The sequence below is a fragment of the Vigna unguiculata genome, chromosome 7 (assembly GCF_004118075.2).
Source record: "Vigna unguiculata cultivar IT97K-499-35 chromosome 7, ASM411807v1, whole genome shotgun sequence".
Taxonomy (NCBI): Eukaryota; Viridiplantae; Streptophyta; class Magnoliopsida; order Fabales; family Fabaceae; genus Vigna; species Vigna unguiculata.
The window spans coordinates 4930434-5002522 of NC_040285.1; the positions used below are offsets into that span (position 1 = coordinate 4930434).

Here is a 72089-nt window from a genome sequence, read left to right on the forward strand (position 1 = left end):
CTTAATTGTTTTATTTATTTTTCTATCAAACTCCCTCGTTCATGCTCTATATATTCTATTTGAAGTTGTTATTGTATACAAATAACATCATGTTTCTCTCTTTTTTTTTACCATCTTAAACCGTCTTATAGTTAGTAGCGAACACATAGTGATTCTCACAAATATGTATTCATATTTTTTAATTTTCATAAAAATCTGAAATAAGATAAATAAGAAATATATAATTAAATTAAATTTGAAAAATAAAATATATATACAGGAAAATATTTAAACATAACAAGACAAAGTTTTGTTTTAAATAATAATTAATTTTAAAAATAATAATTAAAAATAAAACAAAAATATTAAAATGTGAAAAAAAAAATCTCTTTATATATTGTTACTTGTTATAAAACCATATGGGTTATTATAAATATAGACCACAAATATCATATACTTAATATTTTTTTAATTTAATTTCATGGCCTAAGTTTATGATGGTGATAATAATTTTAATTTTAAACAATGTTCCTGGTAAAACATTAATGCTGTATTCCAGGTTTCGCTTATACTAGAATGATAATTCCAAATGCCAAACAGAGTTTATCTAATTATTATATTATATAGTTCAACATTTACCATCCCCCGTGGTCCAATAAACGAGTGGCACGTAGAAAAATGACGGTGACAGACATTACCAACACCAGCAGGTAATTTTAATGAAACCACAAGATGAAAAGCGAAAAGGACAAGGAGGCACTATATCCGGATTTAAGAATCGCGACTTTCCTTTCTCTCTCTAAACATTCTCTCTCTAGAAACCTACAGCCAAACCCCGAGCACACTTCACTGTGACAACAAGATCTAAACCTGGTACCAACTCTGTTCTTTTTTTTATTCTTCGTTTCTCTTTGGTGGGTATCACCGTTTGAATTTGTATGTTTTTTTTCCTTTCTGGGATTGTTGCAATATTGTTTGTTGTTCCCCTTTGTTTCGGTGGACGTCGTGGAGAAATCTGTGCAGTTTTTTTCATCTGGGTCATTTACATTTTTCCAAATTCCCCGGGTGAAAAGCTGGGATTTTTAGTTTATTGAATGCTTGAAGTTTTAATTTTTGTTAGATACAATCTCCATGGAGGAACAAGAGAAGGGTTATTACAGTTACATTTACAGTTTTCTCTTATACTCGTTTCTTATTCCGTTAAGCATACTCTTTTTCTATTTGATTTACCAAAATTGGCATTCTTGACAGATCCAGTGGGAGGGTTATTGTTAGGCTTGTGGGGTTCTTTAGATTGGACAGAAAAAGCAACTAATTCTTGAGTGGAGGAAGATGTGCTTACAAATTCCCGTTCATGTTGCAAGATCATAGAGAAGGTTTTGATAATGGAAGGCATTGGGTCCATCATCATGACCTGAGAACGAACCTGCGAGTAATCATCATTCAAGCCGCGTAAGAATCTGATAACGCAATCATCTTCCCTTTCTTTCTGTAATCTTGGAAGAAGACCACACGAACATGGCGTGGAACAAGTACAAACCAGAACGCACCGGTACAATTCTATCTCTTTCCACAAGATCTTTAATCTTGTATAATACTCAGATACACTGGATTCACCTTGTTTACAATGTGTAATTTGATCTTGAAGATCGGCCACCCGAAATTTATCTGAATGCGAAAACCGTTCTTTGAGGTCGTTCCAAATTTCAACTGCAGTATCCATCCACATCACAGACTTCTTGATGGAAGGTGTCATCGAACGTATCAGCCAAGACATAATCATTCGGTTGGAGCGTCCCCAAGCATCATGAAGGGGATCGTTGATAGGAGGGCAATGAAGACTTCCATTGACGAATCTTTCCTTGTTCTTGGTTTCTAGGGCTACCAACATTTCGCGTTGCCATTGATGGAAATTGGTCTCTGTTAGAGGAGGTGAGACAAGAACAACGGCTGGATTTTCACCGGGATGAAGATAGAAGGGGTTGGCTGGATTTATGAGATGATCGGGTGGTGTGGTGTTTTGGCTGAGTTGGGCCATGGTTGATCAGAAGTAGCAAAAGAATGCGGAAGCAAGGAGAGAAATGCCTAATCTGATACCATATTAGTGTTTATGGTATTGACTAAGACAAGCTTGCATAACTCTGATATTATTGATCAACTCAACGTGAAAGTACAAAGAAGAATCTTTTATAAGACAAAAAGAGTATGTTTAACGGAATAACAAACGAGTATAACAGAAAATGTAACTGTAATAAGGGTTTGTGTGGAACATCAGAATCCGCATTGAACCATGAGGGGAAAGTGGGGGGGTGAAACCCTAGAAAGAAAGGTCTGTGGATTATAGGGGCCAGGTTCAGATGGAGGGTTCATTCTCGGAAGAGTTGGTTGGAGAGGGTTGGGATTGTAATGGGAAGGATGTAATGGTGGAGGTTCTTGGGTCTGATTTGTACATAGAAATGGTGAATGAATGATGAATATGCGGTGAATGGTGCAGCGAAAGTGAAATTGACACTCACGAGTTTCAGTAGGGAATTTTCACTCAATCGAAACCTAAGAGGTGAATATCTTTCTAGAAAGTGAGCTAAGACGAACAAGATGGAGTTATCTCAATCACTATATCATTGATCAAAGCTAGTTACAATGAAATGGTCTACACCTTTTATAGATGAAGGACAACCGTGAGAAAACAAACGAAGAAGGCATCGTCTAACAAAGACCTAATGGTGGGGAAGGGAAAACGTGAGCAAGATCTCTAACCCTAACAGAAACATCAAAGGAGTACAAGTGTGGGACGCGTGAAGAACTCGAGAAGATGTTAGGGTTGGCTTTCGAAAATGAGGAAGCAGCTAGGTTGCGCAGTCATGAATGTGGATTGGATCCGCGTGATGCAATTTCAAGAGAATGGAAAAGGAAAAACCCTATCAGAGGATGCAACTCGTGAGGTTGAAAACTGAATGCGGTCATCCTTTCTAAAGCTCGCTCCCAAATGTGTTAGGCTGTGACGTATAGGCTCAAGCTGGCGCTTTGAGAAATGCGTGTCACATAATGCTTGTACGCATTTCAGAAAGTTGGCACTTGTAAGTTGCTGCATATTGATTGGTGTGCGAGAAATGGGCTGACTTCAATCAGCAAATTTTAGAAGCCCAAAACACATGATATAAAAGGCACACATCAGCTAATTGGTTTTCACATTGCAAGGTCAAGATGTTGTTTGAAGAATTGTGGTCTGCGTGAAGACTAGAGACCCAATACTTCAGTTGGTGACTTGGGCTGCAAATAGAAAAGGCCCAATTAGATGCAATAATTTTTTTAAGAAAATAAGAGAAAATTAAAAAGAATGGGCCTAGGCGTTGGCCCATTCATCAACACTCAACCCCTTCCAACCTCAGCTCCTTCCAAACTCAGCACCAGCTCGCCACTTAACCCCGTCGCTGCTCGAGCCCAACACCGTTCCCACCCATCTCGAGCCACTCTAAACTGCAAGTTTGTCGCCGCTGTTCAAGCATTGTTGATGCTCTGCAGGGGATTCTCGTTTCAACTTCGAAATCAATAAATCCTTTTGTTATTTGTTGAGATTGAGCAGCCGCAACCACGACCTCGCTGAGCACTCGCAACTAAGATGAACGCAGTCACAACCACCGCACCCAATCTCGAGCAATGTCGTCGTTGTTCGAGCATTTCCGCCGCTCAACCCACACCAGTAATGAGCTTGCGTGCCCTAACTGCGAGTCCTGTGTTGTCGCACCACCCACCACCGAAGACTCTGTAGTCCACCAACAACTGGGTAATGAACTCTTTTATGTGTGTGTTGTTTTCATTTGTGTGTGACGAACGAACTAGCCACTCGTTATTGCAGCAAGGCGTCGTGGGTCTTGCTAAAAAATGTACTCTCTTCTTTAGTATATGTTCTCTTATTTGCAGCCAGCATGAACAAGGTGTACTTTAACGAAACTGTTATCTTTACGCATTTAATGTATGCCAGAAGCGGTCGACCACCGTATGGTCGGTTCACAGGTTGGAATCACATAAGCTTGTGGCATTCCCTCGTAAAAAAACATTTGTCTCCATAATCCATATATCTCTCAGCTGAGTGTGTCAGATTTAACTGAAATTCTCCGAAAGTATCATGTGATCTATTCTCAAGATCCTTCATTGACGTTGATCAATAATGATTTTTAAAAAAATTAAATTTTGTATGTATTTGGGCCATTTGACGACCAGAAAGGTGTGTTAACTGCGGAAGCAATAGAAGAAATCAACAATATTGCTGGGTTAGCATGTTCTGAAGATTTTCTTGAAATGCAAGATTTATCTTCGTCATTTGGACAACCACCACAGCAGAGGCGGAGGAGGCAGGAGATGGAACCGATTTTTCCCTCTTCATCAAATGCCCGAGAGATGGCAAAGTTCAGAAGGGAGTTCGGTTACATGGGCCCCATAGCTGTACAATTTTCCAGGGATTTGCAACTTCTACCACTCCTAGAAGAAGATAAACAGTGGTTGGTTTTAAATGTTGGTCCATCATCAGATAAATATTTAGCCATAGCAGAACATTCTTCTCACTTTAGGAGATGATTTCTCGGAACAAATCACGAAGAAGTTATTCTGTTGATCTTGACAAAAGATCAAAATAATGAGAGTGATTGAAGGCACTCATGTAACTTGGTTTATGTTCAAAATTCTGGTACAAGCATGCACCAGAATTTTTGTTGGTCTATACATAGGCTGAATTTTTGCTGCCTTGTTTGCTTCAGTCCAGTGTTTATTGTTTCCAGTCGTATTTTGTGCTTTTGTTGAGTCTTTGCCACCTTGATTGCATCTGTTCTTGTGCTGAAACTCCATTTGTTGGCCAACTCTATTTTGTAATGTATCCACTGAGTTGCTTCATTTTGGTTATCTGAAATGTTGATGTGGATACTCAATCTGATATATGTGCTTGTGTTTGAAACAACTTTCTATTGGCAGTTCTATTTTTTTTAAAATAGTTTTAAAGACTGCACCTGTTTCAATTCACTATGCTCATTGCTTTGCGATGTTTGTTAGTTTGAGTTACTATATGCAATCTGTTTTGGCCAATTATTTGAAAGCTAAGTCACATTTCCTGGTTTTATGTGCTTAGCATAGTCTTGTGAGTCTTGTACCATTACAGTCTTGTACTTAAAATTCATATTCTGCTGTTACTTGCTTTAATATGTGAGAAGTGCTTTTGTTCAATCGTCTTTGCTGCCGTTGTGGTCTACCACAATTTGGTACCTCAGCTTGTTCACTTGCTTTTATTTTGGCAGCATTCTGTTTTATCAGATTATTGACATTAAAACTTTTTCAGCTTTCTGTCTGGTCCAATTGAATGCAGTAGTGGTATCAAGCTTTCATTTACTCTTGAGTGCCTCTGTTGTGGCCTGATTCATTGCTTGTCTCCACTATTCTGGTGCTATTGCTTTGATTTGCTGCTAGTTTCTTTGTTCACACATGTCCAGATTTTGAGATTGCCAAATGATTTAAAATGCTGCAAATTTTGTGATCTGTGTTGAGGTTTGACTCAAGTCTGTGTTGCATATTGAAATTTGTTCTGCACTGGCCAAACCTCTTCTGTTTGTCTTGTATGTGTTTTCATCATTGTTTTTGAGTTGGATCCTTGTAATCTGTCATATGTAATTGATAATTTGAATGGAAGTGGAAAACTGCAATCGAAGTGAATTGTGATTTAAAGAAAAAGATGCATATGTGATCTATGTGAGTTGAAAAGAAAATCTGTAAAAAAAAAGAGAAAAAAAATATGATGAGAAAATCTGGAATGAAAGATATTGTTTGAGTTATTTGAGTGAAAAGAAAGTGAGGCAAAACAGTTCACAACTTTAGTCTTGTCTATCCATTTCAAATACAATTTGTATATGTTCTTGATTCAACTTGTTTGAGTTTGGTTTTATTCATCTTATTCTTGACCTATTCCTTAGGTTCTTTTTGGTGTGTCAACCATTCTTGTGATTCCTTATTTTGCTTGATTGTCTTTCTTGTTTAATCATTTGAGTTTGTCCATTTATTCTGTCAATTGATGTTGTCCAATTCTTCCATTTGAGATTTTCTTGATTTCTTAGCTTGCTTCGTTATCACGCGAATCTGATATCTCTGGTTATTCCACTTTGGCTTGAATCTCATTGATTTGGCAGCTTTGTAGGTGAATCCTTGTTTTGATGGTGCAGCTGTTGTGAGTGGCACAACTGTGAGAAAAGACATTTGAGTGGCTATCCGAGAGAAATTGAGGAGTGAGTTGGGACTACAATTGCAAGAAAGACTAGAGGGAGAGATCTAGATGTGGGCTGGACTGAGAGATATATGGGAAGCAGCCAACATCCAGTTTTATTTTTTTTTATTGCTGTTTTGTTATCACAGAATTTTGTGTAATATTTGTTCAGTTTTCTGTTCATTTGCTTTGGGATGGGAAAATGCAATATTCAATTCCATTCATTGGCTGTTTGTAATAGCTAGTTTAATCGTGTAGTTTGGAAGAATTAAGAGTTTCCAAAGTGTCACTTATTCTTTCCGATAGGTTTCGCCTAGTTGATTTTAATTTTCTTGCTCTTTATGTTTTCTGTTAAATCAACAGGTGTAATGCATGTTTGATGTTTCTGTTTTACGTCTATGTGATATTTAAGTGCAAATTTTTAAACATTTACTTGATCTTTCTTTGGTCATAGATGTTTTGTAGCATTCTTAAGGAATATTACTTAAATAAATAATTAAAATAGAAAATTTAATATCAAAAAGTTGTGCTATTTATTATTTCTAAACGCGAGAAACATTAAAATGTTTAAATATCGTGCCAAAATTTATAAACTGTAATAGGAGAGAACGTTACAATCTCCAAAATCTCAAAACTATAAGTGAAACATAGTAAAAAAAATAGTAGACATCTCTTAGCTCTAATTTTCAAGTTAGCCTTCATTTCGTCGTTTCAGCATCCTCAGCATTACCTGTATCAACATTTGCTCTCGTGTAACAAATTATACGTTTATTGTCATACATAAACAAAAAGGGTGAGCTGATAAAAATAGAAATAACATATATATATATATATATATAATATCATAAGATAAGTCATACACCCATCTTATTCAATCTACTTAGTTCTTGGCTAAGACCTTAATTCCAAGGCCTTTCAGTCTTTAATCACACAAAAGGTTAGTCTTAGACTCAGGAATATGATGCTTACATGAACTTGTCTGCTTGTGGTCCTGTTCCTATGAACCTCCCTACTCGTAGAGCTACTCTATGAACCTCCCCGTTCGTAGTCCTACTTTATGGACCTACTCGTCCGTAGTCCAACACATGTGATCTGCCTGCCACATACCTCTTCGCACACAGCATCTCTCAAGCGTGAGCACGGAACATACGAACCTACCTCGCTTGTATATCCACGTGAGAGTAACTGGATATGAACCTTTCCGTTCATATCATCACATGTTAACCACCATCCATGAACCTACCTGCTAATGGCATAACATCTCCTGATCCGAGTATAACATCATTGCTTAAAACGTAACATATACACAAGTCAAGGTCTGCAGGATTTTTGCCCGGCGCAGCCCCAAGCGCAGCCAGGCGAAACCAGTCCAAACCGCTTGGCGGCACAAGCCTCGCCGCCAGGCGCCAAGTCAGTTCAGTGCCTCTATATGAAGGACTTTCGCCTGGCGGATCATACCTTATCGCCAGGCGTTGTGCAGTGCAGAGACATCCCTAGAGGTTCTACCACCTGGTGCACCAACCTGTGCCGCCAGACACTATATCAGTAGCATAATTCTACTGGTTTTTAGCACCTAAAACAGTTTGATTTACTACTAAAGCCATCCTAGCATCCAACACTACACTCATCAATTCATACACACTATCTTGGAAATTCTATAGCTCTCATGTGATTCAATTTTCTATTATTCATAATGGTCAAGTCTCTCACTCAAGACCTATACAACCCCCAATCCAATGCCTTACAATTAGATGGTTTATTACTTCTACTCTGCATTGCTATTAACACTTTTTCCTCAATTACCTTCCAACTAAGTTATACAATCATTGTGAATTCCATAATCTGCTATATTAAATCCTCCAAGGTTCCAAACCTATAACTTATGCTCCACATTCGACCATCTCAATTAAGTGATTTAGCCACCACTATATATATTTGCAATGTGACTCCATCCTGTTATAGCATAACAGTTTCTTATTCAACCCATCGTAACCATTATAGCTAACTCGCGATCTTATGCCTATCCAATTATTTGCATTCCTAAGTCTAATTCATTTTGCCTCCTGCACCTCACTTAATTTGCTGCATTTCCTTGTTTATCCTAGCCCCCATTCACTTCTCTTACTCTCTTAGTCTCAATGAATTTCCTCTTAACAAAAGTTACCAGCCAATCACAACCACTGATTTTGTCTCTTCTCTCGTCATCCCATGACTGCACAGAATTGGGTTTGCATTCTACCATCGCCTGGTGGCGTCCCGTTTGCTGCCAAGTGGCATACCAGTACCAAGCTAGAGCCCCCTATTTTTTTTTGTACCTGCGAAGAACATCAAACCCCAAAGTTCGATCCAGTCTCCAATTTCAAATGACCTAATTCACTCAATCATGATTTATTAGACCTTCACTCTGTTATATCGTTCATTACTTATCTTATTTCTCCAATCGCCTATTAATCATGCCTAATCCACGATTGATGTTATTCTTTGATTCTAATATGAATTCCCTATGTTCCCAAACAAATTATTATGTACCCAACACCCCCGACCATAGACAGGTATCACAGTGTTATGCAGTCACGCAAGCATAGGAATCCAATTGGAAATTTTACATATCATAATTTTCACAGAGCGTAATAAAAATAGCGACAATGCCGCGCATCACCTGGCGGTTCAGTCTCGCCGCCAGGCAGCTCATGCCACAGAACCCAACAACTGGGTGAAAACTGATGTGAAAACAGCGTGATTCAGCAAGGTTTTTCATGACATTCAGTTCATACAATTCATAATGCATTATTCACGAAGCAATAGAATTGAAAACAACTCCCCTTACTTGGATTCCTTGCTAAACTCGAATTTGTATGCGTATCCCTCCACCAAAACCTTCCTAGTCTTTGCTTTCCACTCCAACCTACGTGATTTCAGTCTCACCACCCTTTTCAATCAGCACCAACTCTCTGGAAAACCCTTGCCTAAACTGAACACGAAAATACAACACTATTTTTCTCCTTTAGTGACCTTCTCTCTTACTACCCTAATTATGTGCAATTAACACTAAAACGAAAATTGTTATTAAGTTTCATGTTTAATGGTTAATCATGACCCTTATTTGGTTGTTTCCAGTCCATTAAGATGCCCCTCTTGCAACTAAGGTTTTCATGCCTCTTCATTCCCATGCCAAAATAAAAATTAGCAAAAATAAAGTTCTAATTTCTTTCCCAACAAGGTTTGAACCCACAAACCATCAATTATCAAGTCAAATGCACAACTAATTCAACCAAATTCATATTTATGATAATTCTTATAATTTTAGGATTATATTATCACGTCTCACATTCAAATATATTAGCAAAATAATGCACATATTAAAATAACACACAATTGGCATACTTAGGACTCAAACCCAAGTCCTTTCACACAATTAAATTACTCTCAACCGTTTGAGCTAGCACTTTTTCACGTCATAGCACTCCGCATTAAATGCCTTAAAGGCTTCTACTACCTGCATTTATTAAATAATTATTTACTTAATTATTTACATTTTCTTGGGTCTTACATTTTTCACACACTTAAATTTTGTTTTGAAATTTTCATTAAGAAGTTTTGGTGAAAGTACATTATGGAATTTGGCTAGGAAAGGCCTGATTTCTAAGCTTGTCGAAGTGACTCATTACCCTTTCTTGGGATATCTATAGACAACTTTCACTTCTATTTCTTTTTAAAAATTTCACATAAAAATCTTTGTGAAAGTTGTTTTTTTCAAAAGTGTTTTGCAAAATGAGTTTTCATTTGTACATTGGATTGCATTTAGGTAGTCATAGTGAGGATAAAATGCATCATACACATGAAAGTACATTCCCTTTCTTTGGTGAGGACATTAGTGCAATATCATACATAGCTTGGGAGAAGGAAATAGATGATTTGGTGCATTCATTCCATCTTAGACATAGTAAATACTACTTTCTTACTTTGTGTATTTGTAGTTTTGTAGGACATGCAAGAGAGTGGTGGGATTATAGACAGTCTAGAGTGGAAAAAGTAAGAAAATCTCCTATTCAAAATTAGAGTGAGTTGAGAGCATGCATGAGAATAACATTCATACCACCTTCCTTTGAGTTAGATCATGAGATAGAGAAAAAGAAAATTGAGATAGCAAGAAGGAAGGAGGAAAAACTCACAATACTCTTAAGAGAGATGAGGGAGTTGGAAGAAAAGGAAAGGATAAGAATTCAGAAAAGAGAGCAAAAAGAAAGAGAAAATTTTGAGAAAGAAATGAAAGAGGAATGAGAAAAGGATCAAAGAGATAGGCAAGAGATAAAGAAGAGTGAGCTTGAAGAAAGAAAAGGCTCAAAAATTAAAAGAGAGAAAGAGGAGACGCTGAGAAAAGAGAAGGAGGAAAAAGAGTGTGAAGAAAAAGAGAGAGTAAGACAAGAGAAAGAGTTAAAAAGAAAAGAGGAAGAGATTGAGAGGAAAGATGGAAAAGAAAGCATGCATAGGGAAGTAGAGATAAAGCATCCTACGGTTCCTTACATAGACCACAAGGGAGTAATTCAATCTTCCAACTCTTCCTTATTTGTCATAAATGATTTTGTCTTAGTTCTCCCTAAAACTGCTTTTCCACCTTCACCAATCATTTCATACGCCTTAAAAGAATTGCAAAAATCAACCATCGACTTAGGTCACAATTAAGTCAAAGAGAATATCAATATTTTTGTGAAATGGGCTTCATTGGAAATGTTTTCAAACATAAAAGCCCATCGTCATGTGTCTTCGGAAAACATAGTCTGCATGATATCCAAAATTTTAATGAAAATTTATTTGATGATTTTTGCATGTGTTTTTGATCCTGGAGGAATCAAGCTTTCAAAGTTGTGGGCCTTAAAGAAACCTCTTGATCTGATGACAGATCTCTTTAAGAGGAAGGGGATGATGAATGTCACCCTTAAGGGCTATAGCATTAGGCCAACGCCTAGGCCCATTCATTTTAATTTTCTCTTATTCTCTTAAATAAATGATTGCATCTAATTGGGCCTTTTCTATTTGTAGCCTAAGTCACCAGTTGAAGTATTGGGTCTATAGCCTTCACGCAAGCCACGATTCTCCAAACAACATCTTTGCCTTGCAATGTGAAGATCAATTCGCTCACGTGTGCCTTTTATATCATGTGTTTTGGGCTTCTAAAATTTGCTGATTGAAGCCAACCCATTTCCCGCACACCAATCAATATGCAGTAACCTACAACATGTGCCAACTTTCTGAAATGTGTACAAGCATTATGTGACACGCATTTCTCAAAGCGCCAGCTTGGGCCTATACGTGAGAGCCCAACACCTTTGGGAGCGAGCTTCAGAATCAATTTTCAACCTCACGAGTTGCATCCTCTGATAGGGTTTTCCCTTCTCCATGCTCCTGAAATTGCATCACGCGAATCCAATCCACATTCATTACTGTGCAGCCTAGCTGCTTCCTCATTTTCGAAAGCCAACCCTAACATCTTCTCGAGTTCTTCACTTGTCCCACACTTGTACTTCCTTGAGGTTTCTGTTAGGGTTAGAGATCTTGCTCACGTTTTCCCTTCCCCACCATTAGGTCTTTGTTTGACGGTGCCTTCTTCGTTTGTTTTCTCACGGCTGCCCTTCATCTATAAAAGGTTCAGGTCATTTCATTGTAACTAGTTTTGATGAAAGATATAGTGGTTGAGATAACTCCCCCTCGTTCGTCTTAGCTCACTTTCTAGAGAGGTATTCACCTCTTAGGTTCCGATTGAGTGAGAGTTCTCCAATGGAACTCGTGGGAGTGTCGATTTCACTTTCGCTGCATCATTCACCGCGTATTCATCATTTATTCACCATTTCTGTTACGAGAACAAGGGTTTGACAACGTTCTACCGAACCGGATGTCATCAAGAGTTGCTATGACAAATAAATGGGAAGGGGTAAGTGAAAACGCAAAGGAGGGAACTATGTGTTAAAAAAAAAAAGAGTTGTTAGAGAGAGTTAATGCGTTTCAAAATTTCAATTTCTTATAATTATTAAAATTCCTTGTCCAAAATACAAGGTTATTTCTTTACTAAATTCATGCTTGTTGAGTCAAACACTTCTTTCTTTACTAAAAAATATCCCTTCTTAAGAGAAAAGAGAAGAAATTATAGTTAAATTTAAACTATTCATGGATCAATTAAATAATATAAATCAAACTAATTAAATTAGTAATGATCATTAATATAATCCAAATTATCAATAAAATACGAACATTGAGGATATTGAATTTGTGAAGAAACGTGCCTTTTAATGTATATGACATTTATAATTTTAAAGAAAAATTTATTGTTAATTATAAAAATTCATAATTAACAAATTTTTTATATTAAAAAACAATATTTTAATATGTGAATTATTTTATAAAGACATAATGAGAATAATGTGTTAAATTGTTTTTTCTATTAACTATAAAAAGTGTATTTTTATTTTTAAAAGATCTGTTATATAAATTTATAATATTTTAATTATGTTGGTGCTCTTAAAAAACTTGTTAGCATTCTTTTTTTATTATATAAGCATATTCCAAATAAAATCATTGTTTATTGTTTATCTCATTTAATTATATAATTATATGTGAATTTTTAGATAAACTTGTATTTTTCTTTTTTTTTTCACAACAAAATTTTGTATATTTATATATAACAAAATCTAATTGTTTTGAATTGAACAATCCAATTTAATCATATTAGTTTAAGGTTGAATTTATTTATTTTTAAATTCAAACCAATCCAAAATACAAAACTTAATTGTTTTATTTATTTTTCTATCAAACTCCTTCATTCATGCTCTATATTTTCTATTCATGTTTCCCCTTTTTTTTTCACCATCTTGAACCGCCTTATAATCATTATAAAACCATGTCAGTTATTATAAATATAGACCATAAATATCATATACTTAATATTTTTTTAATTTAATTTCATGGCATAAGTTTATGATGTTGACAATAATTTTAATTTTAAACAATGTTCCTGGTAAAACATTAATGCTGAATTCCAGGTTTCGCTTATACTAGAATGATAATTCCAAATGCCAAACAGAGTTTATCTAATTATTATATTATATAGTTCAACATTTACCATCACTCGTGGTCCAATAAACGAGTGGCACGTAGAAAAACGACGGTGACGGACATTACCAACACCAGCAGGTAATTTTAATGAAACCACGAGATGAAAAGCGAAAAGGACAAGGAGGCACTATATCCGGATTTAAGAATCGCGACTTTCCTTTCTCTCTCTAAACATTCTCTCTCTAGAAACCTACAGCCAAACCCTGAGCACACTTCACTGTGACAACAAGATCTAAACCTGGTACCAACTCTGTTCTTTTTTTTTATTCTTCGTTTCTCTTTGGTGGGTATCACCGTTTGAATTTGTATGTTTTTTTTCCTTTCTGGGATTGTTGCAATATTGTTTGTTGTTCCCCTTTGTTTCGGTGGACGTCGTGGAGAAATCTGTGCAGTTTTTTTCATCTGGGTCATTTACATTTTTCCAAATTCCCCGGGTGAAAAGCTGGGATTTTTAGTTTATTGAATGCTTGAAGTTTTAATTTTTGTTAGATACAATCTCCATGGAGGAACAAGAGAAGGGTTTGTGTGGAACATCAGAATCCGCAGTGAACCATGAGGGGAAAGTGGGGGGTGAAACCCTAGAAGGGTCTGTGGATTATAGGGGCGAGGTTCAGATGGAGGGTTCATTCTCGGAAGAGTTGGTTGGAGAGGGTGGGGATTGTAATGGGAAGGATGTAATGGTGGAGGTTCTTGGGTCTGATTTGTACATAGATGGTGTTTGCACACAGGGAAATGGTGCTGAGCTGAGTGGTGAACTGGGTGGTGGTAGATCAGTTGAGGGTTTTGGGGAGGATGTGTGGTCTGGAGAGGTAGGTGGTGGGGACTCTCAGGGTGTAGAATCTGAAGAAGGTAGGAGGGAGAATGTGGCAGTGGAAGGTGGGACAGCGATGAACGTGCCCATGGAATTGGATAATGTGGTGTTGGGGAAGGAAGATAGAGATGAAGCAGTTGTTGGTAGTGAAGTTGATGCTGCATCTTTACAGGAGGAGGCTATTTTGGATAATAGAGCTCAGAAAGAAGTGGGGACTGCAATTAGCAATATCGAAGATCCTATTATTGCAGACATTGGGGTTGAGTGCACAAATGCACTGGATGGGGGGGCCTCAGATCACAAGGTGACAAATAGTAGATGTGAGGATGGCCTAGTATGCCAGTTAACAGGTAGTTCTGTAGAAGGAGAGAATGTACAGAGTGAATGTGCGGAAAAGGATAATGGAGCAACAAGAGATGGAGATGATGTGACCTTAGACGAAGAGAAGAACAATGCTAATATGCATAGTGATAAAATATTGGAGAAAGAATGTATCAATGACAAAGTTGAATTTGAGGAAAAGATAAATTCAGATGTTGAACAACCCTTGGAGATTAATAGAGTTGATGAAGACTCCAATAATGTACTAGAAGAAGTGGTTGGTGGAACTGATGTTACTATGGATGAGACTCTTCCAACTTCTGAGGAAAAACAGTGCTTGAGAAAATGCACTAAAAAAGAACAAACGTCTGAGTCTGTTCAGGTTAATTCAGACACCGGGCAGGGGATAGTTGATAAGGATTCAACAGAAGAAGAGGAATTAAACAACAATGTTTCTGATGCTAAAAGATGTGGTTTGCTGAAGGGGACAGAAGTAGAAGTCGAAGTCAAAGGTCAACCAGAGGCAGAAAGCACTGAAACAAAGAACCACACTTCATATATTGAAGGTAAGATCTCTGTTGGTCTTGTAACTGGTACTTTTCAGCTCAATCAGTTGTAAAAAAATTTGTAACCATGAATACACATTTTCTATCATTCCTGATAATGGTCTTTGTAATTCTGTGGATGAAGGTAGATTTGTATCTTTCAAGAGTGAGAAATATTTAGATGCTAATGCAATTTCTGTAATTGTAGAAGACACTCAAATTGCAGACCAGGATAACCTTGCCCTGATGGATGGAGGAAAGGACAAAGTCCATGATGAGTCTAATATTAGGCAAAATGTTGAAGTACAAACTGGCATTTCTGAGCAGGTTGGTTCAAATGGAGCTCAGGAACTTGAAGAATTTGTTGAAGCTGGACAGAGAAAAGTAGAGGGAAGAGTCACGAGACGGTCATCATTAATGAAGGCTGTAAATTCAGAACTATCTCATTATGCAAGATATTTGCTGCCAAAAGAAAAGGAAAGCAACTTTTCTGTGTCAAATATGGTTTGGGGAAAGGTGAGAAGCCACCCATGGTGGCCTGGACAGATATTTGACCCCTCAGATTCGTCTGAGAAGGCAATGAAGCATTATAAAAAGGACTGCTATTTGGTAGCATATTTTGGGGACAGAACATTTGCTTGGAATGAAGAATCTCAGCTAAAACCTTTTAGGACACATTTCTCTTCTATTGAAAAGCAGAGCACTTCAGAGTCATTTCAGAATGCTGTAGATTGTGCTCTAGACGAAGTAACAAGACGAGTCGAATATGGCCTGTCATGTTCTTGTATACCCAAAGATACCTACAACTCAATTAAATTCCAGACTGTAGAAAACACTGGCATCCGACCAGAACTAAGTGTCAGACATGGGGTGGATGAATCCCTAAATGCAAGCACCTTTTCACCTGATAAGCTTGTAGAGTACTTGAAAACACTATCTGAATTGCCAACTGGTGGTTTTGATCGTTTGGAGCTTGGGATTGCTAAGGCTCAACTGCTTGCATTCTATCGCTTCAAGGGTTACTCTTACTTGCCAGAATTACAATATTGTGGAGGTTTTGACGATGACATGGACACCATTGTTCATGGTGATGACAATAAGGCTATTAATTACAAGAATGATGGTCAAGTTGGTTCTGGAAATTTAAAAACCCAAAGCAGCTCTCGCCGCAAACGGAAACATAACTTGAAGGATATTATGCAAGAAACACCAAAGGAAAGAAGCTTGTCTGAACTAATGGGTGGGACGCTAGACACACCTGATGGTGAATATTGGTTTGATGAGAAGGTAACTGAAAATCATGTTTCACGTGGCCGTCCCAAGAAAAGGAGGACTGTTGATCACTATGATGATGACTTTGGGAAGCAAGATGGAAGGAAAACAATTTCTGTTGCAAAAGTTTCCAACACCACAAAGCCTTCATTTTTAATTGGTGACCGTATTCGTAGGGTTGCTAGTAAACTTACTGGTTCACCCACTGTGGTGAAGAGTTCTGGTGACCGTTCTCAGAAGACAGATGTTAGCACGGAAGGCATTTCTGGGAATGAATTTGATGTTTGCTTTGATGAGGCCCAGAGGTCAAGTATGGTTGTTACAATAGAGTATTCATCTCTGGATGATTTGCTATCTTCACTTCATTTGGTGGCACAGGAACCCCTCGGAGATTATCGCTTCCTGAATCCTATTGTAAGTTTCTTCTCTGATTTCAGAGATTCGATAACTGTGGCTGATGAGGCTGTAAAAGATATCTTTTGTACAGAAGAAGTTGGCACTAAAAGGAAGCAGCCGCCTGTAGCTGGGTTGCCTGAAACATTTGAATTTGAAGATATGAGTGACACATATTGGACAGACCGGGTCATTGACAATGGCAGTGAAGTGCAACCAGCACAACTGTCACAACCAACACAACCAGCACGGAGAAACCGTAAAAAGGACCATCAACTTGTTTCTACCGAGCAAGGGAAGTCTGTTCCAGTTAGTCGAAGGCCCTATTCTAGGAAACAGTATTCTAACAGTGATCATGTTGAGATTCCTCAAAAGCCTGCTGGTTATATAAATGAGAATGCCCCTGCCGAACTTGTTATGAATTTTGCTGAGTTGGGTTCAGTTCCCTCAGAAACAAACCTCAATAGAATGTTTAGGCGTTTTGGACCTCTAAAAGATGCTGAGACAGAAGTTGATACAGTAAGCAGCCGGGCAAGAGTGGTTTTTAAAAAGTGTTCTGATGCAGAGGTTGCTTGTAGTAGTGCTCAAAAGTTCAACATATTTGGTCCAATACTTGTGAATTACCAGCTTAACTATACTCCTAGTGCATTGTTCAAAGCTTCGTCTGTTGCTACAACCCAAGACCACGATATGCATTTTGATCTCTCCAATTTTGAAGTTAATCTTGGTGAGTAATTTAAATTACTATTTCATACACAATATTATTGATTTACTTTTAGGTTGTAGTTATTTTATGCTATTGTTTGGGGTATGCACTAGCTTCAGGAAAAAAAAATTTGCTTGGTCTTAAAGTGCTTCCACCCTTACATAGATCCAAGTTGCTTCTGGTCTTATTATTTTTCTAAATTCATATAAGGCTGGGTACATAATCCTTGCTCATTTGACGGAAAGAAATGGTTGTCTAGCAACAGTTTGAGACTACTAAAGAAAAAACTTTGGAAAAGAATAAGGGTGTATGAAGTAGACCTATAAAACGGGTTAAGGATTTAGGATCTAACAAACCAAGCCTATGAACCAAAATAAACCTAAGAACATGATCTCTCTCCGTTGGTTGTCTTAGAATGATCCCAGAATAAGATTCAACTGATTTGATCATAGAATTTCATGAAGAACACATGAAAGATGAAACCTGTTTTTGAAGAAAACAAGATTTCAACAAAATAAACGCAGAATTCAAATACAAGTCAAATATTTGTTGAAGATGTGAGGAAATCACAAAATAAGGCAAGAGTCATATGGATTTCATGGAATGAATCTCATGAAATCTCATGGAACAAAAATGGTTATAAAACCCATTCTTGAAGCTTCAAGACTTGGCCAAATGAGGAACGCATACCATTGAATTGATGTCAATGCTTGCTGAAATTAAGTGGCATTGTAAAAAAAAAAAAGGTAAAGGACAAATGATAATAAAAGGTGGAAAGAGATAGGAATGTAGAGCACGCCACTTGAACAAGTTCAAGATAAGTGAAAACAAGTACTTAAATGCAAGAGATTCAAGTTAAAGATCAAAGAGACATATTCATACCTCATGGCAAGAAAACTCATTGCCAAGCTTCTCTGATTCATTCAATTTCTCAAATTTATGATTTATACACTGAAGTCAAGTGACTTAACATCTAAAACTTTAACAAGAAGCTTTGTGGTGTTTGGTTACATTACTAGGCTATACTATCTTATTCTTGTAAACAAACACTACAAAAGATCTTATTCCCAGTATATCTTCCTAACGGCCAAACAATGGTTTTAGCTTCTGAAAATACTAATAATTTGAAAAATGTTATTTTTCTTAAATATAATAAGGTTTCTGTAATCTAGTTATGTAATTGACTTCTAATAGTTTTTTGCCAAGCTCCCTAGTAATTCTTCTAGTTATCCTCCCTCTGTATTCGTCATCTACTTTTGTCAATCTCTTTTTCCTTGGGTTTAGTCATAGCTCTTGTAACCATTCCTCCTTGTATGTTAGTCTTCCTATCCATGCCATCTATTAAATCAATTGGTTTCTTTGGTAGAAAAAGGATTTTGAATTCTGCTATCCCTTCTTTAGCTACCAGCATGATTAATGATCCCTGAATGCTATTGTAAGTGTAAAGAGTTGCGAGCACTTAAAATTTAAAGGGAGAAAATTTCATTTATTTGTTTGCATCATTCAGAACTAATATTCTATGAACTATAAATGATATTTGTGATTCTCATTTTAGGGAGTGTTGATGATGATGTGGTGGCAAGTTTGGCTGAATGAACAGCGAAAGCATATTTTCACCAAGTGGCTTCTGTAGTAGGTAGGTAACCGGAGAATGTTAATTCATCTGGTCATCCATTTTTCTGTTAAGAGATATTTTTGGTTGTAGGATTCCTTTTATTGTAGTTCTGTAGTTTGTAATTCATTTTCTAGTTTTCTGTATAGCCTTGTCACTGACCCTCTTTTTGTAGTTGCCATCATTCTCCAGCCTGATTGTTTTAAATTCTCTAGTCTGAACACTGGTTCTGTATCAATATCAATGCTACATATAATAGTCATAGGCAATTATAGTTAACCTTTAGTTGTTGGTATAGTCATTTTGGTTATGTTTGTGCTCAGTCAGTAAATACCATTAGTATGTTAATCGTTAACTTATGCTCGACTAAATTTTCATATAAAACATTTTTTATGAGGGGTTACAGTATAATAGGCATGTGATATTTAGCAGATTTCAAGTACTTAGCAAATGTTTGGTCGATATTAATTTTGATGAATTAATGACTTACTTTTCATAACATAAGCTTTCTCTGGAAGTTAGCAAAACTAATTAGTATTTCGAGATAAATCAAATATGTAATTGTTGTAGTGACTTGAATAAATAGTATGGAGGAAACACATTGTATTCTACCTAGACTGTTGTGCTTTTGATTAATGTGTGTGTATATAAAGGAAGATATTTTTAATGTCAAGCTGGTGAAGAAGTTAGTGGGGGATGACAACCATATCAAGGAAAAGATGAATAATGTTGATCTTTTCCACAATAGAAAAAGTATCACAGTAGTTGAAACCATAAATTTGAGTGTATCCCTTAGCTAGTAGATGAGATTTGAGATGAACAACTTCACTAGTAAGACCAACCTTAACCCTGTAGTCTCATCTACAACCCACAAGGTTCTTAATAGGATCAAGAGGGTCAACGACAAAACAAAAGAGGATCACGAAGGAGACAAATGATGATAATTTCAAAAGTTATAAACACGATATGGACACGAGTAGATCAAATACATTGTCTCGGAGCAATAGGCCAAGCATGATTTGAGTTAAAGGTGAGGAAGATGAAGGATCCATGATATAAGAACATGGTGGTGGACTATTTAAGCCAAGAGGATCTTCAAATAAGGATGGAGTTATTTTGCTTGATGCTGGTATGTGAGAACAGGTGGTGGAACAATGCCATTTGCACTTTGAGTTTGAGAGGAAGTAGGAATCATCGATGGATCATATAGGATGTTACTAGAAGGACCTTGTTAAAATGATGAAGAATGCATGAAAGACAAAAAAAAGTGTGTTCTCAAAGAAGGTAATAACAACAAACATATAATATCTTTTGATTGTGGGAGAGTAACATTTATACCCTTGGTAAAGGTGAGAATATTCCAAAATGCTTATTGATTAGCCTTTGCTAAAAGCTTGTCAAGACCTGAGAGACATTATGAACAAAACAAGTTGAGTGATGTGGAAAAATGCATCCTATTGATTAGGAAACATGCAGTGAGGATTGCAACTCTCCTCCAATGATTACCGGAATCATTAGCATTCAACATTAAGGAGCATGCAATTTCAATTGGGTGTCTATTCTTCCTCTCTACTATATCATTTTGTTGGAGAGTGTGAAGACACGTTGGTTGATGTAAGTATCATTTGGAAGATAAGAATGAAGAAAATGATGTAGAAAAATATTCCTTAGCATTATCATTTAGAATTTTAATTATCTTTCCAAATTGGTTTTTAATTTCATTGATGAAAGGCATAAATATGGATAAATGTTCATATTTTCTTTTATTACATAAACAAACTTATTTTCTTAATTGACAAGATATATAATCAAAACTTTGAATTTTTTTTAGACTAGGAACCATCACCTTTAATTTTGATAAACTTGGGTGATCTAAATGACCATGCAAAACTTTTGGGGCTAGAGTTGCAAAATAGGATATTGAGGGACTGGTTTCAGATAATTAAGACCTTGTGACTATTGTCTAGAGGTGTCAAAATGAGTCAATCCAATTCACACGAGTTGAGCTAAAACTGAGTCAACTCAACTCGACTCATTTTTTGGTGAGCCAGGAGAAGTGTCAGCCTACATAAATTTGACAAACAAATAAATTAAACATCCAAACTATTCAAACATTATTGAACAACATTATAGTATTTTGAAAGACTAAATTGACAACCTCCTAAATTAGAAGTAGTAAATAATTATAATTGTTGGAGATGGTATTAGAGCCATCCAAAGCCTATTTTAGCGAGAATTTTTGTTTGTTTGGTCTATCTTGCCATCTGCTATAGAATCTCTATCAAACCACTTATTAATGTTTAGTTCCACGCTTGAAATCGGAGTGAGGAAGTGTGTTGGAGATTCTACATTTTCTAGAGATAAGGTGAATTTAATATATATATATATATATATATATATATATATATATATATATATATATATATATATATATATATATATAAATGGGTGCAAATCTCACCTTACAAGCAAATTTTGTAAGATTAAGTTAGACTTAGTCTACTTAAGAATAATAAAAAACTTATGAAAATATGGTAAGAAAATAATGAAGGGTTCATATTGGTGGGTTATTGGTCAACTCACCTTCAACCTGAGTTAAATTTGTTTAATCCATGAGTTAATTGAGTTGGGTTCAATTTTACCCGCTTTTAAAAAATTGAATTTATTTCAACTCAACTCAGCTCGAACATGAGTCGGGTTGGCATACGGGTTTGATCCCAATGCGACATCTCTACTCATGTCCTTCCCCAAGTTGACATCTTATATCATGTTCATGTATAGTAAAGGAAATAACAATAAAGGTCACAACCATTTAAAGAATGAGCCAATCAACTTAAAGAGATTAAATTGTTAGGAAGATGAAGAATGATCAAGACATAATTTAAATTTAGTGAAGGGGATAAAGAAACTTGGTCAACTCCTTGAGTTGTCATTTTGAATTCATTGGTAACAGTAACGAGGAGAGATTTTTGTGTACAAAATGGAGAAAAATGAAGAAATGTTATTGAAAATATGGTTTAAGGTACTTGAATCAAGAATCCATGAATACATGCTATTGACACACTTGATATTGGAGAGGATTGATTGATTTTTCAGACTTGTATCTCAAAAGTTCTTGGTACTTTTCATTAGAAGTTTTAGATTATTACTTTTTTCAAATTTAGACATATATGAGCAACTAAGTCTGGAAAGCCATGCAAGGAATATCAATTTTCTTACGCATGACCATTCTCTTGCAATATGCATCGAGTATTATTATCATCTTTCATCAGGTTAGGCACTCAAATGAGTCTAGTAATTAAACCCTCCACAGAATGGACTTGATTACTAGTTAGAATCTGATTACAAAGATGATCAAAACATGAATGTAGGCTTCTCATAATCATATTATATGTATCAAATTTCTTGTCTGAGTTCCTCTAGTCTGTCACTATAAATGTCTTTGAAACATTAGAACAATAAAGGGAGAAAGAAAGAATGTGTCCCAACACCAAAGTACGTTAGAACAATGAAATGAAGTCAGAAATGAAGACAAAAGAGGTTGAGTTAGAAGGAGGTGTCGTCAAGTGGTTTAGACATCGAGAAGGTGGCGCGTGTAATCCACGTGGATGATTGGTTGGTCGTGCACGTAACCCTGACTTCTTCCAACATAATGTCAAACCCAAAGGCGGTGGTGATGTTGGTGACGATGACAAACTTTGCCTGAGACATTGAAGGAGAAGAAGACAAAGTAACAAAAAACGAGTTTTTCAAAACTAGTTTTTTATTTATTTTTTTATGAACTTTTCCTTCTTTTGTTCTCACAAGAGTGCAATGGAGGAAGAAGGTGCAGTGACAGCGATGGGGTGATGCAGTGAGGGAGAATATTTTAGAATGTTCTTTTTGTTAATATAAGGTGTAGTTAGTAATAATGGAGGTGTAGGAAGAAAAAGTCCAAAAAAATAAAATGAGAATAAAATATAAGAACATTGCAAACTTTTTAGAAGATTGATACATTTAATTTATTTTATTAGTCAAATAATTTCAACAGTTTTTAGTAAAATTCCAGAAATTGGTTTTTAGCTGATTTTGATTTGTTTAGGTGATTTACATACTAAGTTTTTCCGTATTATGTTTTGTTTCGACAAGAGTTTGGATGAAATCTTTTTAACAGATAGTTTATTTAAAAAAAAAATGAAATGTTTTATGTAAAATATATTGTTTGGATAAGACACTTTTTAAAACAAATTAAAATTTTAGGAATTTATGATAATAATTTTCATTACATAATATTATACAAATTTAAATTATTTTGAAGGAATTTAAATTTTTTATGCTTTCAAATTTATGTATCTATTTTTCATATTCTCTCTTAAATTAGAGTTCGATCACAATATCATTTCTTTCAAGTCAAAGTTTTCATTATTAATATTAAAAAAATTAAATGAAATTTTAGTGGTTTTTTTTTCTTTTACAATTATAAGAAGGTTTTATTTTATCGACGTCATACTATTATTTGGTGGTAATCTTTGCATTTAGTATTTTATATTTTGCGATAATTTATATACTCTATTTAAATAAAAAATAAAAAATTTAATAAATTTAAACTACTTTACTTAAATAAAACAGCTGAAAAATTAAACATCATGAAATTAAAATGATTCGAATTCCGTATGTTTAAATTCTTTTGAAACCTGTGAATTTTTTATCCAAATGTAATTTGTTTTAAGAAAAAAAAAACACTCTATAGATTGATACTACAAGTGTTGTGGAGTTAGTCAAACATGATTACTAAAAAAATAAATAAGTTGCTTATTAAGATAAAAATATAGAAATCAAACAAATGAAAATTTAATATAGCTAAATTAAAATATTAATAAACTCTAATATATGATCACAAATAAATTTCAACAAGAACAAGTTCTTCTTTCTTTCACATGTTTTTAAAGAACTTAATATAAATCACAATTCATACGAACTTTCTCAGTAACTATAAGTTTGTTATATTACACCATGATTTATATAAGATATTTATTTATGCATATCAACGATTATTTATTTATTTATTTATTACACCATGACTTATATATTGATTTAAAAATAAATGTTCATACTAAATAAAAAAAGGTTTGAACAATTATTTAAAAAAATTATATTTCATTAGTATAATAATAATTATTATTATTATTATTATCAATTAGTATAAGTATTTGTTAGGAATCTAGGTATGAGTTTAAGTTTCATATTAAATAAAAATTAAATAAAAATTAAATGTTGAGCACTATATAAAGATGAATACCCATAAATCTATCATCTTAAGATTTTGGATTAAGCAAACTTTAAAAAAATATTTAATAGAACCTTAAATACTTTTTATGTTTGAATAATTCTCCATCAAATAGAGCCTACAAGAAAAAAAATCACAAATTTTATATTCTTTCACAAATTCAATTCTCTTTAATAGTATGTGCATGACTCTCTATCTTAAATGCAACATAACATAATTTTACAAAAATCCTTTATTTCAATCTCACATTTCTGGATCAATTTTATTTTAAATTATTTTAATTAATTTTTTACTTATTTTTCGAGAAAGGATAGATACAACCTAATCCACACATAAAGAATTAAGATACTGACGTCATTCTTAATCTTGTACCATCATAAACTACCATAAAAAAGAGTCTCTTAAAATTTTTGGAAGAAGATTAATCATGTTTATTTTTATACTCGTTATTTTCACTCAATTTATAGTGGTTATCATTGTGAGTACTTTTTCTTTATATATATGTAAATACTTTCCTTATTTTAAGTTCAAATCTTGACTTTATTTGGTTGGTGAACAAATCTTCCTTCATATAACTCTATTATATTTTGGACATCTTCATTAAAATCATTTAGATTAAACGTAGCTATTTTAGTATCTAAAATGTATCATGCAATCTTTTTTCATCATAGTAGTTTTAATGTCTTTAAAATACACATCCACACTTGTTTTACCTTGTTGAAATCGTTGAAGCTTTAAAATGAGTTCATTCTTATTGCAAGAGGAAATGTCACATAGTTACCAAATTATATGAAAATCAATATATATATATATATATATATATATATATATATATATATATATATATATAATACTAAATATTTATTCTACTTTAACTTTCTATAGTTTATGTTTTTTTTTTAATAAGTAGTGACTTTGGAATCTTTAAATTTGGCTTGTCCATTTTGTAAGTATCACACATCTTTTCTTGAAGTCTCCAATTTCTTTTATCATGATTTCTATGGTGGAAGGGGTTTTTGGAAGTCCTTTTTTCTTTTATTTTTCATGTGTCTTCTTTCATCTTTTCATTATATTCTTTCTTGTTCCATTGGTTTTTCTCTCTTTAATCCATTACTAAAAATAAAATAAAATAAATACGAAAAATAAAAATTTAGGTTTTAAAATATACAAATTATATAACCTTTTTGTAAAAAAAATGAAAATTAATTCTATTGATGGGAATTTGTTTTAATATTTTGCAATGTCATTTTAAATGCGTTCACATGCAATAGAAAACTCTTGTTAAATCCTCATTATATATATATATATGTATATATATATATATATATATATATATATATATATATATATATATATATATATATATATATATATATATATATATATATATATATATATATAAACTCACCAGGTTAAGGATAGTCCTAATAAAATAACACTATGGAGCCAACTTACATTAGTCTCTAACTTAATGAGTTGGGTTTTTATATATTTTAAAATTTTAATTTATAATTTTTACAATATTTTATTTAAGTTTTAGTCAATACGATATTTTAAAAATAATTATAGAAAGTGTCAGTTTATTACAAAATAAGTAACACTTATTAAAATTATAGAAGTGATGAACACCTATAAACTTAGATAAATGATTGTAAAGAACATATTAAGAAATTAAGTATAATTTTGTTGATTAAATTAACATAAAAATTGTCTGTAGGATTATAAAATTGATTTGATATTAAAGTTGGAAAAGAAGATGAAATATGTTATCGGTTCAACTTCTTAAATTAACATAATACTGAAAATTAATATTACAGATAAAAAAAAATAGAAGTTGTCTTTTCCAAAAACAAGTATTATGTTTTCCAAAATAGAATAGATTTATAATTCTTATTAGAATCAATAGTTAAAGCTATAGTAACATCAAATATACTTAGTCCAAATTAAAATTAATTATAATCTATAGAGTTCATTCTTACATTTTACAAAAATCAAATCATTTTAAAACCTTCTTAGCTATAGTGACTTGATGAAAGGGAAACAAAGAGATGGAACGGAAACATGAAAAAAAAAAAAAACAAAGAATAATTCTTTTTGTGATATAAGATAAACATAGAAGAAAAAAATTGGTGAAGATATTAAATGAATAAAATATTTGTTCCTCAATTTATATACACGATTTCATTGTTTATTATTGTTTAATAAATAACACATAAAATCACCCTTTATTTTTCGTTTCTTTCTAAACTAAAACTATGCATGAGGTGACGTTACAATACAAATTTTAAACATTTAATAAATGCATATACAAAAGATTTATTTCGATAAACTTCTCTCTAGGATTGATAAGTAGTTTTATAAAAAAAGAAAAAAGGAAAAAAATGGAATTAGCTTCTTTAACATTAGTTAATTTATACAGAAGATACAAATAAGAATTTAAATAAACTATGAATAAGTTTTACAAATTAATTTACTTATAAAATAAGAAACCTTATTTTTTTTCTTATTTTTTAAAAATATTTATGAATAAATTTGTTCAAACATATCCAAAATAAAAAATAAGATTTTTTTTCTTTTTTTTTTAAATTTTATGAATAATTTTATTCCAATATATCCAAAAAAAAACATGGACATAAATTGCAATGAAAAAGAAAAGATTTTGATTCCGGTAAATGTTTCAACATCCATTTTAGTTCTTATATTTTTAAATTGATGCATTATTAATCTACCTTTTAAAAATAAGTGATTTTAGTTATTTTTTATACTCAACACTTAATGACAAATGTTTGTTCACTTCCACTCTAACGTCAGATCCATGAAAACATATAATATTTGTATCTCAAATATATCATGTTTCACTTCCATTAAAGAATCAACCAAATATTCATAGTTATCCATTATACCCTTCATAATAGATTAATTTATCTGTTTTATTTATTTATTTTATTTATAAACAGATTCAATTAAACTTTAAACACTTTATAAATTGAAATATTTTTAATTAATTTTTACAAAAAAAAATCATTTTATTAAATATTACCTTTATTTTTTAACATTTTTCTATTCAATCTTTTAAGCATTTTACTTGACATTAAATATTATGTCACCATATTTATTTCTGTCCTTGTATCTTTACCTTATTTATCAACTTCTTCGTTCTCATTTTAATTTCTATCAACTCATAAAAGCAATAGAAGTAGCTATTTCCAACAAATTCAACTAAGATAGATATTTTAAAAGAATTAAAAATATCTAAACCATTTAGTATAGTTGGGAATTCAATTATTAATCCAACTTTTATTTTAATTAAAGATATGAAAGTTGAGCATTTTATAAAAAGTATTTGTTGTAGAACTTTTTTTTTTTAAAAGTGCTATTAATTTGTTATATGAATTTTACTCATATTTTATTTTATTAGTATTATATTTTTTAAGTAAATATTTTTTAAAAATCCATTAGTAATATTATAATAGATGATTCGTTTTGATAGTCAACTTAAACAAATAAAATATAGGTGAAGAATTATAATTTTTGTATCAAAACTCTTCATGACAGAAGTTTCACAAAAACGTGTCCCAATATTATAATATAACAATGGTATAAAAATATTAAACATTTTATAAGAAATATTCGTTAAAGGATTTTTCATTAAAAATAATGTTATTCTTTTGTATGAATTTGACTCATATTTCATTAATATTATATTTTTTAAGTAAATATTTTAAAAAATTCATTAGTCGTATTAGAGTAGATAATTCATCTTGATAATCAATTTAGACAAATAAAATATGGGTGAAGAATTATAAATGTGAGGATTTTTGTATCTGATAAAAATTTCACATAAACATATTCTAATATTATAATATAACAATAGCGTAACAATGTCAATATATTTGAGTTATAAATACTTTCACTTAAAGAAGTGCTAATTAATGTAAAAGAATACGATCATTAGGGGATATAATTGAGAATTCAAGTATAATATAAATTTAAATATCGGTAAATATGAAAAATTTGAACTGGTAACTAATTAAGTTAAGATTTTAGATTAAAAAACGATGTTTTTATAACTTTAATCACGTCAAGTTAGTATGTTGTTTGTGGTATAAGTGTTTAGAGGCATAAAATATAATAAAAATAGAATTAAAAAAGAGTAAATTTATAGTGTCCTTAAAATAGAAGAAATGTTTTTGGGGGGGATATAGAATCTGGGAGACGATGCAGAGGGCCAATTATTAAAGGCTGCGTATGGAGAAAAAGGTGGAAAGAATTAAGTGTGGTGATAGCCCACTCTATCTGTCTCTTTACTCATACTGCCTGCCCTATAATTAGATGCAATATATCTCCTTAGAATGTGTGATTCACAGGACTTATATCCCTTTGGGGCTAACCTTATGGACCAAAATCAAAACATTCAATTCACCCATGTGGTCCAATTTTTTCCATCATTGCCTTTTCCTCTCTCTCTATACCAAATCTCACATGTGAAAACGATTTCCTCCACCCACCATTTTTCCTCTCAATAATCTATGCTACACACTCAAAACAAAAATATCTACCTCCTCATTTCATTCATTTTGTTTTATGCATTTTTTTGGTTATTTTTAGAACCACATAACTTTATTTAATTTAATACCTCTTTGGGACATATGACAAATATTTTATATGTTCTAGTTATACTATATTTAGTATTATTATGTGTTTCCCCCTCCTCCTAATCCTAAGCCCTTTTAGCTTTCTGGTCTTTAAGGTGGTTCAATTCAAAGCATATTTTTAACAACCAAATTTTTTATGTATGGGTAAAAAACCTTAAATTGAAACTAAATATATTCAATATGTTAAATGTAAACAAAAAGCTATACAATGTTGTGTCTGCTGAGTCTTACCCTTCTGTGCAAGAGATAAGAGCATGTGCCTCAGTTCTCACAGTTAGCATTTCTTTACAATATCTTTGCATTTTGAGGTAAATCACATCTCTGAGTCAGTCTCAACCGGTTTTGTGCTTTATTTCCTTTTATGTTGGAACAAGCTCTTGTTCTTCGCTTTATCCACTGTTTTCTCTCGTATCTTCCTTTAACCTTAATTTCAGTTTTTCTGTTGTTCTGTCAGATACTTTCTACGTTCACCAATTCTGTCTTCTATCTTCTTCTTTTTCTTCTCTTGTGCTTAACCTTTTAAAGGGTCCTCTCTCTCTCTCACCCGGTTTCGGTTTCATTGGTTTGATTTAACTGCACTAGGAGGGAAGTACATGAGACTCTTCCAAAAGGGTGAGATTTGAAGACCAGAATCTGGTGAAAGAAGAGAGCTTTTCCAAGACATGGCTATGTTTGATCTCAATGTTGACATCAACCATGATGCTGATGCTGGCTCAAGCTGTGCTCAAAAGGAGGCGAAACTGCAGAGTTTTCCAACTGAAATCTCAGATTCCAGAACCTCCAACTCCTCTGTGTGGAATCCTGCAGATGAAGATTCCTCAAACAATTCCTCTCCCTTGATTTTTGACATTCTGAAGAAAGAGAGGGGTGGCTCAGAGTTTGATGCTGCCACTGAAGCCAACAAGGAGCAAAACATGGCAGAGAAGGGAGAGATTGTGACAAGGACCCTTTTCCCTGTGACTTCTTCTGATAAAGGAGGAAGAGTACCTGATTTGAAATCTGGGTTGTGGGGGAAGACTCAATTGTTGAACCTCTCCTTTCCTGAATCTGATGAACAAAATGGACAGAGAAACTTACAGCAGAAGCTACCACATGTGAGGAAAAATAGGAGAGGACCAAGGTCTCGCAGTTCTCAATACCGAGGTGTCACTTTCTACCGCAGGACTGGTAGATGGGAGTCACATATTTGGTATGGTTTATGATGTTGGATTTCTACTGCAAGATGTTACAGTTTCTATATATTTCCCTGATAGATCATAAAATCCAATATGCTGCTATTGATGGATGTAGTTAAGGTTTTCAAACATAATCTATAATTACCAAGGTTTTAAATTGTTGTCACGATTATGATTTTGACCCGATCCATAACAAAGTTGTGAACAAGTGTTGTTGTTATAACTGTGGTAACTATGTGGTGGCATAGACCAAAAAAAACTTGACATTGCAGCTCCAATTGGTTGTAGAAAGTTGCTTAAAACTTGTGCGATTATAGTTGATGACATGGTTTTGGAGGTCTTTGCAACCACATATGTCCATATGACCATAAATGTAGTTGCATTTGCCTATGATTTTGTTAACTACCATTAAACCATGAAAGCAGTAATCTTAAACATTGTCCCTGCTGTCATGAACTGTTTTTGTGGTCTGGACTAACATAATTGAATATTTGCTCTTGAGTGCAGGGATTGTGGGAAGCAGGTCTATCTGGGTAAGTGGATGTTTGATTTGGTTGGTGTTTTTCTTTATTCAAATTGGTTACTTAGAAGCAATTTATGTGTTGATTTTTGAACTATATGTATATTTGGTTCACTGAATTGGCCTAATTTGATGTTTTATTAGGTGGATTTGACACTGCTCAAGCTGCTGCAAGGTAAGAACTGCACTTTGACCGAGCCAAAACTACATTGTTTGCAACAATTTTTTAAGGTTTTGTTATCTGCAACAGTTGTTCACAAACTTGATATTGTTCTCTGCACAGAGCGTATGATAGGGCTGCTATTAAGTTTCGTGGAGTAGATGCTGATATAAACTTTAGTTTGAGAGATTATGAGGAGGATTTGAAGCAGGTATTGAATAAAAAGCATGGTTGGCCATACGTTTTGTTTGGTTTTTCTGTGACAGATTAATTGATGATTTGATTGATTTGCAGATGAGAGGCTTGAGTAAGGAAGAGTTTGTGCTTGTTCTTCGTCGACAAATCAATGGAATCTCGAGGAGAAGTGCAACATACAGAAGTGCATTAGCTCTTCATAAAGGTGGTCAAGGAGAACCAAGTATGGGACCATTTATTGGCAAGACGTGAGAACTTCTATTTCAAGCACTTTACCTTATTCAAATTTTTCTTAAGTAATATTTTACTCGGTTAAGTTAAATATGTTTTTAGTCCTGAATTTTTCTTAAGTAATATTTTACTAGATTAAATTAAATACTTTATTAAAATTAATATATTTTTTAAATTTTGTTATATTTTGATTTTTAAATTTTTAAAATAATAGATACAATCTTTTTAATCTAATAGTATTAACTTCTTTTTCTGTGTTAAAAGACATTTGAGATATATTTATGCTAGTTGACACGTTTCGATTTTTGATTCAAATGTGAGTCTAAAATACGGGAAGTTTACACGTTAAGTTAAAAAAATGAATTTTAATTTCGCATCCAATTATAAAACTAAAAATATATTTAATTTTTTAATTAATTATTTTTAACCAGTTAATTACATTGTTAATTAGTTTCTCATCTCAGTTAATCAGGCTTTATAGATTTGTGCAAGTTATGAAACACTATTGTGCAAAAGTTGTTATACAAAAAGCAGCTACAATAACTTAATTTTTTATCTTACCATGATAAGGTTTCATGAATCTGTGTGCCACTGACAAGGTTATCCAAACAGGATTATGGATGCTGAATTTATTGTCCTTGTATGAATGAAATTGTGTAGAAATAATAGGCAGTTTAATCCAAAAGGGTTCTTCATTTTATATGTATTTTTTTTGTGCAGATTTTATCCCAAGTCTTCCATCAAGTATGATGAAGGAAAAGTGGAGACAAGTTTTAGACCTTTTTCCTCTAAGGAGCAAATAATTGCAAATTCCAGTATAGCAGGTTTTTGATTGTGTCTAATTTCTCTTTCTGCTTTGTTTATGTATCCTTTTTAGAGTATTGACTCATGAAACTTGATTTTTAATTGAAGCAGGCACTTGCCATAATCTTGATTTGAGCCTGGGGATTTCTCCATCTTCTAAAAAGTTGAAGAATTGTGATTATGGTGGAGAGTATTCCTTTGGATGTATGGCTTGTAAGATACCCCAGGAAATAGGATCAATGGTACTTCTATTTGCTTTCCTTCTTGTTGTTGGTTTAATCACAGTTTTTGTTTTCGTCTAAAAAAATATTAAGTTTGTTTCAGATTTTTTCATCAAATTTTGTTAATCACGTATAAATCTGAGTATTTTGAATGAAATATTTGATTTCATTAATACTCAGGAGAAGAGCATGGTGGAGAGAATAAGAAGTGTTCCTCTGCAAAAAATTTCGAACTTGGGTTCACATCTTTGCAGCAGCAATGGCAACATAGGGTCAAGGGCTTTGCAATCAAATGCAGCATCATCAGGATTCGTGTCTTCTTCTTCTGGCTGTATCATCAGCCACACTTCCAATCACCACACATATTAATTGTGCCAACAATTGGCACTGCAGAATCATCATTAACTCCCCAACCTTGTGGGGTCACAGTAGATGAAATGAAACCATAAACAAATCATATATATTACTATCTGCTTCTTTCTGGAAGATTTGATGAGACAGAATTAATACATCATAACCACATCTATCCACACCATGTAATATTCTATTCATTTCCTCATTATGATTGTATTTAATAATGTTGCCAAGCATTGATTGCAATGCAAAACCAGTAACTTCTGTATTCATTATTGTGATTTAGTACTCTCTGTTGCCTTCTGTGAGAGAGGCATGTTCTAGTGAGAGACCTTTCTTCAACTATGTAAATATTTGTTTATAAAATGCAACTGCTTTGTCACTTTTTTTCTCTTTCTGTAAATTTGTCAACCAAAATATATGTTTGATAAATTACTAGTTTTAGGACTTACTGCTTTTAGTACTTACAACCACATCTTTAAATGATTTAAGAGGTGTTTTATACTGAAGAGGTAGATAATGTTCGGTGGATAAAATATACTTCATATGTGAGAGTTTCTCCCCAATATATTGCTAGCATCTGACTCCAATTAATGCAGCTCAAACTTCATTCAAGAAATGTCAGTTCTTTCATTTTGCCACACCCCATTGTGTTGTGAAGCATTTGGACAACATCTCTGATGAAATTTTTTTTTGGATACTAAAAGGTTGAAGTTTTGATTGCATATATTCATTGACCGATCTTGAAAAAAAATATTGAAGAATTAAAATAATATATTCAAAATTTATAATTTAATTATTGTTACTAATATAATAAAAGTGTATATAATTTAATATTGAAATCTCCTTCTGTGTTTTTATTTTTTAAATTATAGTTTTAAAGTTGTATTTACCTATTTTAAATCAGTTTTTCTATTTTCATCTATTTCATTAGATATCCCTATATTTGACAACATTTTTTTGGAAAGAATTAATATGAATCTCCATACAATTCTTTGAATATTAAGAAATGATTCATTTAATTCAACAATTGATCCTTTTGAAAATATGTAAAGAAGTATATCTGTCTTGTTTATATCTTCACACTATCTTCCTTTTTATCTCTTAAAAAAAATCTATTATTTTATTCCTCATCAATATATGTTGTTTAAAAAGAAAAATGCTTAATTATTGATTTAGTCTTTCAATTTGTTGCTTTGGCTCATTTTGGTTTCCTTATTATTTTTGGGTTCAATTTAGTCCTCTACTTTTTTTTTTTAAAAAGTTCAATTTAGTTTCCTTATTATTTGTTATTCAATTTATCCCTCCTTTCTTTTAAGATCCAATTTATTCCTCTCCGATTTGAGACCAAATTACTAATTAAGCTTAATTATAACTTATGTGTACATGTTAAACTATTTTTTTTAAATTATACATCAAATCACTCCATCTCAATATAAAAAATTTATTTGAGTATTTAGGAGGTGTAAAGAATTAGATAATTTGAGTATTTAGGTGGAGTGACTTGATGTATAAATTATAAAAAAATATTTTAATATGTATATATAAGTTATAATTAAGTTTAATTACTAATTTGGTCTCAAATCAGATAAGACACAATTTGATCATTTAAAAAAATGACTAAACTGAATAAAAAATAATAAGGGGACCAAATTGAATATTTTTAAAAGATTAGAGGACTAAATTGAACCAAAAAATAATAAAAGGACAAAAAATGAACTAAAATAACAAATTAGATGACTAAATCACTAATTAAGCCAAAAAAAGTTTAAAACAAAAAATTAATTTATCAAAATATAATAGAAAATTGAAACACATAATTACTAAAAAAATCTATGATAATCTAGTTACAATTAAAGAATAGCTATGAAATAACATATAGAAGATAACTTTTCTTTCTATATTCAAAAAAAAATATACAAAAAACTTATGAGATGAAAAAATAGTAATTATTAAACTTATATTTCACTATGAAGAAAGAATTGCGTTTTTTATCTTCAAAAAACGGAAGATGATATATGAGAAATAAAAATAAAATAAATAAATTTGTGTTTGACTTTTTATTTTTTTTTCGAAAAAAAGAACACAACAAGAGAGATAAATACAATATATGATAAATTTAAAAGATGATAAAAGAGAACATAAAAAGTATTTTAATAAATTTTGTTAATCTTTATAATATTTAATTTTATATTTTATTATTTATTAATATTAAATATTATATTTTAAAAAAAATAAAAAATATCTAATTTAATTTTATTAACATAACATATTATGTATATTTAAAAAAAATTAAAAAATTTTGGAAGGACGATGCCCTCTCATCAAGAACATAGGTCGTCACTGCCACTGCACAATATCTAAAGTTGTGTTTTATACCGAGTCTCAAGTATTTTTTGCAAAATTTCTCGATGTAATTTCGTTCAAGTGTATTACAATCCTTGTTAACAAATAAAAAAAGTCAATAGAATTTAAAAAATAGAAGTGAAACAATATTTGAAATATTTATAAACTTTATATTATTTCTTTATTTTTTTTATTTTGCGAACCTTGTTTCATTATCGTTTGTAAAATTATATAAATTTGTCTTAAAATTTTATTTATGTGTAATTGTGTAATACGATATTGTTTCACTTTATTTTTTAATAATGTCATGTTTCCATTGTCATAATTTTTATTTTTTTATAAAATTGATTACTTAATATTAAAATTAAAAAAAGATGACATAATACAAGCATATTTATTATTCAACTGGACGAAACAAAAGTCTTATACTTATTAAGTATGGTGATGTGATAATCTTTTTATTTGAGAATGTGAATAGATAATGAAACTAGTTTCTGTTTGCCGGTTATCATCCTAATTATATTATTTATCTTGTGACAATAAAATTACCAAAACATTTTACGAACATATTCCAAAATAATAAATGAAAAAGAAATATTTAACCAATAATTCATATTTTGGATGAAATATATTATTTATTTGTCATAATTTATTTAATAAAGTAGAGATAATTTGGGATATCTTAATGGTTCATTAATGTTTTTGCAATATCACTTTGTACACATACTTTTATCTCCAAGTTCTTGATTTGCTAACATGACCTACTAGTTAAAGATAATATAAAAAATATTTGATTTATAATAAAGGAAATATATAAATACTCATATGAACTATTTAGATATTTGTCTGTCCATATAACTATTCTATGGTATCTACAAGTATGTGACAAAAACTATGTATTCTATCAAATCCTGAAGCAATGATAGTTAAATATGAACCTTGGCAAAAAAAAAAAAAAAAACGCAAATTGAAATACGTGCAGTGGCCCAATTACCAAACCTTTGATATGAAATTATTTTAGCAGATGTTATTCTTGCTTTAGAATACATAAATTAGAGCGTAAAAACGGATAATCTGGTTCGATCCAGCTCGATTTATTATGGGATGATTATTTAATAAGTCAATTTAGCGATTTAAAAATATTGAATCCGATATGGTCCATCACGGGTTATTGAGTTAAATGGGTTGGCTCATGGGTTCAATTAATTAAAAAATACAATTTTTTTTTAGTCAAAACTAAATTATAATTCTAATTAAAATCTAAATAAACTTTAATATAATACAAATACAAATAAAAAAAAATTACAAATTATCTTTGTGTTGACCGAAAAAAACAACCTAAGATGACCCAAATGTAAAATCCAACTTAACAAAAAACACTTGTATAACCTTTTATTTGTGGATTAGTGAGTTAACCTGGCTTACCACGGATTCAACCCGGATAAACCAGATTCTATGTGAATCGGGTCAAAAATCAATCCATATTAAAATTTATAAAAAAATTTCAATCTAACTTGATTCGAATCTGTGATGAGTCGAGTTGACCGCGAATTTTGACCCATTTTGATAGTTCTACGAAAAACCCAATTGACGAAATTATGTACCAATTTGGAGAATTGATATCGAAGTATACCATAAAAGTAAACTATTTTTTATTTTAAAATTATTTATTTCTATTTTTATAATTATAATTTTATTAGTAAAAAAAATGAAATGATGCACCGTGGTAAATAATAAATAAAAACAGACGAGGGTTAGTTGAAGATGTGTTAGCGTCGTTCTGTCTGCCACCGAAACCAGAAAATGTGGCGCACATTCGACAGCACCACCCTGAGAGCCTTGCGGCATAGTTCGTTTCTCTTCTCTTCCTCTTCTTCCTCTTCTTCACTCACCGCCATTTGTTACTCCTCTTCCTTCACCACTCTCGCCACAATCATCACTCATCCTCACTCTTTTACCCCAACGTCCCGCGTTTCCTTCAACCACTCGCGCCACTTCGCCGTCCCCGCTCCGCGCTGCGTTTCGTCGCTCCCCAACCTCGACTGGAACGACGCCGTTTCCTGCTCCGAGGTCAATGCGGAAAGCCGCGATGCCGGAACTGTCGACCAAGACACCAAGCCTTGTATTCCCGTCAGAGCCTTCTTCTTCTCTACTAGGTATTTACCCTTCCCCTCTCTTCATCTTCTTTTACTCTAATCATTTCCCAAATTCATTACTATGATTCGTTACTAATTCACTTAGATTTTATTTTTCGTGTAATTTGAAGTTGAGAAACAATGTGAATGTGAAGGAAGGCCGTGGAGGACTGGTTAATTGGTCTGGTCCTTCATAGTTGCAATCTTGGTTTATTATTGTTATTGTTATTACTTAGAGAAAAAGGTAATCCCTTTAGACTCAAATATAAGAAAAAAGAGGTGATGATTGGTTGATTTTTATATAAACTAATTTCAATTCCCTAAACCGTATTTCATTTATTATATGAAAACAAGAATAGTAAATGAAGTTTACTACGATCCTTATTAATGTGATAGTTTGTTGTTAATTTTGCTTATAATTATTTAGTCTTGAGCTAGTATGGAGTTTTAACTGTCATTCAATAGCAAACCTAAGAAGGACTTTACTCTAGCTACCTTAAAGTCATATCAACAGTGATGTGTAATTGTATGGCAATGTAAGAGTGTTTGTTGCATTACCTATGCATAGTCCGATTTCATGGACCAAAAACATAGTTAAATAAAAAAGATAGTTGGCTGCATCGGCATGTTCCTGCAGGGGCTTCAGAATGACTGCAATTGTGTTAGAGTCTTGATTTGTTCTTTAGGTTAATTCAATGGGTTACCATTGAAGACTATAATAATGTGCCCCACCCTTCTCATTCACAAATGTAGTTTTGAATTTTGTAATATTATGCAGTAACTACAAGTGACTTCATTCTTGAATAAATTTGGCATTTATTTTTTAAATGTGAAAATTATGCCTTCAATGCTCCGGGACAATGGTCATTGTTAATTCTCATGAACTTTGCTTGTAGAGTTATACTTGTAGTTGAATAACTACTCTGGTTATCAAGGTTGTCTGCCTCTCAAGAAGTATGATCTTGGGTGTGTTCTTCTAATTTTGTTGTTATTAGAAAGCTATCATTTAGTTTTGTGATAAATCGGAAACTATGAATGTCTTCTCCAGTTATTTGGTAAATTCATGAACTGTTTGGACAGAGTAATATTGAAGATTTTTCAAGTAGGATAACTAAATGTTGCTACCTGCTTGTCGGCTTGTTGTTTCATACTATATATGTATATCAATATTGATTTATTTTGTCTCTTTCATTTCTTTGAATATAGTGTTGATTTAAAAAGCTTGGTGGAACAGAACAAACCAAACTTTGTGCCGCCATCATCACGGATGACTAATTATATAGTTCTTAAGTTTGGTGATATATGTCATTCGAAGGTATGTGGCTCTTGTGTTTTTGTTGTGTCCATTTTGTATTAATTGTTTACCCATGTTCTGCCTTATTTTCTTTCCTTGTTTATAATTTATCATTATTGTAGGTATGGTATGTAGTATCAAGGTAGTACATATCCTGTATGGTTAGGAATAATAAGTATTTGAGGATATGATTTCAGAAAGGATTACAGGTTTTGAGAACATGATTCAAAGTAGTTAATTCACACAAGTGCTTTTCAATTTGCTTTAATTTTACTTGGTGGAAAGATAAATGGTGAAATTGTGGCCTCAACTACTATTGATTGACTATTGTTTATTTTTTCTTGTCTTTAATATTAGTATTATGGTGCTCGATTTAGTCTCACATCGCTTAGGATTGTGAGATGTGGTTCTCTATTTTGCTATAAAAGAGACCCTTTGTAAAGTTTAATACACCAAAAAATAAAAATACTTCCTAGTGTAGTCGTGGACGTAGGCATACATATTGTATACCGAATCACGTTAAATTCTTCGTGTCGTTTATTTTTCTCTCCTTTATTCTTTCTTTATTGCCTTTCCTAACATTTAATATTTATACCTTTTCATATAAAAAACATCATGAGACTAGACTCATGCCAGTTGTGTATTATTCAGATCCCTCTACAATGAGGTTCAGGATAGAATTTGAAGTTGGAGAAATCATCTTTATTCTAACATTTTGCTATGATTTTTGTGAATACAGACAATACGTGTTTAGATTTATTATGTCAAATTGATTCCACTTCTTTGTATCCATTTTCCAATTATATATCACTGTTCTTATGTTATAAAGCATTGATGCTCGGGAGGATCAAGTGTTTGTGTACCTTCTAAACTGTTTTATTAACATTTGAAGTCATAAGATTAATGATAGTAACTGCAAAGTACCTTTTTAGGGCTCGGGTTCTTTCTTGAGTGGAAGCAATGGCTGTTACATGGTGGTTTTTCAGTATGGTTCCATTGTATTGTTTAATGTCGCTGAGCATGAGGTAGATGGCTATTTGAAAATTGTTAAGAAGCATGCATCTGGTCTGCTTCCAGAAATGAGAAAAGATGGTGAGTTCTGAATCCAATTTGTATTTACATTTAAATTATAATGCATAGATTTTCATGTGTTATCAATTGTGGAATATCAAAAATGGCAGAAAGTTAAAAAGCTGCCACGTGAAATACCAGAAATGTTGCAGGTCACAAAGCAGTTGAAATACAACACACACACACACATTATCAGATGAGAACCGTTATTGTGAATTGAAAACTATAAATATAGGCCATTAGGTCATATTTAAATGGTCAATATTAAAAGAAAACGCACATAACTTATTTTAAGTGGTTATGTAACCATTAACTAACTTTTAAGGTGGATCATCCATGCATGTTTTATGTGGTCCAGACATGTAGTTCTCATTTCTCACAATAAGAAAAGTTTTCATTTAATTTGTCTCATATATATATATATATGTGTGTGTGTGTGTGTGTGAATCAAGATATGACTTTATGTAACGAAAATATGACTTTTATTACGAATGATGTATCATATTGGTAAATTCTATTTAACACTCTCGCATGCCTAAGCTTAGTCACTTTTTTCTTGACATTTGTCAGAAAAGCATGTAGACTCTGCCCATGTGTTGTAGCTTGGAATTTGTGATCCATGTACTGGTGGATTCGAGCAGTATTTTTTTGTACACATGAGAAAATGAACTATTATCATAGCGTGTATATTACTGGGTCTTTGAAATTATTATTCATTCAGACACACTATTGCCTTGTTTTGTTTATTACATTTTTCTTTTGTTTATGTTTCTATAGCCTTGCTGAATGCTTTTTATACAATTTAACTTTTATTCTGTTTTGGCTTGAGATTTTAGAGTATGAAGTTAGAGAAAAACCATCTTTAAGCACATGGATGCAAGGTGGGCTAGATTACATAATGTTACAGTACTTGAACATTGACGGAATTCGAACTATTGGTAGTGTTCTAGGTCAAAGTATTGCTCTTGATTACTATGGTCGGCAGGTATGTTCTTCATCTTGTCAGGATTTTCTGATATTTGTATATACCTTATACTGGTGATATTTCACTAAAGGTCTACTTAGCAGCTCCCTTCTGCTTTTATTCTAGGTTGATGGAATGGTTGCAGAATTTACAGACATAAACCGTGAGATGGAAGCAACTGGAAAATTTAAAATGCAAAGGAAGAAACTTTTCCAGTTGGTGGGCAAGGCAAATTCAAATCTTGCTGATGTCATTCTAAAGCTTGGACTATTTGAGAGGTAATAATTCTATATGGTAACAATTTTGCAGGTTAATTTTAATTCCAAAGTTGAAAAAAAAATTGTACTTGTGTTAGTTACTAGTTGCTATATATTTTGGTAGACTCATGTAGTTTCAATATCAAAATCTTAAAGGGCAATCTAATGAATGGAACAGTTGGATCTAAAGAGGGTAGGTGTATGAAACCTTAAGCCCACAAATGGAAGGCTGTTTTTAAGATTTGAATATTATTTCTAGGTCACAAGACAGCAACCTTATCATTCATTACACAAGGTTTTCCCTCTCGAATGTATGTTGGATAGAGAAAAAAGTTAAAGGGTAAATTAAATATTCTGCATCATACACTGCACAAATATGATGTGTACCAGTTACAATATGCAGTACAATACAACAGTAAGATTATTCTAAAAATATATAAAATTAGATATATCAACAAAAATTCATATTTAAAATATACTTCTTGATTATTATTAAAGACTCCCAAAAATTGGTGTTGAGTCTAATTCAACCTTATCAAACTAATTTGTAATGTGAGTATAGAAGAGGCTCTAAGCTGATGTGACTGCTGGATTGGGAAGGCACAAATCATTGTGACATTAAAAAGTTGTTCGACCCATCTTGAAATTCTGTGCCATGGGGATCCTTTACACCCGTCTTAAGAAGCAGGGTTTCAACGGCCTATTTGTTGGCTAAAAAATATGACCTGAACCAAAAACAAAAACAAAAACAAAGGCCAAACACTCGTGTCATGTGTCCCTTTTTTTCCACCGGGGTTCCCCATTTAGAAATAAGAAACGAAGGACACTCACACAATGACACACACACCCCTCTTGATGTTGATGCTATCGCTGCCACTCATCACTGCCGTCGCCGTTAGCCATTGAAGCACTCACGCAGCTCCTGAAACTGCTACCTTGACCGTTATCAGCATCGCCACACCCATGGCCATCATCGCTAGTGCTGCCTTAATAGTTGTTGGCGCTTACCCTCTGTTCTGGTCACTCTTTGTTCTGCTCTCAATTTTTCTTCTTTTACTGTTTTTCTCACTGTCTTTCCTTCAAAATCTATTCAAAACAAAGAACCTATTTTTAGTTGTGTATTAGATCTTACTACTTAAAATTTATTTTTTATTATTTTTTATCATCTATATTATTTTTAATGCATGTGCAAATTTGAGTATGGTTTTCGTATGTTTGTAACTCTTGTCAAGTTATGATTTTTTATTTCCCTTTTTTATCTTCTTATGATCCTTGAGTTTGACAACATTGGATATGATTTCATATGTTGTCTTTTCAAATTATATCTTTAACGTTCTTCCTCAAGTTGGAACATATGTATCACATGGGTCAATCTTGTGGAAAATGATCAGAGATAGCTACTGAAAAGCGAAGATTGGTAGATGACAAGGTGGCTGTTAGGAAGCAAAATTCATGGAAGGTCACAATTCATGGGTAATTGACTCTGGTGCTTCTGATCACATTTCTGGTAATACCTCCTTGTTCTCAACCATTTCATTCCAAGAAAAATCTCATTTTATAACCCTCGCAAATGGTTCTAAAACATCCTCAAAGGGAGTCGGTCAAGCCATCTTATCTCCGTCCTTAAATCTAAAATCTGTCCTTTTTGTCCCTAATTGTCCTTTCAATTTAATTTCCTTAAGTCAGTTAACCAAAACATTGAATTGCTCTGTAACCTTCGATAACAAATCTTTTGTTATACAGGAGCGTGGCTCGGGGAGACGGATTGGAGAAGGATATGAAGCGGGCGGATTATACCATTTTGGATCTCGTCCACGTGTGTCATGTGTTGCAGCCCCCAATCCTAAAATGTTACATGATCGGCTTGGTCACCCTCACCTGTCCAAGTTAAAGAAAATGTTTCCTGAACTTAGTCGTCTCCAGACTTTAGAATGTGAGTCATGTCAACTAGGAAAACATGTTAGATCTACCTTTCCTAAAAGATCTCAATCAAAGTGTACTTCTAGTTTTTCTGTCATCCATTCCGATATCTGGGGACCTAGTCGTGTCTCATCTTTTGGCTTTAGGTATTTTGTTACTTTCATTGATGAATATTCGAGATGTACTTGGGTTTATCTTATGAAAGATCGTTCTGAATTATTATCCCTCTTCACATCCTTTTTGAATGAAATCAAGAATCAATTTGGTCAAGTAATTAAAATCTTAAGAAGTGACAATGCCAAAGAGTATTTTTCGTCTGCTCTTTCTAATGTTGAGTTCCCATGGTATCCTGCACCAGTCTACTTGTCCTCATACGCCACAACAAAATGGTATAGCAGAAAGAAAAAATCGACACTTAGTTGAAACTGCTCGTACCCTTTTGCTTAGTGCCAACGTTCCTGTCCATCACTAGGGAGATGCCATCTTAACTGCAGGTTTTCTTATTAATCGGATGCCATCTTCCTCTCTCAATCATAAGGTTCCTTTCTCCATTCTGTTTCCAGACAATCCTCTCTTTCACACTTCTCCTAGAGTTTTTGGTTGTGTATGTTTTGTTCATGACATGTCTCCCGGGTTAGACAAGCTTTCCGCTCGCTCTCTCAAATGTGTTTTCTTGGGCTATTCACGACTTCAAAAAGGGTATCGATGTTACTCTCCTGAAACCAAGAAATATTACATGTCTGCCAATGTTACATTTTTTGAACAGACCCCTTACTTCTCTCCATTTGTTCAAGATGTCCATGTCATACAGCAGGTCCTTCCTATTCCCGTGGTTGAGTACAATATTTCCAATGTCCCTGTCCCTCCAAGTCTCGACCAAAGTCCTCCTGAGCCATCATCTCCACCTATTGATTCTCTCCAACACAGGACGCCGACGAATAGTCCAGTTGTTCAAGAACATGGTGAATCCCTTACTTCAGATTCTTCTCCCTCGTCTCTTGATCCCACGACTCCTGGTGAAGGTGATTCAGGTTGGCCCATTGCTCTCAGAAAAGGTACTCGTTCCTCTCGAAATCCACATCCCATTTATAATTTTCTTAGCTATCACCGATTATCGCCTTCCTATTGTTCACTTTTATCCTCAGTGTCTTCTGTTGTTATTCCCAAAAATGTGAATGAAGCACTTGATCATCCTGGATGGCGACAAGCCATGATTGCAGAGATGCAGGCTCTTGAAAGCAATCATACTTGGGAGCTCGTGCCCCTCCCTTCGAGTAAGAAGGCTGTTGGTTGTCGATGGGTGTATGCAATTAAAGTTGGCCCTGATGGTCAGGTTGATCGACTCAAAGCCCGATTGGTTGCAAAAGGGTACACTCAGGTTTATGGCCTTGACTATTGTGACACCTTCTCTCCTGTGGCCAAGATGACTACTATTCGCCTCTTCTTTGCAATGGCAGCAATTCGTCACTGACCTCTTCATCAATTGGATATCAAAAATGCCTTCCTTCATGGTGATCTTGAGGAGGAAGTTTACATGGAGCAACCTCCTGGGTTTGTTGCTCAGGGGGAGTCTGGTATGGTATGCAAATTGCATCGATCTTTATATGGCCTCAAACAATCACCACGAGCTTGGTTTGGAAAATTCAGCTCCATTGTTCAGAAATTTGGGTTAAGACGCAGTGAGGCAGATCACTCAGTCTTTTACAAACATACCTCTCCTGGGAAATGTGTCTACCTAATAGTATATGTTGATGATATTGTTATTACAGGAAATGATACTACTGGAATATCTCAACTGAAGGAGCATTTGTGTAAACATTTTCAAACCAAGGATCTCGGAAGCCTCAAATACTTCTTGGGCATTGAAGTAGCTCAGTCAAAAGATGAAGTTGTAATCTCTCAAAGGAAATATGCTCTTGATATATTACAAGAAACAGGTATGATTGACTGCAGACCAGTAGAGAGTCCTATGGACCCAAATCAGAAGTTAACAACAGAAGAAGGCGAATTATTCTCCGATCCAGAGAGATATAGGAGGCTCGTTGGAAAGTTAATTTATCTCACTATTACGAGGCCTGATCTATCTTTCGCAGTTGGAATTGTTAGCCAGTTTATGCAGACTCCATGTCTTGGACATTGGAATGCCATCATCCGTATTTTAAGGTACCTCAAGAAGGCTCCAGGACAAGGTTTGCTATATGAAGATAAAGGAAATGTTCAAATCTCTGGGTACTGTGGTGCTGATTGGGCAGGCTCTCCTATTGACAGACGCTCTACTACGGGATATTCTTGGAGGAAATGTTATCTCTTGGAAAAGTAAGAAGCAAAATGTAGTGGCTCGATCCACCGCTGAAGCTGAATATCGGGCAATGGCGTCTCTCACGTTTGAACTCATGGGTAAAGCAATTTCTTCGAGAGCTTAACTTCTGTGAAATTCAGACCATGAAGATGTATTGTGACAACCAGGCTGCTCTCCACATTGCATCAAATCCAGTGTTTCATGAGAGAACTAAACACATAGAAATTGACTGCCACTTTGTTCGAGAAAAATTGATGACCAAGGAAATTTGTACTGAGTTCGTTGGGTCAAATGACCAACTTGCAGATGTGTTGACCAAGTCATTAAGGGGACCTCGGATTGAGTTCATTTGTTCCAAGCTTGGTTCATACAATTTGTATGCTCCAGCTTGAGGGGGAGTGTTAGAATTATTACCTATTGTATCATTAACCCTATGTGTAGGGTGTTGAGTGTGGGAAACTACCTACTGTCGTATCTACTATTGCATGTAATCATGCCTAGTATCTTAGAGTAGTCTTTTCATATCTTTTCATATGTACTTGCTTACTTCATTATAAATAGAAGAGGAGGAGAGTGGTACTGTTGTCCACTACTCATATTTTAAAGTCTCAGTCTCAAGTAACCTGTTGTCCATCAGTCGTCTAACTCGTTCTCTTGATTGTGTTGTTTCTTTTACCCACAATTCTGTGTGTTTACAGGATCGGAGTTCAAAACAGGTGATTGGCACAGGATGTGAGTCTCATGGTCTTTATCATCTCCGTCCTTCTACACAAGTTGGTGTAGTTATGGAGTCTCCCTCTTTTCTTCATGCTCAGTTAGGTCATCCAAGCCTTGCTAAGTTACAACAGCTTGTCCCTGCCTTGTCCAAATTATCTCATTTTGTGTGTGAGTCATGCCAATTAGGCAAACATAGTCGTACTTCCTTTCCTCGTAGTGTCACACGTGGTGCTTCATCCCCTTTTGCATTGGTTCACTCTGACATTTGGGGTCTTAGCCGTGTTAAGTCTACTTTAGGTTTTCAATATTTTGTTACTTTCATTGATGATTATTCTAGATGTACTTGGTTATTTTTAATGAAACATCGTTCGGAATTATTTCATATCTTTCAATCTTTTTTTCATGAAATTAAAACTCAGTTCGGTGTTTCTATTCGAGTTTTGCGCAGTGATAATGGCCGTGAATATGTTTCTCATTCTTTTAAACAATTTATGGCTTCTCACGGTATTCTGCATCAAACTTCTTGTGCTTATACCCCTCAACAAAATGGTGTAGCTGAACGTAAAAATAGACATCTTATTGAAACCACTCGCACTCTTTTAATTCATGGAGCGGTTCCTGAACATTTTTGGGATGATGTTATTCTTACTGCATGTTATCTTATTAATCGCATGCCTTCTTCGGTTTTAAAGAATAACATCCCTCATTCCATTTTATTTTCTCATGACCCTCTTCATCCCTTACCTCTAAGAGTTTTCGGGTCTACATGTTTGTTCATAATTTCAGTCCTGGTCTTGACAAGCTTTCTCCTAGATCACATAAGTGTGTTTTCTTAGGGTTTACAAGATCACAAAAAGGATACAAATGTTTTTCTCCTTTTCTTAATCGTTATTTTGTGTCTGCAGATGTCACCTTTGATGAGTTCTCCCTTTATTTTATGAGTCAAACTTCACCTCTACCTCCATCTAGTTCTGACACCTCTTCTCATACCTTTAATGTTCCTCTTGTTTGTGACCCTCTTACTGTTTCTTCGTCACCATCGGTTCCTGCTCCACAGTCCGCTTCTCCACCACCTCTTCAGGTTTATAGTCGCCGAAACCGATCACAACTACCACCATGTGACTCCACTCAAGTGCCAACTGCTCTGTCTCCTCCGGCTCTGACACCTGAGTCTGACCTTCCCATTGCCCTCCGAAAAGGTATGCGTTCTACCCGTAATCCCTCTCCCCATTATATTGCTTTGAGTTATCATCGCTTGTCATTACCTTTTTATACATGTCTTTCCTCTCTTTCTTCTGTGACCATTCCAAAAACTGTTCGTGAAGCTTTAGCCCATCCTGGTTGGCGTCAGGCCATGACAGATGAACTAAATGCTCTTCATAACAGTGGAACTTGGGATCTAGTCCCGTTACCGTCTGGAAAATCTGTTGTTGGTTGCAGGTGGGTGTTTGCTATCAAAGTTGGACCTGATGGTACTATTGATCGCCTCAAAGCTCGTCTTGTGGCCAAAGGTTATATTCAAATTTTTGGTTTGGATTATGGTGATACTTTTTCCCCCGTGGCAAAGATGGCTTCTGTTCGTTTATTTATCGCCATGGCTGCTCTTCAACAATGGTCTCTTTATCAACTGGATGTTAAAAATGCTTTCCTCAATGGTGATTTGCAAGAAGAAATCTATATGGAGCAACCTCCAGGGTTTGTTGCTCAGGGGGAGTCTTCTGGGATGGTATGTCGTCTTCGCAAATCACTATATGGCCTAAAACAATCTCCTAGGGCCTGGTTTGGAAAGTTTAGCAATGTTGTTCAACAATTTGGTATGACTCGGTGTGAAACAGATCATTCTGTTTTTTATCAACACTTGAGTGCTGGATGTGTTTACTTGATAGTATATGTTGATGACATCGTTCTTACAGGGAGTAACAACCATGGCATCTCTCAGTTGAAACAACATATCTGTCATCATTTTCAGACAAAAGATCTTGGCAAACTCAGATATTTCTTGGGTATTGAGGTGGCACAGTCCAATGATGGTATTGTTATATCTCAAAGAAAGTATGCCATGGATATTTTGGAGGAAACTGGGTTGGTGAGTTCAAAGTCTGTTGATACACCCATGGATCCCAATACTAAACTTCTACCAAATCAGGGGGAGCCTATATCTGATCCTGAGCAGTATAGAAGATTAGTTGGAAAATTAAATTATCTTACCGTTACTCGTCCTGACATTTCTTTTGCAGTCAGTGTGGTAAGCCAATTTCTTAATTCCCCATGTGAAGATCATTGGAATGCAGTCATTCGAATCTTGAAGTATATTAAAAGATTTCCTGGAAAAGGATTGTTATATGGTTCTAATAACCATTCAAGAGTTGTTTGCTATTCAGATGCTGATTGGGCAGGATCTCCTTCTGATAGAAGATCTACATCTGGGTATTGTGTCTCCATTGGTGGTAACTTGATCTCGTGAAAAAGTAAGAAACAGAGTGTTGTAGCAAGATCCAGTGCAGAAGCAGAATATAGAGCTATGGCCTCAGCTGCCTGTGAACTTGTTTGGCTCAAGTAATTGCTTCAAGAGTTACAATTTGGAGATGTTACTCAAATGACACTTGTGTGTGACAATCAAGCTGCTCTTCATATTAGCTCTAATCCTGTCTTTCATGAGAGGACCAAACACATTGAGATTGATTGTCATTTCATTCGAGAAAAGGTTTTGTCTGGAGATATCAAGACTGAATTTGTTAACTCAAGTGATCAGTTAGCAGATATTTTTACTAAGTCTTTACGGGGACCTAGAATTGATTATATTTGTAACAAGCTTGGCACATACGATTTGTATGCTCCAGCTTGAGGGAGAGTGTTAGATATTGTTTGATATTATTAAGATATTGTTAGATATTGATAACCACAATATCAAACAATATCTTCTATTTAATCTTTTTATTTTCAGTTACTCTTTTTACTTGTACCTCTCTCTATTATAAATAGATTACCCTATGTGTGGTTTATACACAAGGAAGATTAATCTCAATCCCTATTTTCTTTATTCTCAACAGTAGTAAACAATTTTTGCCGGAAAAATGTCTGGTAAACCATACTGGTCAGAAAAATGATGGTGGTAAATAGTACTTATTAGAAAAATGTTGGTGGTGGTAAATACAACCCAGTAATATTTATGTACGTGCTCCCCATTTCTCCTCTATTCTTGTATACAACTGACCTTCGTCATTACTGGACTAGGCTTTTTGGGCCCTAACCCCTTTCCTTCCTGCCTCTTCTTACATATACTCTCCTAATAGGAGGTCTGTTACTAACAATACTCCCTCCCAAAAGTTTCACCTTGTTTTCAAGGTGAAAGTGGAAAAGTTTTATTAGAGTATCAAACGATTCCCTAGTAGCTTCAAGGTCAGGTAGATTTTTCCATTTTATTGGAACCTCAGCTCCTTCTTCGGAATTGTTACAAACTGCTATGACTTCTAGAGGTTCAATTTGCTGTTCCAGATCTTCTGATACCATTAAAGGCATAGGTTGGGTGTGATAGTAGAGCCGATAGCTTTCTTTAGGAGTGATATATGAAAAACTGGGCGAATTCTGCTTTCTTTAGGCAATTGTATTGTAATTTATAAGCAAGCTGTCTCACCTTCTTGATAATCTGATAAGGGCCACAAAGTTGCAGACTCAGCTTCTCATTCCTAAGGGGGATTTACCAGAAAAGTTGATTGGAGTGTTGTACAGTGCAGTTGACCAAGTTCAACTCTAAGGTGATTGAAATCGCATATTGACTATATGTACGACCGGAATGCTTATAAGGCTTGCACAATCCTTTATGGCTTGATTTTGTAGAGTTGAGTTACATTTATAAATCATAGAAGATTATTTGTCTTCAACTAAAAACATAAAAATCTGGTCCAGTGGAATATCAGAATCGAACTGTAAAAGAAGCAGAAGGTGCAAGTCAGTAACAGAGCATTGAGAGAGAAAGAATTGAGGAGAGAGACTCGGAGAGAAGTTGGTTCCCTCTTGCATAAAAATCCCTCATGTTGCGAAGGCTCCAATTTATTGCTTTTCCTTGTGACTCTTTTGCTAATTCTCAATTCCGCAGAATGTGGATCCATTCCACTTGGTGATTTTGTGTAACTAAGTTGACGCAAAGGTATTGTTATGTTTTTCATGTTCCCCATCATACGGTATGCTGCTCCCCTCATTTGTGAACGTGACACAAAAGAAGCCTGTTAATGGAAACTAGGCCCACATAAAGCTTATTTCCCAATGTGTCATGTTTCTCGGTGATTTTAAGACAAGAAATTTATTTCCGCGTTGTCCTGCTTTCAGCTATTTGTGGTGTATGCTATGGTGGTGTATATGGTGAATGTTGGGTTTGTCATTGGAAATGTTTTGTGATCCCGAATGAGCTCAGTTGAACTGTTTAAATGTTGTATTTGGTAGATTACTCAGGGCTTTAAATAGCGGTATAAAGCCGTTGCCGCTCCTTCCTGCTACAAGGGTTGCCATAGTGGAGCAGTTTAGTGTAGTAGCAGCACCAGAGTGGTTGTAATAGTACAGGGGAACTACTTTTTATTTTTAATGGTGAATGTGGTAGTTGAGTAATTTTTGTACAAACTAAATAAAAATTTTCTAAATAGCAGTTATTTGGCTCTAGTGTTTTTTGGGCTGGTTGTTAACGCCCTCTGGGATTTGAAACATTGGTTTATATTATTATATTATTATATTACTGTTGGAATGCAGAACTATTAACGATTCTGTTCGTATCCAATGGTGCATTGTATTCTGATTTATAAATCATATCCCTTGATGCATTGTTTTCTTAATTCTCATATATTATTGCAAATATAAATTGCAGTAGTAAATTAGAAAGCTTGTTACCCAAGGTAATCAGAAAGGACCGTGTGTGTACCTGAAGATATTAAAATTTCAAATCTTAGTAACTTTCTTTCTATTTGTCTTATTATAAAATATAAATGCTTTTCGCAGATCAGACATTGCTTGGAAAGATGCCAAATATGCTCAGATATGGGAATATCTCAGAGATGAATTTGAATTAACTCAGAGATTTGCAAGTCTTGATTTCAAGTTGAAATTTGTGGAGGTGTAACTTCTGGGCAACAATTGTTGTTTGATTCTCTTTCCCCACTTTCCCTTGACATTCTTTTCCTTTTTTATTTATATGTTTGCATTTTAACTATTTCCCCTTTTAATTTTGCAGCATAACATCCGTTTTCTGCAAGAAATTCTTCAAAATAGGAAATCCGATTTCCTTGAGTGGCTCATAATTGCGTTGATTGGTGCTGAAATCCTTTTGTCTCTCTATGACATTGTTCAACGGTCTGCCATGAAATTTTAGCCGCACTTTTTTTCTGTAAGGATTGTAGGATACTAGTTGTTGGCTTTACTCAGCTTTTAGATATTGGTGGCTCATGCTATAAAACATTCTGTCTCTTGTAAATAACAAATTGAAACTCTAAACTCAGTTCTTTAATTTAGTCAATTGTATAACTTCACGTGTGGAATAATATCACTCACTCCAATACTCTGCTTCAATGTCTCTTGTAATATAATTTTGTCAATTCAATCAATCAGAATTCAGGAAGTTGCCAATTTTGATGACCTATTCGTCCAAATGATATATTCATTGCCAATACATTTTTTATTTCGTAAAACCATACCAAATGAATCTCTTTCAACCCTTTGACCTGTAGTCCAAAATGGTAATGTAAGGTGTATATTTATAAAAAAAAAATTGTACTTTTTATTAAGCTCTTCATCATTAACTTATTAATTATATTAATAGTCATATTCACGTGAGCTTTATTGGTAGTTGTGTTCAAAATAATAATGGTTTGATATGCACACGAATTTGAAGACAGTTTCTTCCTACATCTTTATATAATATCTTTTTTCAATTTATCTTTTTAAAATAATACAATTTGAATGTTATTTTTTAACTTTCGGATCATGCAAATCCGAAAACTAAAGATGACTGAAATTTCTCTTTTAGCTTGATAGATAGTGAGAAGCAAGAAAAAACCGACCTAGGAATGTCTGATTACAGGTTAAAATAGATTAGCCCAAAACTTGAAACGTTAACTTTAGAGCAAACAAAATAAATTAAACTATTATTATTATTATTATTATTATTTATTTTAAATAAGGGCTACAAAATACAATATATAAAGATGAAAGTAAAAATACAATATAATCACGAGGGACTATATTACTACTATCCATGAAGCATAAGCCTAAGCAAAACAAAACCGCATAATTAATTTATCTTAAATGTTGTGTAATTTGTAGAGGGAAATGCGTTCATAAATTATCTTAAATACTTGCTCATTTAGGTGGTGTAACTTTTAAACTAATAATATTAGATTCTTATAAAATGTTTAACTACATTTTATCAATTAAACTAAAATTAAATTTTCATTTATAACCAATTTAATCACAAATTCTTGTGTTTTAATATAAGGTATAGTTACTAATTTGGTATCCCAATTTTTTGAAAATGTTCAATTTGGTACCCGAACTTTAGGAATGTTCAATTTGGTACCCAAATTTTAAACAGGTTTATTTTAATACCTTCTGTTAAACACTACTTAATGTCATTAAACTTCTATTGAGGTGACACTATGTATCAGAGACATAACGAAAATAAAGGTTATGCACGTGGATTTAGTGGTAAAAAACATTTTCGAAGTAAATAATAAAAATCAAAATGCGTGATTACCGAATTGGGAAAAAAAATTAGGACAGAGTGAAGTTCAAGTATAGAAGGAAAAATTAATACAGAAACTATGTAAAATCTGAAAGTTGGATTTGAGAATTAGGGTTCGTAACAAATAATAACTCAATGGAGAAATATTACTAAAATGCTAATTATTGAAGACGTCAAATATCAGAAAATAATATAATAGACATTCAACAATTTTAAACTTTAGTTTCAGATTTCTTTAGAATTCAAACACTATCCAAACATCAAAACAGAGAATCAGTCATTATGTTTTTTGACGGTTAAATATTTTACATGATATTTTGTGTTCATCTTTCAAGCTACATCTTGGGGTATATTGGGGCTTTGTTTAGAAAAAAAAAATGGAAATTTTCATATAAGTACAAAAGCTTCAGAGACACTAGTATGGGATATCTCCACATAGAAGTTTTCTGTGTACCAAAAATAGTATTAACAATTGAAACTCCTTGCTATATCCAATTCTAATAAAACTCAATTCATTGCTCCCAGTAAAGCATGAGAATTAAAAATTAGGATGTGCAGGCTTTAACACGGAAGTAAAATATTTTCCATTGCCCTTAAATAGGTAAAGCAAAAGGAAGAGCGCCTGTAATCTTGTTATAATCATGAGTGAAGATGATGTAACCAAATCATGCCTATCAAACAGCTTCCATCTATGGTATGCCCTAATGATCAAATCAATGATTATACCTTAATATAATTGTTTTTTGTTTTCAATAGTAGTCAAGGATTCGAATAAAGAAAGTACGCATTGACACCAAGAGATTATTACATCAGTGTAGTTGATGTATTCCCAACGATGTTCATATCTCAAACATAGCCTATCACACACAACCAGCAAATAAACTATTTTTATAGCAAAGAAAACCATGCAAAAAGAATCTTGAAGAACAACAACAGAATGTGAGTGGAGGTAAAACTATCCAACATGTTGGATATACGAATTGTTTGAGAGAGAATTTCCAGAAAAACTAATTTAAAAATAAGAAATTGATATTATCTCTAATCCAAAATTTAAAAGAAAAATATGAATTTTTTCATATGTTATTCAACTTGTTTATTTTTACGTTATAAAACTTAAACCCACTTTTAAAAAAAGAAAAGAAATGAACGTAAAATTCAATGAGGCTTAATTGAAGCCTAAAGTAGTTTAGCATATATATCACTAATAACATGACACATATAAGCATGCATATATTATCAAAAGTGGTCAAAATCATACGTACGTCATAAACAACATTAAAGGAAAGCACAATATTTATTCGAATTCAAGAAATCCAAACACTACTAAGAAGTTCATAAAAAGATAATGTAAAGAAGATTAAACACAGTTGTTGAAGATGTTGTTTGAAAACTAGGTTATGTTGTACACAAAACCTTGAAATCTTCTCAAGAAAACTGGGTTGGTGAAGATGGTCGAGAAGTTGGCGGGGATTTGTTTCCTTTGCGAAGATATTTTCTAGCCCAAGCATGCTTGCCATTAATGGAGAGCTTGACTTTGTTTGTGGTCTCAAGCAAATAATCAACCATATCAACTGCCCTTGACCGAATCACTACACGAGCATACAATGGCTGATCAGGTGGAACCACCTCTTGCATATACAGTTCTTCAACTATATCGCCATACCTTCTGATTCTCACAAACAAATGTTAAAAACATGTTACAACAATTACCCACATCACATATAGAGTCATCAATTTCTACTCAAGTTACCATAATATAGTTTTTTTTCTGAAGAAATTCAAATATTCATTGATTTCAATTTGTCCTGTACGGATGGACAAAATTCATTCAGTGTGATAAAATCATTAAATAACAATTAATTTTACGGGCTAAAAAAAATAGTCATTATTTTGATCAAGTTAGATAACATTTGTGGCCAATTTAGACATTAATTTCTTTTGGTAAGTAATGTTAGTGACTAATAATTTTTAGTTTATAAATTAGTATTTAAAATTAGTCACTATATAGTGACCAATTATTTTTAGTCTCTAAAATGATTTATATTTACCGAGTTTCCTGTAGTGCATATTATATATTGTGGATTTATAATAAAAGTTATAATTTTTTTACATCTTAAATAAGTCTGAAGAGTAAAAAAATTTAGGGTTTAGAATTTAAGGTTTAAGATTTAGGATTTAGGGTTTAGGGTTTTTGAGGGCTTTTGGAGAGTAAAGGTTATACCATCTATAAAATTCTTTGTATGGCAGACTATTCTAAATGAGGTGCCGACAATGATTAACTTAAGGCATAGAGGAGTCCTTTTAAACAATGTTAGTTGTGTTATGTGCGGTGAGCAAGACGAGACCATCAATCATCTCCTATTTACCTGTAAAGTAGCTACCAACATATGGAATATGTGTATAACAAATGGACGGGAACTTGGGGGTAAGTTATAACCAAATTCAAACACCTTTTGAGCATTTTCATCTTTTAGAGCTAAACCTCAAAGGTAATATGTTATGGAAAGGGGTGTGGATTGCTTTAGTGTAGACTTTATGGAATCATAGCAACAATATTGTTTTTAGGAATGGTGTACCAAATCTTAAAGAGATCTTTAGTTTGGCCCAAGTGAAGGTATGGGCATGATTGAAAAGTAAATGACAAATGTAAATTTTTCATTTTCTGATTTGAGTCTATGTCACATCTTGTGTTTAAGATCCATAGCTTAGAAACCCTTTATCCTTTTTGCTTTACTATGCTAGAGGCAATAATAAGCTATCTGTATAGGGTTTTCTAACTTATAGTATAGACTTTATGGTCTAGAGTGCTTGCTTTTTCCTAGCAGATGTGGTCTTCCGCTCTCTATCTATGGATTAATCACTCTATGTTTGGATGAGTTCTTTGTAGAGTAGGTGCAGGTAGAGATCTACCTGAGAATTCATTGAAACCACTTTATTCACTTGCATGTTCAATATGCAAGAGGAGTGGTTGTAACTTGTGACAAGTCGATATTATTTGCTTGACAGCTAAGTAAAGCATAAATGACTAAAAGAATACCCTATGTACTCACCTTACATATAGGTATAGGATAGTATTCATAACTCTTTGTGAAAATTTATAGAAAGATGAAAATGATCTTGGTAGCTAAAACTATATATGCTATATTTGTTGGTTTTGTAATTCATAAACTAGTTTTTTTTTTTTTTTTCTGTGTAAAAGGGTTAAAGCACTCCAAATGCTTTATTATTAATATATCGTTTATTTGTCGATAAAGAAAACACCTTAAATAAATCTATATAATCCCTAATAATTTTTTTTTTATCAATATCTACACTAGATAGCGTTTTCAAGGATAAACCAAATATAAGATTACAAAATTTGACCTAGATTCGACTCAAGGTATTAAATTAAGTGCATACTCTTCATTTATTATTTATGCTCAATTATTTGCATTAGTACGTTGTTAATGCAATGGATGATAATGATCACCTGTGTTGGAAGTAGCAGAAGTTGGGATCTTGTAATTGACTATATTTGACTAATTCATCATTAAATTAACCATTTCTCAATTAAACACTAATATGAAATTGTTATATATTATATTTTTTTTTTCATGGAGGATATAAAATGCTTGATTATATCACAAATACTTAGATATCATATTTTATTAACTTTTATAATACTTAATTAGCATGGATGATATATTAGATTTTTCCCCAATTCATTAGATATTATAATAGGGGTTTGCACCAATATCATTAATAATTAGTAGATATTATATTTTTTCAATATATTACAATAATATTTTTATTTCATTACAGTGGATTTTATGTTGTGAATTATCTTAAGTCACGACAATAAACTTGAGTTATAAATAATTTTTATTTTGCTTAAATTCGTTATATATAGATTCCAAATTGTCTGAAACCATTCATTAATAAAGTTTTGTTTGTTAACTGTGATTTCCTAACTCTACTTTAACACAGGTTAAGGATATAATCATAAAACAAAATAATACTATTAATAAAAATATTGAAATGTCAATGGTTGATGTAAGGACTAAAATGTGTGAACTATTACAATAATTCTAGTGAGCCTTACACATAATAAGACAATTACATACATAATCATTGTTCTATTTATTTAACATATATAATGATAATTAACCGTATTCTCATTGAAAATCAAATAATAGTTGTTCTGTTGTTAACTGTAGTTTCTATAACAATATATCATTTAAGAAATCTTTTACTATAGTTCAAAGGTTCAAATATATTTGAAATCAATTAGAATTTATTTTTTATCTTAAATTTTGATATATTTTATTGATAATATTTAAAAATAAATAGATATATATATATATAAATTCATTTTAACAAAACTATGTTAACATTTTTTTATATTTTAAATGATACTTTAGGTTGCTTTTGTGAACCGGTCTAAAACCAATTTAAATGTTACTTTGAAACATTGTATGAGATATCATACAAATTTAACGTAATTGATTATGATAACTATATGTATTTAGTTTTAAAATTTTGACACCAAATTTATATCAAAATTTGGGAAAAAACAGATTTTAATTTTGTAATAAAATTTGGGATAAAAACATATTTAATCGTGATTCAAACTCTTTCAAAGTAACACTGATCGATTTAAAGTTCCAAAAGCAATCCAAACTAATTAACTAAAATAAATTATAAACCATTGAATCCAAACCAAAGAGATGTATAATTTATAGAGTAAAGTACCTTGCAAAGAAAGCTCGAACTTCAGACTCCGAAATAGGGTAGCCCTTAGAGAATGTCATGAAGATAATCCTCTCATCAACAGGCACCTCCTGCATTTGATCACTGCTTGTAGAAGTAATACTAGTTTGATTCATCATGGCAACAAGCTCATTCAAATGTTGTTGGTTTGAAACATCATAACTCTGCACAGGAAGATAAGCATTGCCATTGGAACTTCCTTCACCCCATTGTGGTGGTGCTGCTAATGCAGCATTTTGAGACACAACAGCAACACCAGGAGGCACTGGAGTATGATACACCACATGTTTGACATAAGGACTTGCTCCATAAGCTTTTTCAAACTCCATCTTCTGTTCCCTCACACCCTTCGCATACTGCACTTCTTGCACTATGTCTGTGAAGGCTCTCACACAAACGTTGTCCAGCAACTTGGTGATTGCTCCAATGATAACCACACGGTTATGGTGGAAGTATTTGAAGGATGCGGAATGGTGCAAGATGCTTCTGATCAAAGGCAAGTTCTCGTCTTTGAAAGCAGCATCATCGTAAGGGAAATGGGAACTCTCGATGCACTTCAAAACCAACGTGGCCTCATCTGCAAGGCTATTGATCATGGGGTCAGACCATTGCAGCAAGTTCTTGATCATGCACATGTTCTTGCACTGTTTTTCAAGCCACATCAAGAAGGCCATCACATGGGTGGATTGGCTGGTGTCACGACGGAGCACCACCACCAAACGGGTGAAGAGAAGACGGTCGATGCTGTGGAAGTTGAAGAACTCTTCTCTGCTAACACTCACATTGGTTCCTAGGTCTTGACTTGGAAGGAAACAAGCCATTGCTTAGTGATATGATGAAGAACACAAATGAAAACTAGGTTATTGTTGTATACATAAAGGTGTTTGATGTATGAAAAATTTTGTATGTAATGAATTCAATTAATTAATCTCCTTTCTTTCTCTCTATTTATTTATTCCTTTATCAATGTATTCAAAAGAATACCTTATTCAGTTTCTTAATATACACCAGAATGATGCTTGTGTATAGAAGCATGATGGAGCCAGTAAAACCACTACTATATAATGTTTAAATTCTTTCCTAAAAGTATGTATTGATTATTTAACAAATTATCAATTCAATTAATAATTTAGATTCATTCATTTATTAAATGCATTAATATTTTTAATTTTCATACAAAGTAATATTTTTATTTAAATATAGAATGTTGTAAGTCATTTTCCATGTTATTGTTGTTTCATTTATTAGTTTCTTTTCTACTCTTAAACATTTTCAACTGTGCATTTAATTATAATTATATTAATTACATTCAATAATTTTAGTTTAGAATACATTTTAGTTTCTCATATTTAGGGATGTCAACGGGGGTAGGTAGGGTACGGGTAGTAGCTCTTCCGTACCCTACCCGCCGGGTAAATATCCGTCATGTACTTGTATTTATATTTGTGCGAGTATTCATTATACAGGTACCTGCATATTTTTTTAATATCTACCGGTACCCGCGGGTATTTACAAAAAAAAAATTTAATATTTGATAAAAAATTTAACCATAAATTCAAATAAAAATATAATGCATAACATTTATAAATGTCAAACAAAGTGTAAACAATGTTGAATACAGTTAACAAATAAATGAAGATTTTTTAAAATCAATTGATAACAAATAGCCCATTCAAAATCAATATATTAATGTTTTAATAATTTTTTTAATTTAAATTAGAATATAGCGGGTACAAGTATCCATAGGTGTGGATACTATGATACCAGTATTCGTCCCTTTAACATACGGGTGTAAAAAATATTTGTACCCGTTACCCACAGATATCCATTTTTAATATCTATTTCTTATTCATTACGATTTTTATCCACGAATATCCACATGTATAGATTTTTTTGACATCATTACTCATATTATGTTAACATGTTTTATTTTTAGCATTTGTTTCGTTATTAAAAAAAATCACCATTTTTTTTACTTCGAAGTGTATGTGAAAGGTCAAATAGTAGTTATCTCGATTAGCACACTAAATGATATTATAACTTGGTTTTGGATGAATTCCATCAATTTAATACACGTAAATCAAAACAATTTTAATTAAATTCAATCAAGATCAAAACGATGAAAAATGTTAGTGGTTCTAGTATCGGATTTGTTATTTACACATCCAACAATAGCCCAAGTCGAATAATGATGTCATTTTTCTTTTCAATTATTATGCATGAAGTTTTCGTTGTATGATTATATAATTTTTGAGAGGCTTTGCTCTTTTATGTTAGCTTATTAGAATTAAAAATGTTAATATTTTTTGTGAAAAGAATTATGCGATTTTTTTAACAAATGTATACATTAGTTGAAATATGTGTAAGAATGGAGCTCGATAGTGTACTTCAAAATATTTTTCATTTTTAAAGATCTTTTCAAAGATCAAAACTTATAACTATAAGAAAATTTGAATTTATCTATTAATAATCGAGGATACGATATTTGTCGGGATCTTGACCAACATTGTTGGGAGAGCCATAATAACACGTCCAAAATGTATACATTTAATTATTGTCACTAATACAATAAAAATGAATATATAATTTAGAATAACTCTAACTAAAAAAAAATAAGACTAAAAATGAATATCTGTAAGAGTTGAATTTGTCTTGTTTTCATCTTCATGGGTAGTTTTCCTTTTATCACTTTCAAAAAATGAATTTATTATTTTATTCTTCATCAATATACCTATTTAAAAAAAAAGACTAAAAAATAATTTGTCATAATCTAATAAAAAACTGAGAGACGTAAATATAAAAAAAATATTCGATGATAATCAAACCACCCTTAAAATCTAGTTATAAAAAATACACAATACAATTTTTTTCTTCTATGTTCATAAAATAAAAAATTAATATACAAGCTCATTAAATAAATTATTAAACTAATATTTCACTATCATGTGATACAAAAGAGAATTACCTTCTTCTTTATTGTTTCGATAATGGAAGACAACAATTGAGATATGAGAGCAAAAATAATAGATTTTTTTTCTCTTCAGAAACAAAAGAAAGTAGGTGAGAATGAAAGATGAGAATAATTTGTGAGAAACTCAAGTCATATAATGGAATCAGAATTAAAATCTGGGTATAAAAAAACACAAAGTACAATACTTTTACTTCTATATTCATAAAATAAAAATTAATATAAAAGAGACTCATTAAATAAATTATTAAACTAATATTTCATTATCAAGTAAGATGAAAGAATTACCTCATTCTTTTTCTCCTCGAAAATGAAAGAGAACGAAGAGAAATAAGAGCAAAAGAATAGATATTTTTCTCTTCAAAAACAAAAAAAAAAACATGTGAGAACAAAAAATGAAAACAATTTATAAAAAGCTCAAGTTATAATAAAAAATAATAATAAAAACATCTTGATAAATCTTTTTATTCTTTATTCTTTGTTATGTTTGGTTTTATATTTTATTATTTATTAACATTGATTATTATGTTTATAAAAAAAATATTTGATTATCATCATTAATTTATAATATATTACTTGATATCTATAAGATAAAAAAATTCAAAATACCTAAAACATAAAAAACAAAATTCAAAAATTTTGGGGGCATGGCCCCTTTTACCACAAACATCCGGCAGTGTGTCCGGAATTGTGATGTAAGAAAATTATCAATAAATTTTTGTCCTTCGGTAAGCAGAATATTCTTGGTGATTTATTTAAGGGTTAGTTTATGAGTAAATTACCGACACGTTAACCTATTTGTAAAATTATCCACGGACAAATCTTTGGATAATGTTCTATTTTTTCAAAACTGAAATTTAAAGTTTCTAATTGTTTTTCGATTTTAAAAATTTTGTACTTCTATGCTATAATTAATACAAGTAATCCGTACTAAAAGTTTGATCATCATTAAAATAAGAAGTAGCAACAATTATATTAACTTAGATAATCCTTTTGAGATATAATAATAACTTACTATATCTCAGAAGAGATCATTATAAACACATAATATGAACATCTTATTCTGACATGGTTTGTTACATATTTCAAGCATGGAATGAGAATTAGTGGAACACTTTTCAGTGAGTGTGTCCAAAAGCTTGAAGATCCTTCCCAGTCAATCTGAAAAACTTGTATTCCTCCACCACCTCACCACCCATCTCTTCGTAAAACCTAATAGCATTAACATTCCAATCCAGCACAACCCAGTCTACCCTTCCGTAATTCCTTTTTACTGCTTCCTTTGCCACTGCACAAAACAACATTTTCCCAAATCCCATTCTCCTGTAACACTCCCTCACGTACAAGTTCTCCACGTAAAACCCTGCTTTTCCCAGAAAAGTAGAATAGTTTGGGAAAAACATCACAAACCCTACCACACTAACATCGTCCATGCTCTTGAACGTGTCGCGCTCGGGGTCCTCATAGGGGAGCCTCAGATTCACGAGTTCAGTGATGGGTTTGAAGAAAGGGTTGGAGTCAAAGGTTGAAACGGGGAAGGGGGTGGGAGAAGCTTCTAGAAGCAAGATGGTGAAGGACTGGAAGGGTTGGACGGTGGGGGAGAAGAGGGTGGCGGACAGGGAGGACTCGGTGGCGGAGAAGAGGTGGGTCAGGCGTTCGAAGACGGCCATTTGGTGGATGAGTTTGTGGATGTGGGGAATATCGGAGGGGGTGGCCAGGCGGATGCGCGTGAAGAGTTGGTAGCCCAACGGGGTGGTTTCCGGCGTCAGAGACGGCGGCGCTGCCGGGGCCATTGGTCTTGGTTCGGAGCAATGTAAAGTGGTGATGTTTTAGTTTAGGTGTGTGTCCATGTATGGACTAATATAAGACCGTGAAATGACATGTATTACTCCCATATTTCAAACGTGATAGTTTAACAAAGTTTTTTCTAACACAAATTACCAATTTAAGCAAAAAAGTATTATTTTATTATTTTATTTTAGTTAAAAAATATAAATATAATCCATTTTAATTCAATTTATAGTAACTTTTGTCAACTTTGTCAAATTTTTTTTCAAAACATAATTTTCCTATTTGAAAATTTGAAATTTGGTTTCGGAGTTGGCGGCGCCGCCGTGGCCATCTTAGTTCGGAGCAATGCATAGTGATGCTTTTTCAATTTAGTTGAGTGCATGTATGGGACTGATATATATATATAAGACAATAAAAGGACATGTGATAATACACAAACTTCCAATTTGTCATTCAACACTCATTTGAGACCATTAAAAAATGACATTTTTACTTTAAAATATAAAAGAAATTAGGATGAGTTAACTAAAAAAGAATAAATATTATTTTTTTTATTAGGTCTTGGAAAGAAATAACAAAAATGTGAAGGTGTGGACGGAAAATTCTCTATTATTCATATTGACAGACATTCTTGAATCTTACTTTCTGATAACACTTGTACTATTGGAAAAAATGTTAGTATCTAATTGTTTAAAAAATTATAATAATTATTATTATTATTTACTAGTTAAAACATATGCTCCGTAAGCATGGGTGTTGTCTTTTTTTTTCGTTATTATAAATAATTAATCAAGTTCTTAAAACGAACTAAATTTAAATAAGTCATTATTTAAAAGGATATGTATTTTGCGGGATTTGTATATCTCAGTTTGTGTTGGATTTGTAGTATGTCCTAATATATCTTTTTTAAAGATATGATTTCTTACAAACATCTCCCTCTTTCTTTAGGAAATGTCTGATATCTCAATCAAGCAAGTGGATACATTCCGATCAATAACTTGGTAAGTTTTAGATAAAGGTTTGATACATCTCACGACCAAAAAAACTAAAGTTGCTAGAAAGAACATCTCAGACAAGGACATGCTAACTTGGACAAGACAATATTATACATGATTAACTATGATAGTTTAAACAGAGTATTCACTAGAATTTATGAAGGGATATAAACGTTGTTAGAGATAATTAATGAGATCTTAATGAGATCCAAGTATATAAAAGGACTCCATATCACAAAAAATATATCTTAATCTTGATATGATATCATTATAAGGATCATATATGCTTCCTCTCCTTGACTTGAGCTCCTTTTGTAGACTATTCGAGTTTCATATATACGAACAAAATAAAACAATAAAATATTTATTTTAATTAAAAGTTGTTAAATTTAAAATAATATTCATTTAAAAGATAAAATTGGTTAATTAATTAATTAAACCAAAACAAAAAGTTAGATAAGCGATTCCAGCAAACTCACCCAAAGGAATAAAATCTTACGCTGACAATAGATTAGTGTTTGCATTACATAGGTCAAAAATTCGTCCTCCTCTGCAAGTTATGGCTTGGGAAACCAACTAACTATCAAAGTAATGTCAATGCAAAATTAATTGTTACACTAATATGATAAATATAATAATTACATTAATTTGAACACAAATCTAATAATGGAAACAATAGAAAAACACTTATGATCTATGTTGATATGTGAATAAAATTACAACATTCACATGTCTCCAAAATGACATATCGGAGGAAATTTCAACCTTCTCTTGAAGATAACATGTAAAGAAGTTTTAACTTTCACATCTTGTCTTTTCTTCCAATATTCATCATTTAGAAAATTATCATTCTAGGAGTTTTTAGAGCATTCTTGAATCTCCTATAATATTTATGATCTTCTAAAATTATACAAGTTACTTTGCTTCTAAATTTCTATGACATTCTTGAATTTCCTATGATATTTTATAATCTTCTAAAACTGTACAAGTTATTTATTTCTAAATTTTCTAGTCATTTTGTTCTCTCTCATTTAAACAAGGGAATGAGAAAAGCATTAAAAGATGGATATGTATAACATTTATGATGCCAAAACACATTGACAAAAAAATCATGCACCAGCCGGGAATCGAACCCGGGTCTGTACCGTGGCAGGATATTATTCTACCACTAGACCACTGGTGCTGTTGTTATAAAGTTTAACAATTTAAAAATATACTTCAGTGTCCTGTTTTTGACAGCCTCATGATTGTTCCTTGTATATGGACTAGTCACACACAGTGAATACACATGTCATTTTTTTTTATAACATTGTGTTAACAGAAATCATATGATTATTGTAATAATTTTGTATATTTATGAATAACTTCTTATAATAAAAATAAGGTAAATGTAGATTTTGGTTGTATGGAAGAAAAACATTATTAATGAGAAGCATATTATAATGTTTTTAAAGATAATAATAATCGTATAGTGCTGAATATATTATTTGTAAAATAGATAAGTTTAAATTTTTTTTGGATATTATATTATGAGACAAGATATTTCAGATGTTAATTCTTACTATATATAATTTCAAATTATCATATGCCAAGAAATCATCTATGGTGTAACACAACATGAAATTTTTTTCATAATACGCATCAAATTCATCTGTCGTCTTTTCATAAAATTTAAAATCATCAATCAAGGACTTCAAATAAATATCAATGTCATTTTTTAGTTGTCTAAGTCCAAAAATATCATAGACAACATAATGTATTTTCTCTTTCTGCACAATAAATAATAAAGATTATAAATCATCATCAAAACAGATAAATAATTATATTTACCACTTAAGTTTCCGTAAGAATTCATTTCATCTGTAACAAGTTCAAATTTCAAATATATGTATAAACTTACAAAGTACACATGATACTAAATTATGAAAAAAAATATTCCAAACATTTAATACAAACTATTAAAGTTTAATTATTTATACTAAATCACAAATAAAAACTAAAATTCACTCGATGTCTATCTACATCTAAAACTAAAATATCCACCAGATAGTAATTTATAGGTTAATCAATCTAATAAATATAAAATTATAGAAACATTCGACATCTAATAAATCTAAAATCAATAAAATAAAAATACATAACTAAAATTACAATACTACTCAAACACCTGATAAATCCAAATATAAAATAACAATATTTCTTATCTACATATTCACATATATTAAGATTAAAAAGAAAAACTAATTTTAATATATATTACATTGTAAAAATTTAAATAAAAATCAAATGCAAAAAAAGCAACTTAAAAGTGTTTCTCATACGATCAAGTTCGTTAATCCCTCCTCAACATTGCACACCAATGAAAATGACAAAATTATAAACAAAAATAAAAACAGAACACCATGAATTTCAAAACAGTAGAGACAAAAACTAACTTTAATGTGAAAAAAAAATCGGAGAGAACTAACCTTTGAGAGAAAACACAATATGAGAGTGAAGAAACCATGTTTTTGGACACAAAATGGAGCCAATGATGCACCTTCCTTCCGTCGTCGTCAACGCTGTTTGGGTGAGTTTTGGGAAGACGAAGAACTTCGTGGACAGAGAAGTGAGAAGACGCTATTTTGAGTTGTAAAAAACTAATAATTTATGTTTGACGTGATAGATTATATTTTATATGTTTTGGTTGTAGTTAATTGAGAAATTATAATTATATATATATAATATTAGTTTCATATTTAAGATAATAGTATTATAGATTTTTATTTTATATTATGTTTAATTTTGTTATATTTTAACTCATACCGATATGACTATCTATATCTAGAGATAGACGTAAATTTTTATATTTTAACAACCTAATACTTCTATTACACCCTAATTAGACATAAATATTAAAATTTATGTTTCTTCCTAAAGTGTCGAACGTAAATTTTTAACAAATATTTATAAATATGCTACTAATCATTTTACGTCTAATCCATGGAAGTAAGACGTAAATACATAATCATTATAGTTATTTTTATGCCTATATATAAAATAATTGTTAAATAAAAGCATTACATTTTCAACTGTTATTTTAAACGTATTATCTATGATAATATATAAACTTGTGTGTCGATATTTTATAATATCTTTTTACTTTTTATAATATAATTATTTATTAATTTTTTAAAAATTAATAGTTATTTTTACTTAAATTAATAGTTATTTTTACTTATTTTCTGTAAAACTGTTTTTTTATTCATCGACAATTATTTTCTCTATTTTTTTCCCCTTTATTTTTGATAAATATAAATTTATTTTATATATTAACTTAATAACATTATACTATTATCACCTATTAACATATTATCATTCATATTTAAAAAATGCATACAAACAGACACAATAACACTTGATGCTAATCTTTTGTAAATGTTATAAAGTCTAAGAAAAACCCTGAAAGTGGAAAAAAAAACAGATTGAATTAAACTTTTTTATTTAGTAGATATGTTATTTAATGTCTTTTTCATCTTTAACTTTTATTATTATTATTATTATTATTAAGATAATAATGTTTTGATTACTAAATTTTAATAAAAAAAATCACAACATAAAATAACAATTTTTAACTAATCTTGAAATATTAAAAATTAAAAAAAAATATTTAAAAGATAATATCTAAAATTATATAATAAAATTATTAAAATTGAGTACTCAAAAAAATCATTTTCTTTGTTATTAATTCTATTTTTTCATTTATTTCATCTGTGTTTGAAGTGCTTCAATGCCACTCAGATATCAATATCAGGGTCGGGGCACCGTACAGCAATGATATAAGTTTGTCAGTCAATTATTGCCGTAAATTCAATAAATTTAATACACATGTCACCAAATGGGCTCTTTATCTTCTTTTCAGACAAGAAATTAAAAGAAAATGAAAAACTATGTTTACGATAATTCCTTAATTGCCCCCATTGTATTGACCATGTACTCCCATTCATTTTAGGTGAATATGTTAATAAATTTTTACAAATGATTTTTCATTAAAAACATGATAATTAATTTTTAGAACCATTTTTATTGAAAAACAAAAAAAAGAAGTTGTACTTTTAGGGTCACTTACAATTGAAAAAGGTTCTATTTTTAATTACAACCAGTTTCTTTCTGCTCGTTTATAAAAATAGGATTCTTACACGCTTAAATACTAAAGTTAAAAGAGGTTTTGGGTATAGTCTAAATAAATAATAATATGAAAATGTGCAAAACTTGAGGTGATAATTCTTTTATAATATGAAATATTTAATCACACAAAGAGAGATAACCATACATTATATTTTAACAAAAAAATAGTTATATTTATGGAGAAGCAATAATCGTGAAATTACATAATACATATTCAATATGAACTCTATAATACGTAAATAATTCAAAAAATATATTTTATGTGGTTATATCTATTGTGTATTGTTTGATGTGAAATTATTATATTTGAAATATAAATTTAAATAAAAAATAGTATTAAAAAATGATATAATAAAATGTAATATGAATATTATTAAATTTTAAAGTAAAATTTAAATCAAGTTCAATATAAAATACAAATTTAAATAAATTTAATCTTATTAAAAATATTTAATACAAATATAAGGATGATATTTATATAAAAATTAAATTTAATCTCAATTTAAAAATAAATGAAATTGTTCCATTTAAAAAATAATACAACCGAATTGTATTAAAAATAATAAATAAAAAAATTAAATTGAGAATCACATTATATTTTGCACTATAATAATAAGTGGATTCAACGTGATTATCATTGTCACAACATATCAATGCTCACTTGATAATAAAAGTTAGTTATTTTTTAAAATTGAAAAAAAAAATATGCAACACGTGAATTAACGTTGTTGGTGTAAAAAAAATTACAGTATATTCTAAAAATAAAAATCTAATTGATACAATCAAAATATAGGAATTACTCTAAATGTTTGAACAAATATAAGATTAATACCATATTTTAACCTAAAATAAATCAATATATTATATCCCCTGTTGCTCTTTTATATTTGAACAAATTCTTTGGTTTTAGTATGCAACCTGTTTTCGGATTCTTTCCAACGTCAATAATATATGATTATACGAATAATTTTGGCTAAATGAAAGAGGAGAAAAGAAAATAAAGAAGAATGCAGAAAAGCAAAAAGAAACAAGTAAACTCAAATTATGTTGATAATTAAATAAAGAAACAAATGATACAATTTTGCGTATAATTATTTAACAATCTTATTATAGTAGTACAATAATACAATTTAATTAATTTAGATATTTAATTTATTCTATTATTAAAATTATTTTTTAAGTGATTACATACAAAATCAGACTTTTTATAATTTTTATTTTAATTCCAAAGAATATATATATATATATATATATATATATATATATATATATATATATATATATATATATATATATAATATGTCCAAATCGTTGATCATGCCGAAAAAGCAAAAGGTTGATGTGATGTGTAGAACATAACGGGACCATACAACAAATTGTCATTCTTGCTTGATCACTCAAATGAAGATTTCTCTTAAAAAAAATTAATTGGCAGAGATATTTGAAACAAAAAGTATTATTTAGGTCAAATAATTCTATTTAAACTCCTAAATTTATTACGAATGTAAATTTCTTTTTCAGAGTAGTTAAATATAAATTTAAAATTACTTTCATAAATTTGATTTACACGCACTTGGTAATGCCCAACTCAAGGCTTACTAAGTATTAAATGCCAGATATAAAAACGATTTTCTTTTATCAAAACGAAATTATAATTAACTTCAAATTAATTTTCTACAAATTTACGGAAAAAAATTCTCTGATTATAATATATTATAATAATTAATCATACATATAATTTATCATTAAACAAGTTTAAAAAGAAAGGAGACATAAAGTCGATTTGTTTAAATTTAAAATAAACCACTTATTCAAGAAGTAAATTGAATTTTTTTCTATAAAAAACCAAAAGTACAAAATAAATAGAATCAACAAAATACATGGAAAGAATATGCTTATATTTATTTTAAAAACAAAACACAAGCAAACTCGCCCTAAAGAAGTTTTCTCAAGTACGAATTAAAAAATAACAAATAAACCGATGAATTAAAAGAAAATTGTGTACTATACTTTCAATTTTTTCAAATAATACGATAACTACATTTTTTTCAAAATTATATACTTTAAAAATAGTTAGGCACTAATAATACAACTTTTGATATGGTAACAGAACCGTTCCTGTCATTAGAGTATCACTCGAGGAATCCTGAATTCGACTTCAAAGATAAATAAATTATATATAGATTAAATACATGTAATATCTGGTTTCAGAAGAGAATGAAAAATGAATTTTTATAATTAAATTTTATTATTTTTTTATAACTTTAAAATGATATTTTTTAAGTGATTTTTTATCTTTTTATTTTTTATATTTTTTTATACTTCACAACTATTTAAAAAATGTTAGCTCAAAATAAAATAAAAGTTATCAAAATTTATATTCTCCTTTAAAAACACATCAAAGTTATTAAACCTAGAAATCGGACCAAGACTCTTAAATTTTTTAACCGGACAATAGTTACCAATATTTTGTTAGTATTTATAGATAAAATATATTACTTAATACAATAAATATTAATATATTTTATTTTTATTACATAAAAAATTATAATTTAGTACAAATTTTTATTTTATTAATTTTATTTAATTTTTTATGAGATAATTAAACACATGTTTATATTTAATAATTAATACATGTGTTTATTAAAAAATTAACATTAAAGTCTTTTGTTCCTTTACTTCTTGCTTTATAAATTTCAAATTCTTTTTACTTCTTTAAGATGAATTTCATATTAGATACTCCCCAATAAACACATAGAATAATGATTGAATATTAATTATTAATGAACTTTAAATCAATTTAAGATAAGAAAAACTATTATATTAAAAGTATGATTTGTAATTTTTTTTATTTTACTAAAACTGATATATATCAAAATTTATTACACTGAAGTAACTATTTATAGGTATATGAGTTAAAGTTAAATATATTTTTGGTCCCTTGAAAATTTTGGAACTAGTCAATTTTGAAATTTTAGACCAATTTAGTCTTTTATCTTTTCAAATGCATAGATTTAGTCTTTTTAATCAAATTTGTTAAATTTATTTGACATTTCAAACACGTTTCATAATAGCATTTGACTTAACATTAAAGCAAAAATGTGTCAAATAGTACAAATAACTCAAATACAATATTGAAATGCGTACAAAATATCAAATAAACCTACTAAAATTTGATTAAAATAACTAAATTTATATATCTCAAAAGATGAAGATTAAATTAATCCAAAATTTCAAAATTGACCGGTTCCTAAGTTAAAGTCAACAATCTAAAAATATATTTAACCGGACTTATGTATATCCTTTTATCCACATATATTACACGTATCCTTATTTCATTTGATAATTTACGTGTGTACGATGTTTATATTAAAAGTGAGATTCAATCTGTTTTATATATGTTGTTTTTCGGTGTGGATTTTATTAGGACGATAAAAAAAAAAAAAAAAAAAAAAAGTAGAGTAAAAAAGGCATGATGTTATTAACTTCTGTGACAGAAAAACGTTATTAGGAAGAAAGAAGAAGGAGCAGGAAGGGTGTGAGTGCATGCAGTAGTGTTTCAGTGTCACAGAAAAGCAGGAGGATGGAGTCTAGATGAACTTGTTGAGGACGAACTTGGCGAGATCCAAGCCACCGGTGGTGATGCCATTGCCATCTGAGAGCTTGGAAGCAAAAGACCAAGAGAGAATGTCGTGGGTTTCGGTTGAACCTGCAAGCAACCCTGTGGTGGCAGAGAACCCAATGATGACCGTCTCCGGAAGAACGCTCTTCAGGTCCACTCTCTCAGACACGATGTAGCTGGTTCTCCGGGAAGGGTGAACCAGAGAAGCCACCAAGAGCTGCGTGGAGGCGTCGTAGGTGATCAGAATCTCCGCGTTTTGCCCGTTCGCCAGACCCCACGACGCCCATCTGATAGACTCGATGGAGTTCACGTCGATGCCGATGTGACGGGGTTCCGGGTCCCACTTAGGGTTCGAGTAGGTGTCGAACTCCACAGCCACGGTCTGGGCGGAGCTGTCGTAGGTGGCGTTGTCGAAAAGACCAAGAAAACCGGCGTTGGATTTGGGCTCGGAGCCGACGGGTACGAGAGCGAATGCAAGCCCATCGGCGGAGTTTGATTTGTTGGGAGCATTGATGTTGAAAGTGAAGGAGGTGGCCCAGCTGGCGACTTTGCCGGTGGTGCTGTCCCAGATTTTGATGGGGGCGGAGTAGAAGGCGCGGCCCAGAGAGGCCGGCGTGGGTTTGCCGTTGCCTTTAACTTTGGTGAGTCGTATCCGGCCGGCGGTTGAGACGACGGCGTCACCTTGGAGGATAAGGTTGGATTGGTCGAAGGATTTGAAGTTAAAGGAGAAGTCGTCTGAGTATGCTTGGGTGAGAAGCAGCAGGAAGAGGGCTAGGGAGAGAGAGAGAACAGTGGAGAAGTTGGAGGAAGCCATGGCTGTAAGGTCTTACAGTGATGGATGTTGATGATGCATTAGGATGAGTCTGTGTTTGGTATTTATAGAACAAAAACGGGACTGTGTTTCCAGATTCACACAATTCAAACACTTTCAAACCACGCATTTACATTGTCTCCTGCTTTCTTATTATATTAGACATGTGTTTTGGAAACCAATATTATTAGATGAGTTTTCTTTTTTTTTTTCAAAAAGTGGGTTAGTGTTACTATATGTATAATAATGTGGTAGACCGGGAGAAATTATAAATATTCATTTAGTTTTAATAAACGGGTACACTTATTATATTCTTTTGAGAAGACGAAAAGAAAAAGAAATTATAAAACCTAATAAAAATAGAAATAAAATCAATATTATTATCAATATATTTTTTTATAATGATATTATCACTTTCATTTTTTATTTCTATCTTTTATTTTTTCTTTTATTTTTTGACGTGGTTCAATATAAATTATTAATTAATGTATTATTATATTTTTTTGAAAAAAATAATAATTCACACCGAATCATGTTAGAAAATAAAAAATAATGAAAATTAAAAAATCAAAATCAAAATATAATTTTTTACTTTTAATTAAGATTTATCATTTAATTTTTTCATTAACCAGTTGATGTGACTATTTATCTTCTTCTGTGTAATATTTTTATATGTTAATAGCAAGATTTT

At 32.0% G+C, this 72089-nt stretch overlaps 7 protein-coding genes and 1 non-coding gene across 14 annotated transcripts; 3 read left to right on the top strand and 5 right to left on the bottom strand.

Moving 5' to 3' along the window:
• Positions 1–1171: 1171 nt before the first annotated feature.
• Positions 1172–2017, bottom strand: LOC114190240. Its single transcript, XM_028079047.1, has one exon. It carries the CDS (start codon positions 2015–2017, stop codon positions 1172–1174), a length of 846 nt encoding a protein of 281 aa, XP_027934848.1.
• An 11424-nt stretch (positions 2018–13441) lies between these two features.
• Positions 13442–19277, top strand: LOC114192595. 3 transcript variants are annotated; one of them, XM_028082368.1, is made up of 4 exons: positions 13442–13568; positions 13817–15025; positions 15150–17396; positions 18931–19277. In XM_028082368.1, exons 2-4 carry the CDS (start codon positions 13828–13830, stop codon positions 18969–18971), a joined length of 3486 nt encoding a protein of 1161 aa, XP_027938169.1. In that variant the 5' UTR covers positions 13442–13568; positions 13817–13827; the 3' UTR covers positions 18972–19277. The 3 variants fall into 3 exon arrangements, with proteins under 3 accessions (XP_027938169.1, XP_027938170.1, XP_027938172.1); XM_028082369.1 differs by having other exon boundaries at positions 15213–17396; XM_028082371.1 differs by having other exon boundaries at positions 15216–17396.
• Positions 19278–28817: 9540 nt separating this feature from the next.
• On the top strand, positions 28818–32950 carry LOC114189629 (AP2-like ethylene-responsive transcription factor TOE3). 4 transcript variants are annotated; one of them, XM_028078253.1, is made up of 9 exons: positions 28818–29216; positions 29491–30097; positions 30591–30616; positions 30748–30778; positions 30887–30974; positions 31058–31206; positions 31910–32013; positions 32102–32235; positions 32395–32950. In XM_028078253.1, exons 2-9 carry the CDS (start codon positions 29571–29573, stop codon positions 32581–32583), a joined length of 1248 nt encoding a protein of 415 aa, XP_027934054.1. In that variant the 5' UTR covers positions 28818–29216; positions 29491–29570; the 3' UTR covers positions 32584–32950. The 4 variants fall into 4 exon arrangements, with proteins under 4 accessions (XP_027934054.1, XP_027934053.1, XP_027934056.1 ...); XM_028078252.1 differs by having other exon boundaries at positions 29046–29216; positions 29363–30097; XM_028078254.1 differs by lacking the exon at positions 28818–29216 and adding an exon at positions 29237–29316.
• A 3723-nt stretch (positions 32951–36673) lies between these two features.
• On the top strand, positions 36674–51185 carry LOC114191513. 2 transcript variants are annotated; one of them, XM_028080720.1, is made up of 7 exons: positions 36675–37070; positions 38256–38364; positions 39276–39435; positions 40251–40399; positions 40505–40656; positions 50558–50672; positions 50790–51185. In XM_028080720.1, the coding sequence occupies exons 1-7, from the start codon at positions 36718–36720 to the stop codon at positions 50925–50927; spliced, it is 1176 nt and encodes a 391-aa protein (XP_027936521.1). In that variant the 5' UTR covers positions 36675–36717; the 3' UTR covers positions 50928–51185. The 2 variants fall into 2 exon arrangements, with proteins under 2 accessions (XP_027936522.1, XP_027936521.1); XM_028080721.1 differs by lacking the exons at positions 50558–50672; positions 50790–51185 and adding an exon at positions 42027–42771 and having other exon boundaries at positions 36674–37070.
• A 2535-nt stretch (positions 51186–53720) lies between these two features.
• On the bottom strand, positions 53721–57865 carry LOC114190245. Its single transcript, XM_028079052.1, has 2 exons — positions 57027–57865; positions 53721–53961 (listed from the first exon to the last, which is right to left on the bottom strand). The coding sequence occupies exons 1-2, from the start codon at positions 57863–57865 to the stop codon at positions 53721–53723; spliced, it is 1080 nt and encodes a 359-aa protein (XP_027934853.1).
• Positions 57866–60940: 3075 nt separating this feature from the next.
• LOC114192532 (probable acetyltransferase NATA1-like) lies at positions 60941–61887 on the bottom strand. The gene has a single exon (XM_028082281.1). The coding sequence runs from the start codon at positions 61803–61805 to the stop codon at positions 61131–61133; it is 675 nt and encodes a 224-aa protein (XP_027938082.1). The 5' UTR covers positions 61806–61887; the 3' UTR covers positions 60941–61130.
• Positions 61888–63910: 2023 nt separating this feature from the next.
• TRNAG-GCC lies at positions 63911–63981 on the bottom strand. The gene has a single exon. It is a non-coding gene; the product is annotated as a tRNA-Gly (tRNA).
• A 6441-nt stretch (positions 63982–70422) lies between these two features.
• Positions 70423–71454, bottom strand: LOC114190047 (lectin DB58-like). The gene has a single exon (XM_028078803.1). The coding sequence runs from the start codon at positions 71399–71401 to the stop codon at positions 70556–70558; it is 846 nt and encodes a 281-aa protein (XP_027934604.1). The 5' UTR covers positions 71402–71454; the 3' UTR covers positions 70423–70555.
• Positions 71455–72089: the final 635 nt, after the last annotated feature.

Bases quoted from the DNA above. Each gene is read 5' to 3' on its own strand.
- LOC114190047 (XM_028078803.1), bottom strand. From the start codon at position 71,401: ATGGCTTCCTCCAACTTCTCCACTGTTCTCTCTCTCTCCCTAGCCCTC.
- LOC114190240 (XM_028079047.1), bottom strand. From the start codon at position 2,017: ATGGCCCAACTCAGCCAAAACACCACACCACCCGATCATCTCATAAAT.
- LOC114192532 (XM_028082281.1), bottom strand. From the start codon at position 61,805: ATGGCCCCGGCAGCGCCGCCGTCTCTGACGCCGGAAACCACCCCGTTG.
- LOC114191513 (XM_028080720.1), top strand. From the start codon at position 36,718: ATGTGGCGCACATTCGACAGCACCACCCTGAGAGCCTTGCGGCATAGT. The intron at 39,436-40,250 runs GTGAGTTCTGAA...TTGAGATTTTAG, and splicing joins TCCAGAAATGAGAAAAGATG to AGTATGAAGTTAGAGAAAAA. The intron at 40,400-40,504 runs GTATGTTCTTCA...CTTTTATTCTAG, and splicing joins TTGATTACTATGGTCGGCAG to GTTGATGGAATGGTTGCAGA.
- LOC114192595 (XM_028082368.1), top strand. From the start codon at position 13,828: ATGGAGGAACAAGAGAAGGGTTTGTGTGGAACATCAGAATCCGCAGTG. The intron at 15,026-15,149 runs GTAAGATCTCTG...CTGTGGATGAAG, and splicing joins CCACACTTCATATATTGAAG to GTAGATTTGTATCTTTCAAG. The intron at 17,397-18,930 runs GTGAGTAATTTA...TTCTCATTTTAG, and splicing joins CAATTTTGAAGTTAATCTTG to GGAGTGTTGATGATGATGTG.
- LOC114189629 (XM_028078253.1), top strand. From the start codon at position 29,571: ATGGCTATGTTTGATCTCAATGTTGACATCAACCATGATGCTGATGCT. The intron at 30,617-30,747 runs GTAAGTGGATGT...ATGTTTTATTAG, and splicing joins TGGGAAGCAGGTCTATCTGG to GTGGATTTGACACTGCTCAA. The intron at 31,207-31,909 runs GTGAGAACTTCT...TTTTTTGTGCAG, and splicing joins GGACCATTTATTGGCAAGAC to ATTTTATCCCAAGTCTTCCA.
- LOC114190245 (XM_028079052.1), bottom strand. From the start codon at position 57,865: ATGGCTTGTTTCCTTCCAAGTCAAGACCTAGGAACCAATGTGAGTGTT. The intron at 53,962-57,026 runs GTACTTTACTCT...TGTGAGAATCAG, and splicing joins GTTCGAGCTTTCTTTGCAAG to AAGGTATGGCGATATAGTTG.